Here is a 72,089-nt window from a genome sequence, read left to right as displayed (position 1 = left end):
GAAGCTGGGGTTCATGATCTTTTTCTTGCTTAGAGTAGACTAGGGCATCGTCAAAGAAGACGAGTATGAAGTCATCAAGATAGGGCCTAAAGGTATCTTGCATTAGCCTGTTGAAGGTAGCAGGAGCATTTGTCAGCCCGAATGACATGACCAGGAATTCAAAGTGTCCATACCTTGTACTGAATGTAGTCTTCACGATATCTTCTTCCTTGATCCTTATTTGATAATATCCAGACCTGAGATCTATCTTGGAGAAGATCTTTGCACCTTGAAGACGGTCAAGAAGTTCATCTATTCTTGGAATGGGGTATATGTTTTTAATGGTCGATTGATTCAACCCTCTGTAGTCAATGCATAGCCGAAGCGTTTCATTTTTTTTCTTTTGGAACAGCACTGGAGCTCCCCATGGCGAGCTCTTAGGATGGATGTAGCCTTGGTCTAAAAGTTGCTTGAGTTGCTCCTTCAGCTCAATCGCTTCTGGAATGGACATCCTATATGGTCTCTTTGCAATTGGTGTAGCTCCTAGTGCTAGCTTGATTTCGTGTTCGACTTCCCTTTGAGGAGAAAGTTCAATCAGCTCTTCAAGAAATACGTATGCGTATTCCTTTAACCATGAAGGTTATTCCGTAGATTCCTGATCCTGATCTAGCTTATTTAGCTTAATCAAATAGACAGGTAGCCCCTTCCTAACTCCTTTTATTATCCATGTTGCTTTTGCTAGCTGAATTTTTGGCTTACCAGCCTCTCCTTGAGTTGTAACTATTTCTCCTTCATAATTTTGAAAGGAGACTTGGCCCTTCCCATAGTGAATGTGGGCATCATTAGGTATTAGCCACTCCATTCCAAGCAAACATTCGTGGACACCTAGGTTCATTACTCAGAATCTGACCAAGTCGACTTTCCACCAAGTAGGAATTTCACCTTAGCAGTTTGCCTAGTACAAGAGACCTCATGACCATTTGCTAATTCCACAAGTAAGGTAGGTGTATCTTTTGTGGCTATTCCTAATCTCTTTGCATAGACTGGTGAAATGAAGGAATGTGTATTGCCACAATCAATCAAGGTTTTAAAGCTTTTACCTTGATAATTCGAAGGAGTTTGAATCACCGAGAATTGGCGATTTGGGCCTTTCTTGTGAAGAGCGGCATGAACCGTTGCCTTCTCAATGTTAGCTTCCATGGTTGGATCTTCTTCATCACCCAACTCTTTGTTGGCAACAGTGGAGGTTCTCCCGCTAGCCCTGACGGTGGCTCCTTGGCCATGGGTGGCTCCTTGGAATGGCCCTTGACATTGTCCTCCACTAAGCTTGGGACACTGCCTTTTGAAGTGTCCAGTCTCGTTGTAATGGAAGAAACAGAAAATGCGGCCATTACCTTGTGTAGGAATGAAGTTGTTGACAGCGTTTACCCTAGCTTTCTTCCTTTGTTCTTGGTTTTTGCCCTGCGCTCTCTTGGTCTGGGATCTAAGCATTCCCTTGTTCTGATCCCTGTAAGACCAAGTCTTGTTATTCCTTAGCTTGGTCTGCACCTCCTGTATTATTGGCGCAGCTTGAATGAGCGCGTCTTGTAGATCCGTTGGTGGGCGCATTGATTCCAAGCGGGTGTTAATGGGTGGGTTTAATCCAGCACAAAACTTTGACACCTGTTGTGTCATATCCATTTGAGGCGCGTACTTTAAGAGAGAGACGAACTTTGAATAATACGCATCAAGGGATAGTCCAAGCTGCTTCAGTTTATAGAATTCGTTCATCTTCTGTGTGCGGTAGGCAGATGGTAGATATCTCCCTCGCACAACTTTTTTAAGCTTCTCCCAGGTAACTGACCCTTATGAGATCCCTTGGTCTCTGCACCATTGTTTCCACCAAAGTCTTGCTTCATCGGTAAGCTTTAGTTTGGCGAGCATAACTTGGTTAGCGGGTGCAGTAGCTGCTGCCTCGAAGTAATCCTCCATGGATTCGATCCAGACCTCGGCATCAGTTTGGACGGTCCTTCCCTTACCATCAAATTCAGGTGGCTTGATTTATTTGAGAAGGAACTTCTGTTAGATATGATCAATGCCCCACCCTCATTAGGTGCTACCAATGATCCATGGTGCTCAAAGTTGTAAGGCCCCCATTATGAGGAGAAGCCAAATGTGAGCCCGGACATTGGTTGAGTCTTGACTTGTATATCAGATGAGGTCTATATGACCGGATGGCACAAAAAGGTGACTGTTGTGGGTCTAATCTTTGGGTTAGACAGAGTGGTTAAGCTGGTAGCAACTCGAGGCGCATTGCATCGAGTTGCGGTGTAAGGGAGTTAAAAGAGGCCCCTATTGTGGGGTCCGGGGGCCGCGGAAGCGGCCCCTGGCTGGGGGGTCCCAGGGGGGCCAGCGGCCCCCCTGGCAGGGGTCCGGGGGTAGGTAAAGGGAATATTCCTTTGAATATTCCCTGGCCGACTAGTGGAGGCTCATATGGTAGGTCCGACCTAACGACCTTCGCGGGCTATAAAAGCTAAACCCCTTTGCAGCCATCTCTCACTCATCTTTCACTGAGTCAGAGTTGTTGTTCCAGCTAGCCTTAAGCTCTTCACCTATCTTCTGTCTAGATCGCCATCTAAGCTTCACACAGTGGAAGTGCACACGTTGTTTGAAGTTAAAGAATTTACTGATTCTCCTCTTATCTGTTGTGTACTCTCTATCTCTTTCTCAGATTCTGTTCGCTGCGTCGTGTACTATTTTACAACTTCTTCTCTTGAATTATAGCCGTATTTAGTGCAGGGGTCAAACTAGGAATCTGTACTTGAGGTTGTGCCTGGGCAATAAGATTCTTTACATTAAAAACATGCTAAACGTTTCTCACATTACATTGATATGCCCAGTTTAGCTTTTAGCCAAGTGGCCTAATCACTTAACTCCTTTACCAACACTTACAACCATGACAGACAGTGATAAAAATCTATTTCATTCATGTGGGCATAGCCCTTTCGAGTACATTTATTTTGGGAAGGTAGAACAAGGTGATTGGCACATCAATTTGGGGAAAATAAGTTTGTGTTCAATTTGGCTACGGGAACTGAGTAATAATATGGAGAGGGGTCATGAATTTTCAGGAATCGATAGGTCATAGGAAGCTTGGGGTATCCCTTCCTTTGATACCCGTTCTTCTCATAACGTCCCAGCACCTTGATTCTGTTGGCAGGGATTATCCGAGTCACTTCCTCGTACACATACTTGTTCTGCTTGACCTTTCGACTGCCGACATGTAGTGTTACGTTTGTGTGAGCCTCGACAAAGATGAATAGCTTCACGATCTTTAAATCCTCCATCCACTTGATTCTCTTCAAGTTGGTCTGAAGGTATGCAAGTCAGTGGGCCGCTATGTAATATATTCCTGATTCACTTGTCCATCTCCGTTCCATGTACAAGGGTGAAGGATTGTAGATACGGTCTAGAATATTCATCATGCCTATCCTCCGTCGATAATCCAAAGCATGTGTTGCAGTCATAAACATAACTTGGAACACCAAGAATTTGTTCCATGCTTCACGACTTTGCAGGCCAGCATCCATACGTAAGTAAGGAAATGTTCTTCATGGCAACATTGCTCTATTTTCCCTCATTAAGTTTCCTTGTAAATATTAGATCCTGTTGGTTCGCTCTGATACCAACTGTAACGTGTCCCCCTATCCACTTGTAGGACACATCTTAATAGCCCATCAGGAAGTGAGTCTAGAAAGTGCTGCCTGGCACTCCCAAGGAATGTCGCAGGGTTTGCGAACTAGGTCTTCCCGAGTCTACGATGAAGCGGAAGCATTTTGGCCGTTCCCACTTAGGACCGACCTGAATCAGGGTTTCCCTAATAGTCAAGTTCCTAGGAGTTAGCTAGCGTCGAACCACTTTGCACAAAAACATTTGGGTCAATGTAGATTTATGCTGCACTTGGTTCAAGGAGAATGGGAAACGAGAGGGATGCGAAGCTTGACCTCTCTGCCCGTAAGGCATAGTCCCATTCCGTTCCCCTAAAATAGCATAAATCGAGACTCTAGCTCCATAGATTCTAGGTCATTGTTACCTCGCTGTCAATTCCTTTAAGAAAAGTTATCGGCCAACTAGGACCACCCTTCCGTAGGACGGACCCAGGGTCACATCCACCAAACTTTCCTCGGGTTGCTTTAGTTATCTAATTAACCTACCACGTTTAGTTTGACAAGCAAAAACAACTTCCTTAATGAACCATTTAATCATTGGTTCCTTCACGTAACTTAAGCATTGACATAGAAAAACAATGTCAAGCAAGTTTCTTTTCAACATTTGATCTTTATTTATCAATCTTTGGAATACATCAAATAAACCTGCCCAAAGGCTATTCCGGCAATCCACAAGGATCGCTATTCCAAGTTCCACCCCTTGGCTAGTATGCAAGCCTATAGATCCCATCTCGAGTCACGTCGGCCTCTTGTGCAGGATTCGGAGGCAAGGGACTTACAACCAGAGCCTCCCCTAGCACCCAAGCATCCTCCTACTCCAAGTAGCACCCACAGAGAGACCTCTTGCGGCAGCTTCAGTCCACATACCTGGCACGGCTAACAACCCCCTTGGATAAGGTCAGGCAGATAGTCGGAGGTAATTGGTACTGCCTCTCCCTCCAGGCTTTCAACTTGAAGCATTAGTTATTTTTCCTGAATTAGTTCCTTGAGCAAAGAAGTACAACAGTGCACCTAAGTGTACAATCATGAGCATTCCAGTGATTGAATGTATGACCAACTATTAAGGTGTATTCCTTTTTCTTGAACGCTTCCAGCATTCAATCCTGGATCAATCGCGACTTGGCAAGATCCCAAGGGTTTCGTAAGCTGAGTTGCTTGTTTACCCTCTTTTCTTGGGTTAGGGTTTATACTCTGTTGACCCAAATTGTCAATACCTTAGGTTTCCTTTATTAAGGTCAATAAATCCTAGGCAACCTCGTCACCCTAACTTGGTTGCTCAACTGCTTTCTTGGCAAATCCGTAACTCCCCTAGCTTGGCAGATAAGTCCAAGGAAGAGTGATGTAGCAGGATGACTACTCATCCTCTAGAAAATTAGACTTGTACTTAGAACTCACCAAACTTGGTCTAAGGCGTAGCCATGCTATTTCATGATTTAGACACAAGAGCATACGATGTTGTAGCTTGTTGCACGAGATAGGTGATAGCACCCAACATTTCTCACCACACGGTATTACTTGGTCAAGAATTACCTTTGATCAAGATGTAGGGTTTGGGAGTTCTATTGACCCAATCCAAAACCTTGACCCTACTAGGTTGATAGTCGTTTTGACCCTAGGGTTCCTAAATTCCTTTCGGAGGTCTAGTATTTGGTCAACTGATCTTGAGGGTGGGAACCCTAGATCGTTCTTGCATGGTTGATTAGATAGTTCGAACATTTTGAGAATGTGGGTAGGACCTTTGAGATCGAAAATCTTAGATCGGCATCCTAAGTGCGATACTATGCAGAATTTTAACATAACCTAACCCTACCTAGCACATTGAGGTGGTCGTCATATGCTAACTAATAATACCTTTATGATTCTCATGTAAGCTACTCAAATACACGGATTACTTAGTTGATCTAACCAACCCATGATTTAAGATGATCTTCCCTTTTAAAGATGCAAATAATTTCTTCTAAATTTGCAAGTATTTTTCCCTAAAAGATGTAAGTAACTGCAAAATAGGTGAGATGCATCATTCCATGCAATTTCAAGACCATAGACATTTTTGCCTTTATGCAACTTAAAGGATCTATAGAGATCTTTCTTTTCCTTGCCCTATGTTATAATGATTGACATTCAGAGCTAACTCTTATAAACCCTACGTTGATGCAACGAAATCAAAGCTTTAATTTTTTAATGAAGATGTATTCAAACTTTGATAAAAGAACTCCATGCATGAGCGAATGCCATGAGTCCATAATTGATTTAATCCTTCCTTTGCACTTAACCCATCCTAAAATGTAACTATCATCGCATGCAATTTGCAAAGTACATAAATCCTTTCCATGCATTGCAACTATTCGGACATCATTTAATGGCCGTCTACGATTATCTTATGCACGAATTGGGAAATTATTACATAAGTGCATTATGTATTATATGCCCTGTCCTTTGTGTGATGCAACAAGGATGCCTTTGCACAAATCCATCTTTCAACTTATGCGACTACCCTTGACCATGAAGATGCAAGCAAATGCAAGTACTCGTCATGCAACTAAACTTCGTAAATCGAACGAGTACATAAATTTTATGATGCATTCAAGTTTCCCTACGTGAATTAAAACATGCTTTATGCATCCTTTCCATGTGGGAATAATATTCGAAACATGGGCATTCATTATTGGGGCATGGTCCACTCTTGTACTTTGGGTGGAAGCTCTCATGTGAGCTGCTCTTGACTCTTGAAATTGTCCCTTTTCTTTTCCTGGGAAGGGGTGTTCCCGCAGTGAACTATGGATTTTGAGCCACGGCTTCCTATACATGATGCGGGGCTGGTGTTTGTTAATGCATGCGGGTGGAGCACTTTGCCCAAGGTTTTTATGTTGCGAGAGATTACTTTGAATTGCTTTTGCGTGAGATCAAGAGTCGTTAATATTTCGTTGCGGAAATATTAAATCAACCACTTGAATTTCAAATGCTTCATGATACAATTATAATTATTATAAATGGAAAGGATAGATTGTTAGGATATTGCAATCATTTGCACTCTTGATATGCAAGTGAGATATATCATATGAGATGAGTGCTTTATCACAACCATTGTTATTAGGAGATAAAATATGGATAGTAAGAGAGTAGATTACTTGACATAGACATAGAGTTGAAATCAATGAAGGAGAAATTAGAGAATCCTAAAGAGGAATACAAATTGCAAAAGGATCAAGTGGCTAAATTAAAAGCCTTATCAACTTATGCTAGGTTTAGATTTAGACAAAGATAATTTAAAAGCCTTGATAATTTGAAAATATAGGATAAGTGCTTCAAGTGAAGAATAAAATGGAATATAACCATGGTTAAGTTTAAATTTTTTCATTTTAGGAGGTGAATAACATGTTGAAACAAATAAAATATTATCATTAACTTGCTCGAAAGTCCAACTTGAAGCTCTATATACAAAGATATACAAAAAGAGATCATAAAGGATTTTCAAAACATAGTTGAATCACATAAATTTTTATAAGCATGTGGCAATCCTTCAATTAGTAGATGAGGATAAAAACTAATTGACAAGGTGGTGGTGAATAATCTTTATCAACGTTATCATAGTGGATTTTGTTCTTTCTAGACTATATATATTATAACAAAATAAGGGAAAGTAAAATTTGGCAATCATGATGCTTCTGGGTGACTTCAAAAGCATTGTCAAGGAGAGGATTGAGAGGTGAGAGAAAGAAGAGCATATGAGAGAGAAAGAGTAGCGAGGAGAGAGAAAGACTAGAAAGATAGAAAAGAAGAGAGAGAAGCCATGAAAGGTGTAAACAAGGAGGCGAGATGAGAGATAGTAATTAATAACTCTCTTTTACTAACACATGTAATTTTAGCTTCTTACAATCTATCCCTACCTGAAGGTTTTTGCCCACAAAAACAAAGTTAGAATGGCAAACAATAATGGACAAATTAGAGTACCACTCTGATTTCAGCTATACAAAAGATATTATGGAAATCAAATAGTGAAGAGTTAGTTGTTGAAATGAAAACATTAAGGAAAACCTCTGCTATATACATAAACTGGATGTCTTCAAAAAGAATTGAAGCCTTCAAATCTTTGAGAAATAACCTATGTAAAGAGTAGACAACTTGTTGTATAAAACAAGTCATGCAGAAGAAAACTGCCATAACTTCAGATAGAAGTATCCAAATAAAGCATGCAAGAGGGAAGTTTCAATCAATATGCCAAGTCTCCAATACACTTCAAGATCCTATAGAGCCCATAGAACATGTGAGCAAGTTTGTTGATAGAGACATCCTTTAGAGTGGAATATCGAGACTTGGGTACTTTCAAGAGAACAAACTCTCCTCCCTAGAACTCCAATGGTTTCCTCTTCTCATCAACATACACCTTCATTTGATCTTGAGATTTTCTAAGATTCATCTTATATTGTTAAAGAAGGTCCTACATTCTTTCCAATTTCTCCTTTCCATGAGGGTTAATCTTCTCACTAAAAATAACTATGGGTAAGGTACCTTGTAGCCATACATAGCCTCAAAGGGTGAAACTCTAATGCTAGCATGAGTGGATTTATTATAGGAAAAATTAGCCAAATATAACCATGAATCCCGTGCATGTTGTACATCATGACAAAAATGGAGAAAAGTCTCCAACTACTTATTAATCCTTTCTATCTAGCCATTAATTTGCAAATGTTAGGCTATAGAAGGAGCCAATTTAGTTCCCATGGAGCTGAATACCACTTGGAAAAAAGTACTCATAAACTTGGTACCTCTAGCATGTACAATTACATGCAGTAATCCATGTAATATTAAGATCTACTCCATAAACTAACTAGCCACTTGTGAAATAATGAACTAAATCTTAGTAGGAATGAAATGGGCTACCATTGTGAGTCTATCCACTACCACATAAATGCTATACCAATCCTTTTTTGTAACAGGTAGACTAGTAATGAAATCCATGGTAACGTGTGTCCAGTACCTTCTAGAATAAATAGGCAATGGATGCAAAAAACTACCTAGCTTACAAGTACTATCCCAGGTAATTCACTATACATATATCCTCCATATCACGTGTGTTCAAGGCCTATTTATAAATATCGTTATCTATGAATTTTTTACATAAAATATAACCTTTTTCTATTGAATCTATATGTAACCCTTTTATATGGGACCCTTTTTTATATAAAAAATATATTTTTAAAAAACCCTTATTGTGAACCCATGTGATACATGCATATATTTATGACTAACCTCCTTGGGGGGGTACTATCCTTATTCTGCTAAACAAGGCATACATTTCGTAACATAACCCTTAACATATTTCCACAATCCTTTCCACTGAAAGCTCTTGTTGATTTTATCATAGATCTTAAGCATTCCAAACTATCACATTGTATGGTAAACTCTCTAGAGAAATTTGGGTATACTAGATTAGGAGCAAAAGTAAGTAATTCATTTAACTAATTGAAGCTATTGTTAGCAAGTGCATCCCAAAAAAAGCTTCCTTCTTCAACATGTTAGTGAAAGGAGATGTTATAGCTACATAATGCTTAATGTATTTGTTGTAGAATGATGCTAAACTAAGAAATCCTTGAATGAATGTAGTGGTGGTAGGTCTTGGCCAATCCCTAACAAGATACGCCTTCTTAGGGTTAGCATGTATCCTTAGTTCACTAACAATATGACCCAATTACTCCACTTGAGCCGGCATGAAAGAGCATTTCTTCTCCTTAGCAAAGAGTTTGTGATGTCTCAACACATCAAAAATCTTTCTTATATGTGATAAATGTTCCTGTAAAGTCTTGCCATAAATCAATATATCATCAAAGAAGACTAGGAAAAATTGAGAGAGAAAAGGCTGCAAAATCTTATTCATCAAACTCTAGAAGGTAGTTGGAGCATTAGTAAGCCCAAATTACATCACTAGGAAATGGTGAAGCCCACAATTAGTCCTAAATGCAATCTTTACTTCATCACCCTCTCGCATACAAATTTGATTATATCTAGACCTCAAATCAATATTGGTAAAGAATCTAGCCCCGTTGAGCTCATCAAGAAAATCATCAACTCTAAGTATTGGATACATGTTCTTCACTATGATCTTATTTAAATTCCTATAATCAATACATATCCTGAAAGATCCATCTTTCTTCTTCACTAACAAGACCAGATATGCATAAGGTGAAGAACTAGGCTCAATAAATTCCATCTGTAAAATATCCCTAATTTTCTTAACTACTTCCTCATGCTCACATTTTGACAACCTGTAAGGAGGCTCATTGACTAGCTTGGAATGAGGCTCTAAATCAATAGGGTGATCCACTTCTCTCTTAGGAGGTAATGAAGTGAGTACTTCAAACAAGTCCTTATACTCCCCAAGTAGAGCTTTCAAAGCAAGTTGCTCTACTAAATTCTTGGACTAATCTTCTACCTTTTTATTCAAGTGTAATACAAAAATTAGTGAGTGCTTCTTATACTCCTTCTTAAGTTGTTTAATGGTGATAAGCTGAAAATCAAATTTACTTAGGATTTCCTGTAGATGGATAGACTGCCCATCAATGGCGAACTCCATGTACAACTATTAGAAATCCATAGTAATCTTCCCTAAAGTCATCAACCAATCACAACCAAGTATACTATCAATAGGCCCCATTTCCAAAGCAATTAGGTTCACCTATACTTCATAATTTTTAGCTAACTATATGGAAACCTGTAAGCACATTTGAGTGTTGATTTTCTCTTCTCCATTAGCTACTTGTACTCTTACGGATTGTTATTGTAAATTAGTGTGGGAAAGAAGTGTAACCTAATCATAATTGACTTATTTACTGGAATTGCTTACATCAGTACCCATTCTCATATGTCTTAATTTCTCCAAGATGTTTACCGTTCAGTGTGATGCTAGTGGCAAGGGTACTGGTGTGGTCTTGCTGCAAGACCATGGTGTGATTTCTTTTGAGAGCCGCAAGCTTGATGACAAGGATATGAAAATGAATATATATGACTAGGAGATATTGGCCAACCTCCATGCTATTAAGAAATGGCACCACTATTTGTATGGCAGCTGCTTTCAAGTAAAGAGTGACCATCAAGTCCTCCAGTACTTTGTGACTCGGTCTATTTTAACTCCTAAGCAAAGGAGATGGGTGGCAACATTGCAACACTATCGGCAAAGATAATATCGTGGCTAATTCACTCTCTCGAATGTGGGCATGCAAAGTATCCTCCACTTTTGAGTTGCATAGTGGTTGGATTGAGGAACTTCAAGAAGCTTATTTGTTTGAGAAGGATTTCAGCCATATCTTCCAAAAATTACAACATGGGGTAGTGGCTAAAAACTCCCAATATAAGCTTTGTTGAGATGTAGAGAGAGAAGGTATGTAGAGATGCGAGAGAGGGAGAGAAGAGACATGCCATATACACTCCCAAATTCTACATCATATTGATCACAATCTACATATATATAGGTGAGACCTAGTCTAGATAGGGTGAGCTATATATAGCTCCAACAACCCCACTCAAACAAAGGTTTCTAGCTGCGGGTGAAAAAACCCTTGAGGAGCACAAGGGAAAAACCCAAGCTCCTATATACAAATGTATAAACATGATCAAGAAGGATTATTATGTGCATGTAAAGTGAATATGTGCATGTGAAGTGAAACTGAATATGTATATAAAAAGATGACCAAGAGATTTGAGGTGTATGTGCAAATCTGAAGTGTATGGTGCCTATAAGGAATATGTACAAATAGCCCTACAATGTCGTGGTAGATTAATTTACAAATATTGAAGTTGAGACAACTCCAAGTTCTGAGCGCATCAAAGTGAAGCGTACTTCATTGAGTCCTTTGGTGAATAATCTACAATCATCTGATCACTTGGACAATGTTCAATCATGATCGTGCCTTTATTTACTTCATATCAAACTTAATGATAATGCACTGCAATATGTTTAGACTTGTTATGTTGAACATAGTCTTTAAAAAGTGTAATAGCACTTTGGTTATCACATCGAAATGGTGTGTTGGAGAGAGGAGGATGGCCAATTTCTAATAGAACTTGTTGAAGCCATACTAACTCTCGAGCCGCTAAAGATACAGCTACATTTTCAGCCTTTGCAGTGGAAACATTAACACAACATTGTTTCTTGCTAGTCCAAGAAACAAGACAACCATTGATAAAGAAACAATTTCCACTTGTACAACTCATAGATAAGTGAGAGCTTGCCCAATCTACATCTGTATAACCCAGAAGTTGAAGTGATCTAAAGAATTGGAGTTTTTTTGGCATCGATAAACCAACCCAAAATCTTTAGTGCCTTTCAAATACTTCAAAATATGTTTAGATACGGTCCAATGTTTAAGGCATGGAGAACTAAGATGTTGTCCAAGAAAATTTGTAGCAAAAAGAATGTAAGGTCAAGAATTTAAGCCAACAAATTAAAGACATCCAACAAGATTAGCATAAGGTTGATGTAATGCTAATTATCCATCATTCTACAAAAAGTGAGAGTTTTTGGTAGAGCTCACAAGACAAGCTCAAGGATGGCCTTATTTGGTCACATGGCAAGATTTTCATCCCCCATACTTCTCCTCTGACACAAAAGATCATGGAAGAGATGCACTCTTTCCCCACTATAGGTCATGTTTTCAAAACATATGATAGGATTTCCAAGGGCTTTCACTGGAATGCTTATGGAGGAATGTCAAGGATTTTGTGACCAAATGTGTTCCATGCCAATAGAATAAGGATAACACACTTAGGCCCGTTGGCCTCTTCTTGTAGCCCCTTCCTATTCCTAAAGGGAAATGGACACATATCACCATGGACTTCATCACTGGCCTCCCTGTTCCAAAGAAAGGATGGAACATTATATACATGGTAGTTTATCACCTCGCCATGCTACCCACTTTATCCCCCCTAAGATACAATACATTGTCTCTTAGGTGGCCACTCAGTTTATGGGGCATTTCTTCAAGTTGCATGGCTTGCCACAAGTCATAGTGCATGACTCGGGATGCTAAGTTAATGGGAAACTTTTGGCAGACAATTTTCACATCTATGGGCACTAAGCTTGCTCCATCCACACTGCATACCTGTAATGTGCCTAGGTCGCGACATGTTTTAGTAGTCCATCAGAAGTCTGATCTAGAAGATGCCACTTGACACTCCCACAGAATGTCACAGGGTTCAACTCCCAAGTCTACTCCGCAACGAAACGTATTGACTAACCCTATTAGGATCAACGTGAATATTCCTGGGTTTCCAATAGTCAAGTCATTCTATAGCCTTTTAGTGTCGGTCTTCAGATGATCTACTTTTCATAGAGTGTGAAAAGACACGGGATCTAGATCATGGTAGTACCTATGGTGGATCAAAGAGGAAGATTAAGCTCATGATGACATAAACAAGACTTGACCTGTTACACAAGTGAATTAGGTTCCAAGATTGAGACTTGGACTCATAAACATAATCTTGTGTATAAGACTGACAATGACCAAGATACTAACTGAACTAGTAAAGCATCATGATATTGCATTCATCATATGTTAAAAAGTGGTAGTCAAGTACAATGCTTTATAATTGTTGGATGGGTAGCAGTTTCCCTTTCTGTGCATATGGGATTTAGTCTACCTGCATGTCCTAAGCCTAAACTGCCTCATACAAAGAGGCCACAATGGGTGTGATTGCAAATCTCAACACCCCTCCTCAATCACAACTAGAAAGTACAAAGTGTTTAGAGGCTTTAGTAAATGCAACACCTGCAAAGTGTGGGCACCATAGACATGGTAAAACACCAAAGGTTGTCACAAAAAAGGCTAAGTGTGGGTACCACAAACATGGTGGTCATCTAGAGGCTGTAATAGGGGCCTCACAAAGTGTATAGAGGTTGTAGTACATGGCTACATGAGGAGTTTACAAGCTTATGATAAAGGCATTTGGGCTAGGCATTATAAGGCTGGAAAAATTCTAGTAAAAACGTCAGGCCCTTGCAGTTTTCAGCATTTCTTTTGACATAGATATTGAATTCATTGCAGGTTTTTTTGTAGATGTAGTCCAAATTGATCTTCTACTTGTTCTTCACTTTGCTTTCAGCTTCAATGTCCACCACTTTGATCTTTTGGTCCTCTTCTTCTAGGTTCTCCTAGTCTTCTTCTTTATTGACTTTGCTTGCATTAGTCTTCATGTTCATATCCCCCTCAAGAAAAGGTATCATCTTTGAGAGGCAGTGGAAATGACTTCAAACTCTTGCACTTTCTCCAAGACAGGAGGCATTTTTTCAAATAGTGATAGCACTTGAATGCTCACAACTCTATCATTCCCTGTAAGTAAGACAAGCACATCTTTTATGTGCTTGAAATGAGCAACAAGAGTAATGTTACTCTTCGTTGGAAGTAGCCATATAAAAATTTTCGTATTTGTCATTCCCATGATAGAATATTAGCTTCAAATGGCTAGCAAAGAGTTTATCTTGAATGTGCTAAAGAGCACAAATGCCAAGAAGCACTAACTTAGTATCAAGAGATACTATCTTGATGAGCTTGGTGTTGATCTTGATTCTTCTTGTTTGATGATTTGATGTGAATCCTTCAATGCTTGAGTCCCTTCCTTGCTGGTAAAATCTTGATAGTAAATCAGTTCAGAGAGAGAGAGAGGCAAGATCTCCAATGAGAAGAGTGGGAAGAGTGAGGTTGAAACAGAGCTTGAGATCTTGAAACCTTCAAAAATACTCAAATACTTGTCCTCCTTGTTGGCTAATCAATGGCATTGAGTAGATGAGAGTTGCAGGGGGTCCCTTGAGTCTTTCAACTAGCAAAGATAAGCAAATGACGTGAGAAATGAAGTTTAATCAACTTTGGCTATGGTGGAAGGATTAGGGTTTCTGAGAGGTGGATCTTCTTTTGCTCTATGTGATCATCAGGAAGGGAATTATCACAAGCCCTTGTAGCTAATAGAAGCCTACTATGTGGGCTATCATTGTTCTATGGAGATGGCTAGAATCGCACCCTATGGGAGATGCAACACAGCAACACAAATGAAATAGGTGCAGTTTGGAATAGTGACTTGCAAAATCGATAATGATGGGCATGTGGAGCACTAATCTGATGGTTTGTTGTCATTATCAAGAGTGCCTTGAGTTGGGGAGTAAGTTCACAGAAGGACTCTCAGAGAGATATGATTTGTATGTAGAGATCCAACTCCTCCAAGTTGGGTAGGTGCTGTTGTCCACAAACACAAGTATGATAGCAACTCTAAAAAGAGGCAATGCTGAATGTCAATTATTGAGGTGCCAAGGAGTAGCTTTGGAAGTGAGAAACACTTCTCCAAAAGGAAGTACAAAGATATTTTATTTATGGAGAGAAATATGAAAGCTTCAAGCTGACAGGGTGCTGCTAGCTATGGCTACCATGGAAGCTTCATTTAAGGTAGGAATGCAAATGAAGTTGGAGATGGGTTTTAGCACTCAAACTAGGCTGAGATAAGAGTAAAATGGAGCTAACACATGCTAATCCATACTCATCTGCACTTCGATACCATGTGAAAAGATTCAGGATCTAGATCGTGGCAGTACCTATCGTGGATCGATGAGGAAGATTAACCTCATGATGACATAGACAAGACTTGACCTAATACACAAGTGAATTAGGTTCCAAGATTGAGACTTGGACTCATAAACACAATCTTGTGTATAAGACTGATAATGACCAAGAAACTAATTGAAATGGTAAAGCATCATGATATTTCATTCATCATATATTAAAAAGTGGTAATCAAGTACAATGCTTTATAATTATTGGATGGGTAGCAATTTCCCTTTCTATGCATATGGGATTCAGTCAGCCTACATGTCCTAAACCTAAACTGCCTCATACAAAGAGGCCACAATGGGTCTAATTGTAAATCTCAACATAGGGCATCTAAACCGAGGCGGACTCATATCATACTTGGTTCAAAGAGAATGGAAAACGTGAGGGATGTATCGTTCGACCTCTCTACCCGTAGGGTAATGCCCCATTCTGGTCCCCTAAAACAATATGAGCTAGGGTTCTATCCTACATTATCTTGTTAAATATGTAGGATCTAGAGCATGGCAGATGCAAAAGCTATGGAGGTTGAAAGAGGAAGAAAAAACTCATGAAGACATTGACCCTCACAAGACAAATTGTCACACAAGTGAATTACGTTCCAAGATTGAGACTTGGACTCATAAACACAATCTTGTGTGTGGATACTACATAGATACTTTACTGGAAAGAAAAGAGTAATATCATTTCATTAGAAAAGAGTGCAAGTACAATTCTTTATAGGAATGGAATGGTAGCACTTCTCCTACTATGCATATGGAATTCTGGTCCTAAGCCCTCACTATTCCTTACAAAGATTGAAGTAGGTGTGATTGCAAATATCTCAACACCCCTCCTCAATCACAACTAGAAGTACAAAGTGTGTAGAAGCTTTAGTGAGAGCAACTCCTGCAAAGTGTGGGTACACCATATAAACATGGCAAAACTTTAGAGGCTATCGCAGAAAGGCTAAGTGTGGGTACCACAAATGTGATGGACATCCGGAGGCTGTAGTAGGGGCCTCACAAAGTGCACAGAGGCTGTAGTACAAGGCTACATGAGGAGTTTACAAGTTTATATCTGAAGCATTAGGGCTAGAAAATACAATGCTAAAAAAGTCTATCTGAATAGAATGACTGATGAGGTTTGTCCTTCTACTAGTGGTCTTCTTCTTCTTCTTCTTCTTTTGCTCCATTTTCTTCTTCTTCTTTGACTACAACTAGATAGGTCTTTTGGGACCTCTTTCTGGTGTGGCAGAACTTCTCGGGGTGTACGATCATTTTGCAAAAGTACATAATAGCTAGTCCTTCTTGCCTTTGTACATGTTGCCAACATATAATGCATGTTCATCTTTAGAGGTGCTTGGTTCTTCCTTAGTTTTTAGCTTATTTTCCTCCTCTATCAGTGATGCCTAGATATCAACAAGTTCAGGGTTTGGCATATTGAATAGAGTTTTTGATACATTATTATATTTAGGAGGTGAACTTTTAAGTAGAACACCGATGCAAACATCTTCTTCCATTTTAATGTTAATTCCTACAAGTTGGGTTAGAAGTCCTTCCATATAATTTAGATGTGTGGCAAGTGATGTGTTGGACTTCATTTCAAGCCTGAAAAACTCAATCAAGAGGCCATACTTTGGTGACTTGGACTATGCACCAAACAAAGTGTCAAGTCTCTTCCATGTATCCTATGAAGTATCACACTTATCCACATAGTGAATATAGCTACCATCTAGCTCCAGTTTGATAATGGCCTGAGCCTTATCATTGTTTTTTTTCCAAGTGAATACAAGGTCTACATCACAAGGATTCTTTTCTTTTCTAGTGGTAATGGCCCAGAGGCCCTTCTTCATCACGATGAGTTTGATGCGGGTTTGCCAGGTGTGAAACTTGACTCCTTTGAAGCGATCAGTTGGAGAGTCTTTGCCCATGTTAGATAGCTAGAGTAACAACAAACAACTTCATAATTCTCAAATTTTATCAGTGGAAGAGCATATTAGAGTGTGTCAAGAAACACAAGTAATGATAGTGTGAAAACACACTATGTATAGACTATGTCTAAGTTTATGTCAAACTCAAATCTTCATAGTTCGGGGTCATCGATCTTTTGTCAATATTTCTAGGTTCTTCCCCTCTTGATTTGATGCTAGGACAATAGATTAGAGTGGCTCCAGGTGGTAGTAGAGAGAAAATGATGAGATTTCTGAGTTTTAGTGAAGTTTGGCTATGGCTTCTTGAAGTAGGGTTTTGACCCAGCCCTGGTTTTTTACTGATTGAAGGAGCTACAGTGGATCATTTTGAAAAAAAATATTATGGAAATGAATCTCTTATTATGCTCCATCAAATCGCCATAATGATGATCGAGATTGTTGGTAGATTCAGGTGCGCAGGGCGGATGACGGCAACAAGCACAATCTTTGACAAATTTTGACGTTTTTTATAATGTTGAGGATATAAAGTACTAATGTCAATGAGTTATGGGCCATGAGGGAGTGCCATAAGTGGAAAAAGACATGTTTAGAAGAGAGTTCAAGAAGATATGCTCTGTATTTAGAGATCCAACTCCTCCAAGTTGGGTAGGTGTTGATGTCCACAGGTACGAGTATGACAACAACTTTGAAACAAGGCAATACTGAAGCTATACTTGCTCAATGTCCAAGTTGGGTAGGTGTTGATGTCCACAGGTATGAGTATGATAACAACTTTGAAACAAGGCAATGCTGAAGCTATACTTGCCAAATGTCAATGATTGAGGTGCCAAGGAGGAGCTCTAGAAGCATAGAAACACTTCTCCAAAAGGAAGTTTAGAGAGATTTGACTTGTGGAGTGAGATATAGGAACTTCAAGCTAACAATGTGTTGCTGGCTATGGCTGCCATGGAAGCTCAAGTGAAGATAGAGTTGAGATATGAAGTCATGCACTGATCCTGAGATGGATGTGAGATTGAGAGGAACCAAGAGAGGTTGGAGAGGTAGTGCCATGCCCAAGTGGGCTCTAATACCATGTTAAATATGCGAGATCTAGAGCATGGCAAATGCAAAAGCTATGGAGGTTGAAAGAGGAAGAAAAAACTCATGAAGACATTGACCCTGACAAGACAAATTGTCACACAAGTGAATTAGGTTCCAAGATTGAGTCTTGGACTCATAAACACAATCTTTGTGTGGACAGTGACATAGAAACTTTACTAGAAAGAAAATAGTACTATCATTTCATTAGAAAAGAGTGCAAGTACAATGCTTTATAGGATTTGAATGGTAGCACTTCTCCTACTGTGAATATGGGATTTTGGTCTTGAGCCCTCACTGCTCCTTACAAAGAGACTGGGGTAGGTGTGATTGCAAATATCTCAACATATATAAGGTCAATACATCATCATGATTTGAATGTTGAGAAGCCTTCTAGTTCTCTAGGACCACCCTGACCTATCGGGGGGTTCCATCCACCCGCTTCCCTTGATAGCTTTAGTTTCCTACTTACCTAAGGGCACACTAGTGGTAACACATACAAGCAACTTCCTTAATTAACCATTAGTCACATGCTCCTTTACATAATTTTATGCATTGACATGAAAACATATCAGATAGATTCCTTAAAATTAAAATTTATATTAAAATTTCAACTTAGATACAAATCCCGTCCATGGGACAATTCCCGCAATCCATAAGGATGTGTCTTATTTTCCTCTAAGTTTCTACCCTTGCACTAGTAACACGACCTCAAGATTCCTTCTCAAGTCACGTAGACCATCTGAGTAGGACACAGAGGTAGGGGATTTACAACAACCAGAGCCCCCCTTGGCACCCAAGCATCCTCCTACGAATGGACATTTCTATGGAGAGACCTCTGTCGATGAGTTCGGTCCACATTCCTAATGTGTTTATCAAAAACTTCTTTGGATAGGGTTGGTGGCTAGCTGGGGGTGCTCAACACGCCTTTCCTAGGTGTTTCAACCTAAATCCAATTTGAAAGATTTTCTTCTTATCAATTCCTTTGTCAGAGGACTCCTTTTCCAAAACAGATATTCCTAAGTATAAACACAAGCAGAAGTGCACAATATGTACTAGACAATTCTTTGTTCTCTCTCCCGAAGGAAATTTCGATTTGATGCGATAGCATCTAGTCTTGTCTTTATTCCCGTTATCGTCTAAGATTTCCAGAGATAGCCTTATTTAATTTCCTCATTCTTTTGAATGAAGGAGTATCCTTGCAATGTTGATTGCAATTTGGGACATTGGCTTCCCTACAACGAAAGCCTACGTATTCATTTGAACTAGGGTTTTTCGCATAATTCATATAGTTATTTAAGGACTTTGAATTCCTTTCAGCTTCAAGAAAAATAGGCCTTGAGAAGATTCCTTTCAACTTCTAACATTTTAGGGTTTGAAATTCTTTTGACTTCCTAGGAACCCTACATATTCTATCACAAGTTCAATCTATGTTTTGTGAAATGTAATAGGATTTCCTATTATTTCAACCAAGCAAACGGATGCAGATGCATAATATCTATCTGGCTTAATTGCAAGTTAATGTGTATTCTTGAAACTTTTCATATATATATTAGCATGAAATTTTCATGTAATTTATGTGCAATTTAATGGCTTCTAAGTGCAATTTTAATTTATCACCTAAGATGAATGTGATGAAAAAAATTGTTGAGAGTGGAAAAAGACTGAATTTTTGATTGGTTTTTGTTGTTTTTGAGGTTTGAATGGTTGCTTTTTGATGGATTTAGAGTGATATATGGTTGTTAATGGAAGTGTTTGAGAGTTATTTGGATGATTTTGATTATGTTTTGGAAGTTCATGATGATTTTTAGTGGAAATATGAAGCTCTGTGATGTTCTAATAGGTTCTCTTGAGGTTCTGATTGGTTCTGATACCTTCTGTATAGCTTCTGTTTTGTTCTGATTTTCTTCTGTATGAAGCATGGATTGATGACTCATGGAGTTTGAAATCTTTTGAAAGCTTATTGAATATTTTTTGATAGTTTGGAATGGTTTTAGTATGAGTTATGAGGTTTTGGTGTTCTCTGATGACCTTCTGTAACCCTTTGTAAATCTTCTGTAGAGCCACTGTCTCTGTTCTGACTCTGCTTTGTTCATGTTCTGTTATGTTCTGTAGATCTTATGTAAGTGTTCTATAGAATGTATGTGTGACTTTGGAAAAGTTTTCTAACTTTTGGAAAGGATGAATCTAAGTTCAAAAGAGCTAAAACAAATGGAAGAAGCAGCTGTTGAAGACTGAAGAGAAGACTGGAGTGACAAAGATAGGAGTGAGATATGAAGAGACATTGCAGTGGCTCTGGTGCCTCTTCGACACAGACATGCCTATTGGGAGGTGTATCCACGACCTAAAAGGATTATTGAAAGTCGCTATTGAGTATTGTAGTGAGGATATGATGTACTATTGAGAGAGAGAGAGAGAGAGAGAGAGAGAGAGAGAGAGAGAGAGAGAGAGAGAGAGAGAGAGAGAGAGAGAGAGAGAGAGAGAGAGAGCTAGAGATAGCCAATTCTATCAAAACAATGTAACTATATATGAGAGATTGAGAAAGAAAACTATGAAGACATTGAAGATGAATACTATGTGATTGATTTTCATTCAAAAATGGTGTATTCTTTTATGTTCCTTATTCTATTGATGGATTCTATGAAGATGTTGAAGATTATGGTTGATTCTATCAAATCCGTGGGAGATATCTACTATGATGCTACGTGAAGATTTGCAGTTTTCTTTGTTTTGGTCATTAAAAGAATGAAATAAAAGCTTGTTGATGTTACAAGTTAGATTTTCTTGTAGTAGAATCCCCTTTTCCTTGGTGTCTCTCTTGGAGCTCCATGTTTTTGGTGTGTAGCCAGGGAAACTTGCCATCAACAAGCATCAGAAGAGGCTGAAAATGAAGGAAATGGCATTGCCAAGAAGAGAAGAATTCAATGGATGTTTACAAAGTTCCTTCTTCAACTGAAGAGTTGGAGATTCTTCTTATCAAAGCCACTTTCCACAAGAAGTTCATCCCACAATGGGGGAAACATATTACCATCATGATGCAAGCTCTATGTGGTGGACTGTTTCCTCTTCCTGTCGAGGCAACAGAAACTTGCATCTTGGTGGCAAATTGTTTGGGAAGAGAAGAAGCAAAGAGAATGACTATCCATGGAAGATTTGGTATTCATTGAGAAGTTTCCACACATCATTAAGTGGGAGATTGTGAAGAAGCTTCAAGAGTCATGGTTTGTGGAGGTTCACGAAAACAAGAAGGAAAAGAGTTGGGATTTGTTTGTGGATGCTCAACAGCAAGATACGTGGGATGCTTGGTGCACTGACAATCTTTTGTTTGTTCAATTAGCAACCCACTGGAAGTTGGTAGACATAGTGTTTTTCACAATATACACTATTGAAACCCTCAGAAGCTGGCATTATTATAATGTTGGCACAACAACGATCCTAAGAAGAATGAGTTTTGATACTTTCAGAATGGAATATCCCCACCTCTATAGTGGTTTGAAAGCCAAATTTAGAGATGTGGAAAAGAAGAAAGTAGAGGAGATGTTGGCAAGAGAATCCCCCAGAGACTGAAGTCTCTCTCTGATTCTATTCTATTGAGTACTGAACAACTGGTTGGAGCTAAGCCCCTGATGAATGACACAATCAAGAGGCAAGCGTTAGAACGATTCCAGAGGTACGTAAGAAGAGAGAAGGCAATAATCAAGGCTGAGAACGAGCTCGCAGTAGAAACCTCCTTTGACGCCCTAAAAGCACTCTTTATAGAAGTTCCCATGGCAACTCAAGGTCCTTTTCCTACTTAGATTCATCTTGGAAGTATTGATGACAGGCTATGAAATGTAGTCCCATTGCCACTTTTTAAGGGAGAGTACAATGAAGACCCTGATCTTCATGTAGCAGAATTTATGGTAGCATGTGTGGCTAACAATACCAGAACCCCTGAGCATTGGTTAGCAATATTCCCCGCCACTTTCAAAGACACGGAATTTCAGTGGTATGAGAGACAAGTAGCAGGAACTTTTGGCACATGGAACGACATAAAGTTGGCATTTCTCACTAAATTCAAGCGTGAAGGTTTTGAAGAGCGGATGCAAGAGGAATTCATGAACCTAAGTCAGTCCTCTAGAGAAATAGTAGAAGCTTATGTCTCGCGAATGGAATCCATCCCGAAGAGATGGATTAACCATCATTTGGACAAAGGCATTCAAAAAGGAGTGTTCCTTAGAGGGCTACAACCATAAGTTTGCAAGTTCATGGAAGTGAGAAGACTAGTCAATCTGCAAGCTGCAGTGGAAGGTGCAATATTATATGATGAAGTTGAAGCAAGGCTGTCAATGACTCCAGGAAGAGGAGTCTTACCTCCTCCCATGCCAGGAATGGTATACCCACCACAAGTGCAATTCCAAGGACAGTTTCCTACCCCTATCCCTAGATGCAAACAGTGCCGCAGTATAATGTACCTAATCCATTGTGGTCGCCATAGACAATAGTGCCTCAAATGATAGTTCAACCACAACAACAGTGGCCTCAAACAGTTACTTCAATGGTGACTCAACAACAGTGGAACCCTACCAACTTGAATCAACAACCCCAAGTCTCAACAGGAGCTCTGAATTAGAACCAGAACAGAGAACCCTGTAGATCAACCCAACCAGTGTATGCAGTAATTACAAAAGCTTCCCAAAAACCTACTACAAGCACTTCAAGAGGTGAAAATCTAAAGGACTACTTATCCAACTCAGTTGCAAGTATCAAGAAAGATCTTATGAATGTGATTATAGAGCAACTATAGACATTGAAGGTGAATACCGCCAATATATCCACTCCTGTGGGAGCTGGGAGAGATGTGATGTGTTCTAATACATGGTGCAGAAAGTGTCATCAAGGGGACATTTAGCCAGTGAATGTACCCAAAAATGAACCATTCCTGGAGCCTTTTGTTCCTACTGTTTGAGGAAGAACCATACAGAGGATATTTGCTCTCTGAAAGAGATGCACGAATGAAGACAGAAGGATGAAAATGTAAGATTAAACTTGCTAGAATCCAAAATAACAACACAAGATATTGGACCAAAGCCTAGGGAATTTGGTCCTAATTTCGGTCCAAGGAGGTTTTCCTCTCAAAGTTACAGAGGACGACAGTTTGCTGGCGGTGGTCAAAGATCAGAGGTGGAATGTTATAGGTGTGGAGAAAAGGGTCATATCTCCCCGAATTGTCCAAACCCTAGATAATCTGTGGATTACAAGCCCTTATGCAGCTGATGCAAAGGAGAAGGCCACACTGCAAAGGACTGTCCAAGTCCATACCCTGTCAAGGCCAATGCCACTGATAGCCAACAGAAGGCATAAGAGTCTGCCTCCAATTTGGTAGAGTTGGAAGTTGCTGCTATCACGTGCGTCAAGAAGAAGGAACCAATTGTCCAGAAAGAGAACAAATCTCCTGCCAAGACTATGAAATTCAACCTGCCAACAGAGGAACAGAGTAGTACAGGACATAACAGTGCAATACAAAGCATTGTAGTGCCACAGAAAGTCATAGAGATAGTCCTAGAAACAAGACCAGAGGTCCAGGAGATAGACAATATAGAAGCACTTCCAGAAACATAGGAAATGCTGATGCTGCCATTGCTAGAAGAAAAAGGAAAGATGAAAATGGATGTAGCCCCATTCCCCAGAAGCCCGTGGATCCTATCAAAGATTATGACTTGGTAAAAGACCTAGACACTTTTAAACCTAACTTAACATTTTGGTAGTTGCTGATGCTATCTCCTAGCTACCGAAAAAAACTCAAAAGAAACTTGAAAAGAAGACATGGACTAAGGATTGCTCCTTCAATAGTGACCAAGAACAATAAGGCCCCGAAGCTTGTAAAGGAAGTAGATGTGGCTAATGACTTCCTAGATCCTAGAACCCCAGAGATTAGTGTATGGATAGAAGGATGCTTTATTTCAGATGCATTGATTGATGGAGGCTCATCAGTAAACATAATGACAGATGTGACAATGAAGAACTTAGGGTTGCAAGGAATTCAACCTACATAGTGGCTTATCAGATTGGCAGACCAAAGCAGAATTAAATCGTTAGGCATCCTCCCGTACGTAAAAACAACCCTTGCAAGAAAAGACTATTGGCTGACATATTTGGTGGTCAAACCAAATTCTTATGGGACCTCATACCCTCTACTACTGGGAAGACCTTGGCTTTTTGAAGTAAGAGCCAGGACGGATTGGTTCAAAGGAACCCTAACCCTAGGTAGAGAACCCAAAAAAGAGGTGTTGAAATTGTATGGATCGCAAAAAGGCAATGGATCTACATCCATCGAAGTCATAACTGACTCCTCCAACAAGGTAACAGATGGTACATCAGGAGACAAAGAGGTTGTTAAACAGATCTTTCCCAAGAAAACAGAGGCACAGTCCCTAACAGTGGGCAATGTAAGCCAACTACCAAAGAAACCAAAGTTGTTGTCCGTGGGAGAATACCTCCTGCCTCAACTAGAATTGACTTCTGAAATCACCTCTGACAATGAAATAGAAGCATGGATGTATTGTTCTCCCTGTTACATGGCAGTCGTAGAGACAGTAACAGAGACATAGCCAAAGAGAGAGGCAGAAGTAGAAGGAGACACAGAGGTAGAAGATCTGTTATTCTTCTACATTGCCTCTTCTATAGAAGTAGAGACAGAGCCTCCAAAGGAAGAGGATGGACATGATGAGGAAGAAAACGAAGCATGATATGAATGTGTAAATGAAGAAGATCCTCTGATAGCAGAAGATCTTGTTGATTGCCCTACAGAGACCTCAGAGACCGAAGATCTCGGGGTGTTGGATGGAATGACCATGGTTCAATTTGGGTTGACCAATGGACCACAAAGTATGTAGAATTTGCATAAGCAATGGATCAAAGGCATAAAAATTAAGTTCACCAGTGGCTCCTGTCGCCCTAACCATTCATTCTGGAGAAATGATGATGATGATGCCCCCTACCAACAGAAGCCAAATCCATCAGAGCCACTACTTCTAGAAGGTTTGTGCTATGTGACATTCCTAGATGCATCCTCTGAAGATGAATCCCTAAGTTCAGAAGAAATCACTACTCACACAGAAGCAAACAAAGCTCTGATACCCTTCTAGCAATCTTAACAGACAAATGAGTCATCTGTTCAGAAGGAGGATACCCGTTCTAGTGGAACATCAAACGATGACACTACTCCCTTGAAAGAGTTAGACCTCTATCCAGAAGGAGGACACTTGTTCTAGTGGAACATCAAATGATGAAACTACTCCCTTGAAAGACTTAGACCTCTATCCAGAAGTAATCCGTGGGATGTTTATCCACGAAGTGGAAGATGAAAGACAAATAATGTTCTTGGATACTGACGGTATTGAATGTTACCTAAAAGTGGGTCTCAATCTCCCAGAAGAAGAACTAGTGGTCCCGTGAGACTTACTAAAAGAGAACTTAGATGTGTTTGATTGGTCATATAAAGATCTAAAGGGGATTGACCCCACAGTATGCCAACATCATATTGACCTAGAGCCCGATGCCAAACCTGTAAGGCAAAGACAAAGGCGCATGAATCCTAATTATTCTGCTCTGGTGAAGGCTGAATTATTGAAACTTCTTGAAGCTGAGTGCATTTATCCTATGGCTAACAGTGAATGGGTTTCGCCCATTATGGTAGTACCCAAGAATAATGGGAAACTTCGAATATGTGTAGACTTATGAAAGCTCAATTCGAAGACAAAGAAGGATCATTTCCCTATCCCTTTTACAGACCAACTTTTGGATACACTGGCAGGCCATGAGCTCTATTCCCTCTTGGATGGATTCAGTGGATATAACCAAGTCCAAATTGCAGAAGAGGACCAATCCAAAACAACCTTTACCACAGAATGGGGGACCTATGCCTATAGAGTGATGCCATTTGGGCTCTGTAATGCTCTTGCCACCTTTCAACGAGTAATGATGGCTGCTTTCAGAATCATTTGCATGATTTCATTGAGGTGTATCTTGATGACTTTTGTGTCTATAGCTTAATCCGTGAGCGTTGGGGACACCTAGAGCAATGTTTTGACATATGCCGAGAGTCTGGGATTTCTCTCAACCCCGACAAATGTGTATTTGGCGTCTCATCGGGAGTTCTTTTGGGCCATATTATCTCTGCACAAAGGATTGCAATAGACCCGGCGAAGATTGAGAAGATTGCCGCTTTGGCAACACCAACAAACCTCAAGCAATTGAGGGGATTGCTTGCTCATGTAGGCTACTACAGAAGATTTATTGCACATTTTGCAACCAAGACAGCCCCTCTGCACAAGTTCCTAAGGAAAGATGAAGATTTTCTTTGGACTGATGACTATCATCAAGAAGTCTTTAATATCCTAAAACAATGCCTTATCCAAGTACCTATCTTGCAACCTCCTGACTGGACGAAGGAGTTTCATGTGCACATAGATGCATCAGTCAAAGGGCTAAGTGCCGTTCTATGTCAAAAGGGCCCTTCTAAATTAGATCAACCAATATATTATGCAAGCCGGAAGGTCACTGATAGGGAACGAAACTACACAGTGACAGAGCTTGAGTGCTTGGCAATGGTGTTTGCACTAGAGAAGTTTAGACACTATCTATTGTCAATGCATTTCAAGTTCTACGTGGATCATGAAGCTTTGTCCTTCCTGATGAACAAAGTAGATGTTAAAGGATGACTGATGAGATAGTTTCTCTTATTCTAGGAGTTTGATTTTTAAGTGGTCACTAAGCCTAGCCATTCCCATGTCCTAGCCGATCATCTATCACGGATCCCTCAAATTGCAGAAGAGGAACAGGAGGATCTAGACCTTCCTGATGCTTCCTTGTTTCTAGTTGAAACAGTTACTCCCTGGTATGCATACATAACCAACCTCCTGGAAACTTAATAGTATCCTTCTGGCATCTCAAGCCATGAGAAGAAGAAGCTTTTGTTAGAATCAGTCCCCCTACACCTTGCTAGGCAGTGCACTGTACAAGAGAGGCAAAGATGAAGTGCTACGAAGATGTGTTGCAGGGGATGAAATCGGTATAGTATTGAAAGCATGCCATGAAAAACCATGTGGTGGACACTTCACAGGAGATGCGATAGCCAGGAAGGCTCTGTTAGCAAGATACTGGTGGCCGACCCTCCACAAGGAAATATGACTACTGTAAGATATGTGATGCTTGTCAGCGAATGGGGAAACCCACCAAAACAAGTGCCATGCCACTGCAACCTATTCTTCCCCTAAAGCCATTTGAGAAGTGGGGGATTGATTTTGTGGGTCCCACTGATCCACCCACCAGATAGAAGTAGAAAAAGTCTTAGTATGTACGGATGATGTCACAAGTGGTGTGAAGCTAAAGCTATGAAGCGGGACGATGGTAACAATGTAGCCCTATTCATGTACGAGAATATTATCACCCATTTTTGGTAGTCCCCTTGAGCTAGTAAGTGACAGAGGTACTCATTTCCTTAACAAAATCATGGAGGAGCTCACGGAGCTGTATAAAATCCGCCCATCACAAGTCTACTCCTTACTACCCCAGAGCCAACAGCCAAGTTGAAGTCACCAATCACATCCTTTGCTTGATCATGACAAGAATGATTGTTGCACATTGTCGTGATTGGGATGATCGACTTACACAGGCCCTTTGGGTATACAGGACCTCCCATAAGGCAGCTACAGGATAGACCCCTTTCCAGTTAGTGTATGGTACAGAAGCCATCTTCCCTGTTGAGTTGGAATTTTCCTCTTTGTGAGTGGCAGTTAAAGAATGCTTGGGAGATGATGAGTCACTACAACGCGGCCTCCTACACTTGGAATGTTTGGATGAGATACGGGGATGGCTCTACACTGTATGGAAACCACTCAAGCGCATGACAGTTTCATCAAGCACAAGGAGTTCAAAGAAGGTGATCTTGTCCTAGCCTATGATTTGAGATTTGGCAAGTTTCTTGGCAAGCTTCAACAACGATGGATGGGCCCATACAACTTGCTGTCAATCCTAATGGCTTTGTTCAGGTGCAGACCATTGATGCCTTTGATGATCCTTTCCTGATCAATGGCTATCGTCTGAAGAAGTACTTCCCTCCTTGGGGATCTTGACAATCACAGTCGACCTACCCTCTTCCTTTTCGGCGTCGCACTGTCATTCTCTTCATGCTTCTGATAGTCCTTATGATCTTCCTCATGAGGAGTCTCGTTCTGTTAGCCCCTCACAGATATCTCTCAACCCGACCTTGTTCTCTTCTCGTCTAATCCAACAACGGTGGCGAGGTTGGTCCTGACACATGGTATTTCTATCATTCTCTTTATTAACAAAAAAGAAAAAAAGAAAAAAACAAACAAAAAACAGAAAAACAAACAAAACAAATAGACAAAACTGTTATGGGTGAAAAGGAAAAAATTCCCTGTCATAACAAGCCTTGTTCCAAGAAAAGGTGGAAACACCCTTGGGCGGGAAGCTGACTGTGGAAAATGTGGTAACACCCTGCAGTTCAGGATAGCTGACTCACCAGTAGAACATTTCTAGCAAGTAATTTGAAGCCACCTCCCTTGGTGTACTGTCTCTGCAATATCAGTTCGTCTACCCCTCTTAACAAAGGACCTTTCTTACGAATCATTGAAGTATCAGACTTGTTGGTTGCCTCCCTGGGTATGCCTCATCTTCAACATCCTGATGACAACTGACATGATCTTCATCACCAACCCCTTGAGTGATGTGAGCTTTCATTCTAACAGGATGGGGACGCGAGTATGGGCTGCCCTCTATATCTATAAGTGAGAGTGCGACAGAGAGTGGGCTAAGTGACCAGTCTTTCCCTTCAAATCAAATGAGAGGTGAGATGTGTGAATAGAGTGTTGCACACACAGGTTGGGTCTCTCAATGCACAATGCACGATGTGTTCTTGTACACTACACCATAAGGCTCTCTGGCCTTTCTTCTTGCACTGTATGCCGGCACAAAGGCGGGATGCACTGTTGCACCATCAAAAGCACATAAGGCATACAAGCTTTGCACAATTGAGAGTGAGGATTACATTAATGGGTTTCAAGAATGGGCTACCCTCTGTATCTTTCAACAGAGTGTGAGACAGAGGGTGGGCTGAGTGTGATAGATGGTTCTTCAATCAAGTATTGAGAGGTGAGGATTGAGGGACGTTATGATAATTGGCGTCAGGTACATTTCTATTTCCCTCTACACCCACGGGATGGGTCTCTGCCCCATCAACATAGGACACATCACTCTGTTCTATACACGCTACTACAAGGCTCCGTGGCCTTCCTGCTTGCATCTATGCCAAAGGGGTTGGATGCACTGATGTACCATTAATTGTGCACCCTGGCAGACTCCCTCTACACCATCCCCTTATTGATTCCTAAACCGGGTGTGAGATCTGGGTTTCATCAATACTACCTCGAGTGATGTAAGTTAAGGGGCGAGTGACTGTTCTTTCATCCCATCTGAGTACCAATGAGAGTTGAGTGATTATCCTTTGTTAACGACACCTACCCCGATGGGTTTCATCAACTAGATACCTCCTTGGGTGTTGCTGCATGGTCCCTGCCATGCTGGCTGAACACTGGAGCGAGCCGTGGTACCTCCTGCAGTTGACTCCAATATTTTGTAGTAGTGATGACGATTTCTTCGATCATACACAAAACGGGCCAAGTTTTTCTAACCTTATCCTTATGATTGCAAGTGTACATTATGTTTTAAGTGTGGGGATGCTAGAGTCCAGTTGGTTGGCGAGTCCTAGGCTGTGTTGCTATATCTAACCCTGTCCGTTAAGGTTTTAAGTGTGGGGATGTGTCCCTATGCATCTATGATGCATATCCCCTGCATATGCCTCCCTTTAATCCTGTATGTATGCGATGACCTGATTTTACCTTGATGGGGTCCCTTCCCCACCCACCCGTCCCTATTGAACCCACCCTTGGGGCTGTTCCTTCCTTATTTTCCTTTATCCCTTCTTGTTGTAACAGTTTTCCATGTGAACGCATCCTACGTTCATCAAAACTCACTTCCCACCTTACAACCCTTTTTACCAACCCCTGTTCCACTCGATGGTTCTTGCGTTTTAATTTTTGACGCATTTCCCATACATTGGCTAGTTTTTCATGGGAACGCACCTTTATGGCTTCCGTACAACAATATGAAATGACAGCCTTGTCCTCCATCTTCCTCTTGACATTTTTCCTTTTTTCTATCTGTCCTTCTGATGCACGGTTCATCTGATATTAAATTTTGCGCGTTTTTCGATCATTTTCGTGCATATTTTTAACATTTTTCGATGTGAACATGCCTATTTTCACCAAAATTCTAGTTTCATTTGACTGCTGTGTCACGCCTGCCTTTCCCCACATTTTTCCTTTTTTTCTCCACCCTATTTCGCCTGCTAGATTTTCCATTCTTAAATTTTCAATATATTTTTGGTTCCGTTCTTTGTGTTTTTCCCATGTGAACACCCTGATTTTGTTTCGGCAGCCGTGTCACAGTTTTCTGTCATCTTCCCCTCATCTCCTGGCACATTTTTCCTTTTTACAGTCTTTCAATCCGGTGTATGGCCACCTGACAATCTTGCACGTCGACTCCTGTTAGCGCATCATCCCCACAGGAGCTTATGACTCGCGTCACTCAGGATCCCTACATCTCAAGAAGGTAGATGCACGACCTATTCATGGCACTTTCCATATAAAGTTTTGGATTATAGCAAACCCATGGTGACTGATCATGAAGCTTTTAAATGGTGAAGATTATGCCGGGTAGCCCACGTAAGAAGGCGCTCGTTTAGCTCATTCCACATATACTTATGCTGACGTCACATTGACACAACCATGCTTTGGGAACTTGATTCGAAAGCCCCATTCAATATAGATTTCATAGCCTATTGCGATTCTTATTTTTAGAAGCTTCTCATCTTCTACCATGTTGCATGGGGATACAACTAGTAGGCAGGAGGTGGGTTGAAGCATTTTGTGTCCTCTTCGACATCCTCAAGCTCGTTTGTGCTGGGGGCAGTCTCATGGATGTTAGGTTTTCAAACAAACTAACGCGACTTGAACTCAAGCGTGTCTTTGGATTTGCTGGGATTTTATCTATGGTGACGATCATATTGGTCTCCCCATGTTACTTTGCAAAGAGTCCACAACCCCTCCCAAGGCATACGCCAAGGGGTTACTTTTGTTTTCTATTTCATCTATCATTCCATTCCCATCCTAGAGAACTTCGTTTACATGGTGCTATTCTTTTCCTCATAGTTCTCGATGATATGCATTTTCTAACTCGGTGGCATATGACTCCTATATGCAACTCCATGTGACCTGTCTTTGTTTGGCGCTCTTGTGACATCAACTGATACCTTGATAGATTCACGAGTCCCTATTCCTTAGTTGCGCTACCTTTCACAATGTGACTTGTATAACGAGTCCATTTCAATATTTAGATAGCTTCAAAAGTGGAAGTCTCCAACGTTTTCACTACTTTTATGCTTAAGTCCCCCATCTTTGATTGACATTCGGTTAATAACGAGCTTGTTTGTCCTACATTGCTATCTTTGCCCTCAACTACCACATATGTTTGTGAAAAAAAAAAAAAACAAAAAAAAAACCCCACACACACACAAATAAACATAAATAAAACCACAAAAAAAAAAACAAACAAACAACAAAACACAAAAAAAAAACCAAAACAAAACTACCCAATCCCCAAAACAAAAAACTCACAAAATAATACTAAATTTAATTTATGATTTATTTATTTATTTTAAAAAAACCACCTACAAACCCACACCCACATGCCCCATCCATGTTATTTAAATTAAAAAAAAACAAAAAAAACCATTCATTAAAAAAAAAACGACCAACTCCTTACATGTCCTGCTCCTCGCCATCTCCCATTCCCTTCCGCCCTCCCTCCATCGCCTTCTCCTCCATCGGCCCCTCCCTCCATCGCCTTCTCTATCATCGATCTCTGTCGCCTTCTTCACCATCGCCCCCTCCCTCCATCGCCTTCTCTATCATCGATCTCCGTCGCCTTCTTCACCATCGCCCCCTCCCTCCATCGCCTTCTCCTCCCCTCCATCGCCCCCTCCCTCCATCGGCCCCTCCCTCCATCGCCTTCTTCACCATCGCCCCCTCCCTTCCTCCGCTCCCATCATCGCCCCCTCCCTCCTCCTCCGCCATCGCCGCCCCCTCTTCTCCCTCTCGCCTCCTCCTCTGCCCTCGATGCCCCCTCTTCTCCCTCTCCTCCTCCTCTCGCCGCCTCCTCCATCCTTCTCACTAACCTAGTCAGTTCACTAACCTAGTTAGTTACCCTAACCTAGTTAGCTCACTGACCTAGTTAACTAATCTTACTCTAGTTAACTAACCTGACTTAGTTAACTAACATGACCTAGTTAACTAACTTGACTTAGTTAAAAAACAAAAAAATTACTGAAAATTTTCTTACCAAATTGGGTAATTTTTTAGTTGATCTTGTTGATTATAATACAAATAATTAATTGCAAAAAAATTAACAATATTTAAAATCCTTTTAAAACTCACTAAAAATTGAGGAAAATCATTAAAAATCCTTAAAAATCAGATTTAAATTTAAAAAATGACAAAAAATTCCATCAATGCATTTTCACTACTTTTGGAATATTTTATAAGCTAAAAACACCTTAGCACATGATCATCCTATTATTTTTGGACCCAAATGATAAACTTGTAATCTAAATTCATAAAAAAATTATTTTAAATTCCAAAAATATGCTGTCAAATTACAAAATAATTAAAAAAGTTACAAATCCATTGTTGAAGCCTGATGGTTTTATTTTCAATTAGGTTTGATTGATACCTTAATAAATCAAACATTTTAAAATAAAAAATATACCCAAAAAAAGAAAAAAGAAAAAATTAGACACAAAACACAAAATACAAACACACCTAAATTACAATTTTAATAATAATAATAATAACAATTTCACCCAAACACTAATCAACATTGCCTATACCAAAAGTGATCCCACTAACATTGCCTTGATATTTTTTTTTGTTTTTATTTTTTTCAAATACTAAGGTGTTTTATTTTTTCTAGTCAGTGGTTTTTGCTTTTTTGTTGGATTCCTTACATTTGGGATTACTCAGTGCGTCCTCAGTCTCTTGTATACACACTCCTACCAGGTATCTATTTTTCGCGCTTTATTTATTTTGTCATTCCTTAACCATAGTTAATTGTTAAAATGAACTTTATTCACCCACTTTTTTACACGCGCTCGCGTTAAACACACATTTTTCTAATAACTTAAAATCAACCCGCCATTCACTTTGCACGCGCTACGTGCGCTTCAGAGACACTTTAATTTTTAATAAAAACAAACTAGCCGTCACAAAAATGCACTAGTTGAAAAAGAAGAGTGCTTCACATACATTAAATTTTTAATTAATGAATATGCATTTAGATACCTGAGTCTGGGGATCGCACTTCCGATTTTGTTAAAAGCATCATTTCACATTAATAAATTGTAACTAACAATTTAAAAATGAACCGTTGTTTTCTTATTAAGGTTTACAACCTAATAAAATTTCAATCATTGTTAATAATTTATTAAAATGAACCCTTCACTATGTTAGAATATCAAGCTCGTACTTGTGTGTTGATCGACATGAGTTGGATACAGCTAGTCTGGCTAGATCAGTTAGGTGTATTAAATAAGTCGGTGTTACTTCTAGTGTGAATGGTATTTATGACCTAAGGTTGTATATGCACTATGTGTGTGCTAAATGAATAAGAAGAAGAATAGAGAGTGTACGCATGTTGCTTCACTCTGTGTTGCTCTCCTTCCTGCTTTCATGAAATCTAACATGGTATCAGAGCCATGAATCGTCAAAGACCGGGTGCCTGGGAGTGTGGCATTGGACTTGCAGGAGCTGAAGTCAGAGGAAAGGTCATTCTTCTTCAAACAGGCTGAAGCCATTGAACAATGGAAGGTATGCAGTGTATTGTTGTTTGCTCAATGATCAAAGGCATTATCAAAGGCTTGTTTGTAGCCTTGAGAGGGATGTATTGAGCACCTGGAAGTGCCTCATTGTCATGGTTAATAAAATCGTGAGCTGTGCTGCCCCCCCTGCCAGTCTGCGCTGTTGCGCCAGATCTATATTCATGTCCTCCAACTTCAAAACGAGGCATTAAGCATCTTGTACATGCTCTATGAAATGTATGCTGACCCTGGGGTGTGACCTTGAAGGTCTGACATGTCAATGGAAGCTTGGGTGATGAGGCATGGACTGTTATGCAGGTATACAGGTCTGAAATTGAATGTACACTACTGAATACAGTGATTTACATCACTATTTTGATCTTGAAGAGCACTTGAAGCTCCCTAATATGCAGGGAAGATTGCATTGCAGACAACACAAGTCAAGAAGTCATATGTACTTGATGTGAAGTACTTGAGCTGAATTTTCTCATTAAATTATTCAGATCTGTTTCACTATGGAAAACTGTCATATACTGTCAGTGACAAGCATTGGATACTACTGATGCAATACAGGTCATTTTTAGAGCTCTATCACCTATGAGAGCTGACATATACATGTTGGATGTATGGAGGCTTGAAACATGCAATGAGCATCATTGAAAATTGAAGTCTGGAGCTGAAGTAAATGTAGACATATTGTCTTGGTCAAGTACAAATGGTTCATGAAGGTTTATGCTTCGGTCAGTGAAAACAGGTTGCCTATGTATACCCAGAGGCTCATGTATTGACCTTGTCATTACGAAGTAAATGTATGACATGATTGGAAGATAGTTTGGGGTTGATTGGAACTTGATATGCTGAACTTTGGTTGATTGTAACCTGCAACTGAATTTGTTGACACTTGTATGTGCTGGTTATGCACTGTTTTGTGACTCTATGCTCTTGACATGACTGCCAAGTGTATTAGCAGCTATCTGGAGTTTTTGGGACATGTGTGACATGATTACCACTCAGTTTTGGACTTGAAAGTGCTACTGATTATTTACAGTTTACAGTTTTCAGACTGTATATATATACCCTGGCAGCGAGGTTGCAGGAGTTCAAACCGAAGTGAATACATAGTATTTGCATTGACTGCTTTACTCACAGGTTAAGCCACTTGGTGTGAGCTATTTTGGACTGTTAGTGGGCTGAAATGCCCTGGTTTTTTACTGCAATTAATTGCAGAAAACTATCATAAACGGTTCCGGGCTGAAGTTGAACTGTTAAGAAGATCTTGGTTTGCAGGTAGTCAAGCAAGGTCTACAACATGGCAAATGCTGATAGAACTGATAATGTAACCCAGATTGTGGGAGAAAAGCTTGATAGCAACAATTATGCAATATGGAAGTACCGCATGGAGAACTTTCTAATAGGCAAAGGATACTGGGACTTAGTGATAGGTGTTGAGGCTGAACCTGAAGTTCCAGATAGGAATCCTACAGCTGATCAAAGACGAGCGCATCGAGCTTGGACGGAAAGAGCTCGCAGAGTTTTACATTGGTTGTCATTATGTATCTCGGATGCTATGGTGATGCAGATCATGAACTGTAAATCCCCAGTAGATGCATGGAATGTATTGGTCAAGAAGACGGACAGTGGTTTAGTAGTGCTGGTCATATATGTTGATGATTTGATAATCACTGGTGATGATGACTTGGGCAGATAGCATGCAATGAAGATGCTAAAATCTGAATTTGACATGAAAGACCTGGGAGAACTGAAGTATTTCTTAGGCATTGAGGTAATTCCAGCTGACAATGGGTTATGGCTGATGCAGAAGCACTATGCCATAGAGATGCTGAAGAAGTATGGCATGGCTGAATGCAAACCGCTGGATACACCTCTTGATCAAAATGTCAAGCTAGACATGAACACTGGGGCTGAAGTAGAGGATGTGACTATGTACAGGCAGATGGTTGGTAGCTTGATTTACTTGACCATCATTAGGCCTGACTTGAGCTATGCTGTAGGGCTCATTAGTCAGTTTATGCAGAAGCCTAGAAAGCCGCACTTGGATGTAGTTAGACGCATTATGAGATATGTTAAGTCTACTGTAGAGTATGGGTTGTTCTATGTTAGAGATAAACCCTTGATATTGACTGGATACACGGATGCAGATTGGGCAGGTTGCTCATATGATCGTAGATCTACGAGTGGATATGCATTTGGATTTGGTAGCGGCATGATTAGCTGGAGCAGTAAGAAGCAGCCTACAGTTGCTTTGTCAAGTACTGAGGCAGAGTACAGGGGTGCTGCCTTGGCAGCATGCGAGATTTCATGGCTGCTCGAGCTTATGGCTGATTTGGACAAACAGGTAGATGCTCTAGTGAAGTTGCTATGTGACAATCTGAGTACTGTACTCCTGGCTATGAATCCAGTCTATCATGCCCGGATGAAACACATAGAGGTACACTACCATTTCATCAGAGAGATGGTTCTTGCACGACGAGTTGATCTTACGCATGTGAAGACTGATGAACAGGTAGCAGATATCTTTACCAAGTCCTTGGGTAAAGATAAGTTTTGTAGTTTTAGACAACAGCTTGGAGTACATATGCTGTCTTGAGCTTGAGGGGGAGTGTTAGAATATCAAGCTCGTACTTGTGTGTTGACCGACATGAGCTGGGCACAGCTAGTCTGGCTAGATCAGTTAGGTGTATTAAATAAGTCGGTGTTACTTCTAGTGTGAATGGTCTTTATGACCTAAGGTTGTATATGCACTATGTGTGTGCTAAAAGAATAAGAAGAAGAATAGAGAGTGTAAGCATGTTGCTTCACTCTGTGTTGCTCTCCTTCCTGCTTCCATGAAATCTAACACACTAAAATCATTTTCCTCACTATACTTTTTTTCCTTTTTAATAAATAAGCATCGTGGGATGGGTACGTATAGTCCTTTAAGCTGACATTGTTTATCAAAGTTTTGGTTATGTCCTGATTAGGTTTTTGCGGTATTATGGTTTGATTGTGTGATACGATTACGAGTGCACTCTGTAGTTTTCTTTTTTTTGCTTGATACGGGGACTTGGGTGACTGCTTATTGCATAGAATGAAGCTTTCAGTCGCATATGTATAGGGAGCATGCCGATTTTTTTCTAAGATGTGGGTTGTTTGGGGTGGTCAATTGGTTAGTTACGTCTACATGTGCTTATTTTGTTCGATTTCTTTTTTTAGCTATTTTGTTATTTTTTAGGCATTCTCTGTGATTGTCTATGTTTGTGGTGTGTGTATATTCCATTTGAATGGCACCTCAAGCTCCTCCTCCTGTTCAGTATGTCCCATTGATCAATAGGGATTATTCTTCCCTACTAACTTTTGAGCCTATCGCAAAAGAAGGCCTTGCAACTTTCGTGGCTGCTTCACTCCCTTTGATTCTAGATGATCTAGCCCTATGTGATGAGTTTCTTACATCATATAGTAAGAAAATCGTGCTTGGTTTGTAGTACTTCCATGGTCTTGAGGATTAGGGAAGGCTTTGTCTCTTCCCTACAAAGGAGAACCCTTTGTTATAGCCAGACACTTATTCTCAAATGACGAGATTCTCAAGCTGTACAGAAGCAGACTAAAGAGGTCCTCAATGTCAAGAAGGTGATTAACACGTCAAGAGTGTCTTTTTCAATGATCATTGATACTCTCTAGAAGCTAGTCTGCCAATTTCTCCAAGACAGGTTCATGCCTGCCAAGACACCATCTCACTATTTGTCCAAGGAGCTCTTTACAGCTTCCAGGATGGTGTTAAAAGGGATTGCCATTGACTTTAGTACTTACCTTCTTACGAAGATGGACCAACATTTTGTCAAAGTGACTAGAGAAAATGTTACCAACGTAACCTATGGTTCATATTTATCTACTTTCTTGACATAATCAGGCCTTAAGAAGGGTGTGCTACCCCCTCCTCCATCTGATCCAGTTCCTTCCCCTCCACCTTCAGAAGATTCAGAACCCATTGACATAGAGGATCTTGATTCCTCTCCTCCATTGGTCATTCAGCAGAAGCGCTTGAAGTGTGTAGCAGAGAAAATTCCACCAGTCATTCCTTCAGTAACAGTTTCTACTACCTCTGGAAGTGACCTCCCTGCCTACCTCACATGCAACAACTTATTTAGGGCACATTGAGAGGGCTCTTTGGAAATATCAGTTCCTTCACTAAATAGTTTAGTTTCAGGGGATGCCATTTCTTTCCTTTGTAGCAACATCCAGAGTTCTATTGAACTCTTAGTGATGACAGCTTGTGTTCAATAGTTATATGCTTCTTTCTATGAAGAATTGATGCAATCCAAAGACCAAATGCATAAGGCAACCACAGAGTTGGCCTTTTGCTAAAGACACTCTTGCCGATTTGTTTAAATAGATGGAGTAGCAAACCCAAATGATTGAGACCCAGAGAGAAGAAATATCTTCTTTGAAAATTTAGTTAGTAGAGGCTTAGTCAGAGATCACTAGAGTTTTGGAAGAGAAAGAGAAAATGTTCAAAGAAGCTCAAGAGTTTAAGACTCTTTTAGATACGAAACTATCAACTTTGCAGATTTCTCACAATACATTGGAATCCCAAGCTTCCCAAATTAAAAAATTTAAGGACCAACTAGCATAGTCTCGGTCCATTCCTCTAAGCCCTAGTGTTCCTATGATTCCTTCTATATCTCAGAAGGACTTGGCAGTTCTCCAGAGACAGGCCACATTATGTCCCTTGTTTCAAGATAAAGTGGGAAGATTGCAGTCCAGGATGGATTTATTATGGTCTACATTTGAGCACTTTTATGAGTATGTTCCTCACGACCATTCCTTTTTTATCCACTATTAGTTGCAGAAGTTGGCCTTCTATATTAAGCTCTCAAGGATGGATCTCCCTCTTCCAGAGCATGGTTGGAGTGGGGCTTGGTCTTCTGATTTGCTGACAAAAGTTGTCCATATGGTCTTTGAATATTCCATGACAACGGATACCATGTTGTTGTCTTATATATATCGACAAGGTGATCTGTTAATTTCAGATGATGTAGATCTGGCTTGGTATGTGGGGGATGTGGTCTTACAAGCTGCCTTATATGTCAACCATTTGGAGTTAAGGATAGATGACATGTTCCAGTGCTATTCTTCTAAAGTGGCTACTTTCCCTGACACTTCATGGCATTCAATGATTGATTTTGTAGTCCTAAACCAACACCAGAATATAGCTTCTACTTATGTGTAGAGCACTAACCAACTGAGGGTGGATCTCCTAGCTTATCTTTCCTAGAACCATCCATTTGATTCATCCTTCTTTGATGCCTATCATTGACGACCTGTTTTAGGTCCCTCTGTTCCTAGCTTATTGTACTATCAACAAATGGCCCATCGCTATGATGCTTATTTTACCTCTCCTTTTCCAACATCAAGGTTTTCCTCAAATTCCAATCTTTACCTATCCTTCTTTCATTGAAGATCGAGTCTTTTCTCCTTCTCCGACATGCCCTTCTCTATCTATCCATATACGTTCTACTTTTCCTGCTTATCAATTGACACCTTTTCTAACTGATTCGCTTAAATTTTCAGCCACTCCTTCTTTAGCTTTTTCCTCATTTTAGGATTTTGCCTGCCCATCTCTTCATCCTCTTTTACTTATTCCACTTCCATCTCTTGCCACTTCTATTTCTCAACCCCCTCAGTTAGTTAATGGGTACGAAGGATTTGATCAACAAATTCCAAGAAGAAGAGGATGGAGCTCAACTGATTCTCTCACGGGACCACAGATTAATTAGCCATTAATTCTAGGGGACTGGACAACTGCTAGTCAAGCATACCAAAATTACAGGCTCTATTTTTCTCAACAATATTCACAATCTCTAGATCCTTCAGTGAGATTGATAGCCCATTTTGCTTGGTACGTAGGATATATGTATAGGCATTCCCATAATGATCAAAAGGCCATTCCAAATCTTTATATGAATGTCAATGTGAACATTGATTACCAATTGTTGGATGTCCTATATTTTATGCCCTTTGTCTACCTAGCAGATACCTTGTTTTGCTAGAATGGATATGCTGCCTTCAGTTCTTTCAGAATCCTCCAAAATCTTTTGTAGATGAGTCTTTATCCTTCGATCGCTTTTGAATCATCAAGCCTTTAAGAGGGATCATCTTCATTGATACCCCTGGATTTTTTATGACTTTTTATTGTTTATCAGATGTGTTAATGAATAACGAAGTTTTCCTTTAGTAGTATTCTTTTCTAAATACATGTGATAAGTTGGGGTCGTGGTGGAGTGATTGTTGAAGATACTAAAGAAGATCAAATTGAGCTCTTTCCTAAACTTACATTCTTATTTTCCTTAGGTCGCGAGGACGCTTTCTTTCTAAGTATGGGGATATGTTGAGAGTGGAAAAAATTGAATTTTTGATCGATTTTTGTTGTTTTTGAGGTCTGAATGGTTGATTTTTGATGGATTTAGAGTGATGTATGGTTGCTAATGAAAGTGTTTGAGAGTGTTTTGGATTATATTGATTATTTTTTGGAAGTTCATGATGATTTTTAGTGAAAATATGAAGCTCTATGATGTTCTGATAGGTTCTGTTGAGGTTCTGATACCTTCTGTATAGCTTCTGTTTTTTTCTGATTTTCTTCTGTATGAAGCATGGATTGATGATTGATGGAGTTTGAAATTTTTTGAAAGCTTATTGAATAGTTTTTGATAGTTTGGAATGGTTTAGTATGAGTTATGAGGATTTATTATTCTCTGATGACCTTCTGTAACCATCTGTAAATCTTCTGTAGAGCCTCTGTCTCTGTTCTGTCTCTACTCTATTCATGTTCTGTTCTGTTTTGTAGATCTTCTGTAAGTATTGTGTAGAATGTATGTGTGACTTTGGGAAAATTTTCTAAATTTTGGAAAGGATGAATCTAAGTTCAAAAGAGCTAAAACAAATGGAAGAAGCAGCTGCTGAAGACTGAAGAGAAGATTGGAGTGACAAAGATAGAAGTGAGATATGAAGAGACATTGTAGTGGCTCTGGTGCCTCTTTGACATAGACATACCTCTTGGGAGGTGTATCCACGACCTAAGAAGGATTATTGAGAGTCACTATCGAGTATTGTAGACACCAAGGATATGATGTACTATTGAGGGGATTCTACTCCTCTCTCTCTCTCTCTCTCTCTCTCTCTCTCTCTCTTGCAATCTTATGGAGGGGTATCCTTCTACCTCCCTCTCTCTACCTCTCTCTTGTAGCCTCTCCAGGTCTCCTTGTGCTTTTCCTAACTGCTCCCCATGTCTTATATTTATAACTAAACAAGAAAAGAAGGGTCGTGGTTGAGAAGAAGAGCTCTTTATGGAGGGGATCTTGGAAAAATCAGCAATATGGTGCTCAAATCAAAATTTGGATAGTTTTGTTGGCACTGAAAGGGGGGTAAAACTCCAAGACACTTAGTTAGAAATCTTCCAGATCACTCCTTCTTCTCCCTATTCGAAGTATTGTTTACTGCTTGTAAACTGTGATCACACGGTACACTCTATCGGAGGGGTTTTGTCGAAAGGTCGAATCCATCGAGGATCAGAGGTAGAAGGAAGTAGAGATAGGAGATGAGAGAAGAAAGAGAATAGACAAGAGGTAAAAATGACAAAGAAAAAGCACAATGAATTGAATCAATATGTATTGAAAGAACTTGGAATCTTTGCACTATTGAAAAGCAATCTCCAGGCATTAGATATCCTAGAGCTTCTTTGTAGAGCAAAAGGTATATCAAAATCACAGCTCCTGCTCTACTACTTGAAACCCAAATCTGATGGCTTCGTTGGGTACGAAAGGGGGGTAAAACCGCAGGACACCTACACACCTAGTCACGGATCTCCCAGATCATTCCTTTTTCTTCTTTCAACTCAAATTGCAATTTCCAGCCTGTTTACAGTGATCACGATGTGCACAATTTTGTCAATCTATATTTTTTATGAAAAACCCATACCTGGTTGAAAAAGCAACTTGCTTTTTGCATGCCATCCTAATCTAGAAGCTTTTCTAAAAATAGGCTAAAATTATCCAAAAAATAAGATTAAAAATAGGCTAAAATTATCCAAAAATCTAGTAATTTTAGATAATCCATGCAACTCACACTAATACTAATGACTCAGATCACATTGACTCTCTTGATTAATAAGAAGTCAGATGATGATGCATTCCATGCTTTTTCACACTGTGTCTGCATAGCATTACGACATCTATCCCCTCTAAACATGCACATCCTCTGATACATGCCAAAATCCTAGTCATCACCGGATTCTAAGTCCTCCTCATCCTCTATAACCATATTCTTTGCTTCTTCATCTTCCATATCTTCCTAGCTATCCCCTATATCATGGCCACCATTTTCTTCCAATTCTAGCAACTCATAGGTAGTATATTCTTGCCTCTTGAATAATTTTATTCTTTTTGCTACTACTGGAAGTTTTATGGCAGTCCCATCCAATTCATTTAATGCATAAGTAGCATTATCAAACACCTATCTTACCACATAGGGTCCAAACCATCTTTTGGAAACTTTACATATGGCACTATGTTGGTTGTCTAAATTGCTATCATAAACTAATATCCAATCCCCATCTTGTATGGTTCTTGGTCTCAGTCTATGTCTTTTGTCAAACCGTTTCTTGTTCTGTATCCTTGTTGCCCTTAACTTTGCAATTGTTGCCTCTATGTCTTTTGACTTTCTTTCCAACTGTCTAATGCGTAAGGCCAATAACTCCTCTCGATTCAACTCCTCCTCCCAAGGTAGCATGCTCCATGTGACTGTCATCTCTTCTATCGACATGATAGGTTTTTGACCATACATCAATTCTACATGCATATATCCTGTAACAGCACTATGAGTTGTTCTGTCAGTCCACAAAGCATAAGGGAGCAATTATGGCCACTCTTTTACCTTCTCTCCATATGCTTTTGCTAATGTCTTCACAATAGATAGATGACCTCTTTCACTTTTTCCATTTCCTTCAGGGTTATAGGCTGAAGTTAAAGCAAGCTTTATCCCCAATTGTGCAAAGAAATCATGAGCTTCATCTACATCCAACTCACCCCTATCTATTGTACTTTTGCCCACACAGCCATACCGACAAAAGATCTCTTCTAAGAGAAAAGTGCACACAACATTTGTTGTCTTAGTACATAAAGCTTTCCCTTCCACTTGATTAGTCACGTCTTCACGGGCAAGCACAAGATACCTCATTTGCCAAAGACTTGTAAGCATTGTGACCAAATCCACCACCCACTTAAAATGACGAGATAATGGATATGTGGGCTGCAATCCATCTCAATGTCTCACAGATGAATACATTTGACATGTCGTACATGTTTCCACAAAGTGAGCAACATCCTTATACATACCCTGCCACCACCAATATCTTTCTTTGATCTTTGCAAAAGTACCCCAAACACCTCTATGACCAGCCCACAAGCTTTCATGAAATTCTTGCATAACATTTACTTGTGAAGCTCTGTCACCCAAAACTCGCAATGGCATAACCTTTTTCTTTTTAGCATGTTTCCATAAGTATCCATCATTCAAGAAAAACCCATACACTTTCCTCTTGATTTTCTTAAACTCCTCATCTGACCATTCATCTCTCTTTGTTAATGTACTGAGGTATTGACCAATTCTCAGCCACTCTCTTGTATATTTGTCTTCCAGAAACACTTCTACACATGATGTAAAACATCTAAAGTGTCTTCTTTTTGTTGTCAAAGCTTCTGTTAATGCTCTAGCAACACCTTGCATTTCTAAATTCACTCTTGCAACATCATTTTTAGCTGCAAGAAATACATCTTCTTTCTCCTCATCCATCATTCCATCTTCATTCTCATAGCGTGCTTGAGATAATATGTCTGCCTACTGGGTTATCTCTTCTTGCAATATGCTAAAATTTAGGGTTCAAAGATTTGATGTATGCAATCCACTGGAGCATAGCAATGTTCGAGGTAGCACAACTAGTAATCATACCCAATATCGGAAAATAATTAGTCTCAATGACTACGTGAGCACCCATAAAATAGTCCTTATCACATTTAAGGGTTGTCACAATTCCCCATAATTCTCTTTTTACCTGTGGATATTTTCTCTGTCGTTCAGTCAATACTTTAGCACCAAAGCGTATTACATATCTTTTCCCTTCCTCATCATCTTGCCCAATTGCCCATCCAATCGAGATTGGGCTTGTATCAACAGTAATAATGATAGGCTTTCCATGTGAATAGTCAGCCTGTCTCAATGTAGGAGTCGATTTTAAGAGTTGCTTCAATTTCTTCATTGCTTTCTAATTCTTACTTTCCCAATGAAATTTCTAACTTTTCCTTAGAAGCTGATTAAGAGCATTGGCTACATGTGCAAAGTGAGGAATCCATATCAAATAGAACACACATGCACCCAAGAATCTACGCACCTCTAATACATTCGTGCATACATCTTGCATTCTATCAATCCCATCTATTTTTTATGGTGATGGGCTTTTAATTCCTGTAATGTTTCAAATGTAAACTGATGACCTATATCTTTAGGATCCCGTAAGCTTGGTTGCCTTGATACTTTTTCATACAAACCCTCACTCTCTAGTGGAAGTGGCAAAGCAATTGGTTTTACCTTTTCGTCAACTGTCTTATACTTTGTCTCCACAAGTGCTTCAGCCCATTGTAATCCTTCCTGCTAAGAAAACAATGCTATAACATCATACATGTCCAAAGAACATATTGACAATACTCTATTTTCAGCCTCATTTTCTGCATGTATAGTTACTGAAATTTTAGCCATAATGTCATTAATATTCAGCCCATAAAAGATGCCTAAAATGTATTCATTTTCAGCTAACAGTTCCAATGATTTCAGTTCCTTAGTAGCCTGTTTCATAGATATGCGTTCAGCCTTGCACATAGCTTCCATAGGCTTAAACCAACATGAACTGTTTGCTGTAAAAACTAAGAATAACCAATAGTAAATACATGCTTCATTCCATCAAGAGGCGAGTGCGTCCTTTGAACAACACTACTGTAGCCTTGCATTACAGCAATGCGCTTAATGAAAATCCAGGTCTTTGAATTCCCTTGCATTTGGAGCCAAAGGAGACTCTCAAAGTGTATCCCGATTTCTAGGATGATTAACACAAACAGTAAGAAATTGGATTGCTTTCTTCCCTTCCTTGCTTTTGACTCTTGCATAAGCAGAACCATCATCAAGCACCTTTGTTTCCATACGTACTCTTGTAATATAGGGCTGTCCCAAAATCATTGCATATGAGGAATTATCATGCACAAATAAGTGTTGCTATTCTTGTACATCACCAATCGTCACTTTCACATTAGGACATGCAGCATAAAGCTCTCTCGAAGAATTATTTGCAGCCCTCATACACCAACCATGATTAGTGTCTACAGGCCATGCACCATTTTCATACAATCCATGCTCAATAACATTTATCTTACACCCATGGTCAAGTAAAGCAACACGAGGAGTTTCACGTTCCCCTATTTTCACTACCATTTCAGTGGTATCCCTAGCCCAATGATTTCTTTTGTAGTGACTTCGAGGAATAAATCCTAGAGTCTCTTCCACATATTGTTGCATCTACCTTACTCCACCATGCATATTGCTACAAGACAATGCATTTTCAGCCACTTTCTTCTCTTTTCCACATACTGTCCACTAATTAGTAGCATCCTGCATAGACAATCCTGTACTTACTTCATGCTCATATTCAGCCCAAATACCCAACAAACCAGTTTCCTCTTCAAATTGCAGCAATACACTAGTGGTATCACCAAGAAACTGACGTTTCCTCTTAATTATGTCAATGATCTCACCATGAAATTCTCGCTTAGTAATGCCAAGCACCTCTCCCTAGGTGAATTCTACCCGACTGTTTAAGATCCATTCTTTAAGAACCTTCTTAAGACATGTGGCTATCTCAATGTCAGACTGCAACTTATATCCTGGCTGCTTGCCCTTCTTTTTGCTCTCTTATTTGTTATCCTGTTTTTGCTCCTGATGTGACTGACCTCTTCCATAACATGCTCGGGAGGTGGCTCATTTGCAACTGTAGGCTGATCCACACTTCTTCTTGTCATTCTTTTAGATGTCCATGCAATATCTTCATCTCTTTTTCATTTTTCTTCCACAAGTACATTTGTGTTTTGTACTGCATACACTAAATATGCATCTACCGGTGATTCCCAACCAGCTATGCCACGAATGTCTTGCCTTGCATGAGACATTTCACTATCAGTGACCTTTCTCTTTTCAATTGCATGCAAAGCATGTGTTCATATTTTAGCATTTGGACACCATCACTTGGCTATGCATTCTATTCAAGTGTAGACCAAAAGTATAAGCATGTACCGCTGCATAAGCATTTCGGATAGCCAAGTCTTCCAACAACTTTTGCATACCTCCCTTTCCAAAATTCAAAGCAAGAGGCAATCCCGTTTCTTGTGCGTGGAACTTGCCATCTTTCCAAAATATGAGATGTCATGCCAAGGACTCTTGATAGGCAGCACGATCCTTTCTCTCATGCTGCAAACTGTCACACCATATACATCTTTTTCTTGGCTTAGAGGCTGCTGCCCATCCCCTTTCCTCTTGTCCTTTTTTATCCAATTTTGCAACCTTCAATTGAAGATCCTGCATGTCTTTGATTAATTCATCTAAGACATCTTCACTAACAGAGGGAACAATAGCAAGTACAATCATAGGGTTAGCCACAGAAGTAGGTGGCTTATTGGATACATCAACTGTCTTGCCTGTAACAGTGGGCAAGCTAGAGACATGCAACCTTTCTCTTCTTCTATGCTTCTTCACAAGTGCAAAAACTTCGTTGACATGTCTCCACTCTATTTTCAAACTTGTCTCTATAGTCTGATCCTCTAGCAAATCATCAAGCTTCTCTTGAAGCTCAGTGAGGATCAGATGCCTATAGAAACAATTTAATTTTCTAACTTGCAAGAGCTTGTTGTTCTACAAGATTCAACTGCTCAAATAGACTTTCAAATTCTCTTAACAATTCTGTAGCCACAAGGCCCTTATTGGGTTGTAAAACCCACTCCTGAAAAGTCTTGCATGTAATCAAGTTGGTATCCTCAATGTAAAATTCTTCTCTAAGTGTCTTCTTGAAGGCTACCCAGTGTCAGCATCCTGTAAGTATAATTCAGTAATCCGTGCTTTCAGTTCATGAACAGTAACACGTACAAAATACCGGCTCCATGCAGATTAAGCCACCCCAAAGGATTCTATCTTTTGAGCATAGTCATGTACATATGCAGATACATTCCTGCCATTGAATAACTTCATCTCACGCTCAACTGCTTGTAAAGCATTCATCACAACACTTTCTGTTTGAGCAGAAGCTTGCATCACCTATTGTTGTTGTTGTACCTACATAAGCATATTCATATTTTGCACCAACTGTTACAAAACATTACTAGAGATTGTGTGCGAAGGTTCTCCCATCTTGTCTTTCCTTCTTTTGACGACCTTTCACGTCGGGTTTACCAATGTTGGAGGGGTTTTTGTCGAAAGGTCGAATCCACCGGGGATCAAAGGTAGAAGGAAGTAGAGATAGGAGATGGAAGAGAAGAAAGAGAATAGATAAGAGGTAAACACGACAAAGACAAAGCACAATGAATTGCATCAATATGTATTGAAAGAACCTGGAATCTTTGCACTACTCAGAAGCAATCTCCAGGCATTAGATCTCCTAGAGCTTCTTCATAGAACAAAACGTGCATCAAAATTACAACTCTTTCTCTACTGCTCGAAACCCAAATTTTATGGTTCCGTTGGCTCCGAAAGGGGGGTAAAACTTTAGGACACCTGATCATGGATCTCCCAGATCACTCCTTCTTTCAGTTCAAACCGCAGTTTTCAGCCTGTCGCGACGCGCACGATTTCGTCAATCTATCTTTTTTATGAAAAACCCATAACTGGTAGAAAAAGCAACTTGCTTTTTTCATGCCATCCTAATCTAGAAGCTTTTCTAACTTTTTTGGATTTTTATAATAAATAATATCAAAAATAGGCTAAAATTATCCAAAAATCTAGTATTTTTGGATAATCCATGCAACTCACACTAAAGTCGGATGATGATGTATTCCATGCTTTTTCATATTGTGTCTGCATAGCATCACGACAACACAATTTTACCAATCCTTTTTTTTGTATTAAATCTCCAAAATAAGCTGAAAAAACCACTTGTTTTTTTTTTCATGACATCCTGTTCTAGAAATCTCCCTCAAATCTCCATAGCTTTTTATGATTTACAATAAGTAATATCTAAAATATGCTAGTTTTTTCCAAAAATCTAATATTTTTGGACCATCCATACTATACAGATTAACACTAGTGATTAATATGGCTCATAACTCTCATTCACATTGTAACTGCTATGAAGGGTGGCTACATTCCTTGTCAATCTGGGAAAAATATCATATTATGACTCTCAGTTTTTTATACTTTTAACTAAATAGTTTTTTTTGGTTATTAATGTTAGTAAGTTTTTACTTTAGTTTTTCTTTAGTTAGTAACCTTACTAACTTATTAATTGACTAATTAACTTTCAAACTAGCCAACTAATTTTTAATTGCGTGGAAGCATTACAATATCACTCCCAGACAAATGGCTAGACTGAAAGAGTAAATAAATGGCTCAAGAAGTACTTATGACACTTTTGCTATGATGTACAACATAGTTGGGATATGTGGCTCCACTTGCCTAAGTTTACCTATAATAGCTCCACCTACTCTAGCATTGGGGTTTCCACTTTTGAGGTATTATATGGGTATAAGTTCCCCATCACTACAATATTATTCAATGATAAGATCAACTCTCAATGCAAAGCCGAGTTGGATCGTATGCACACCCCCTACATTAGCAATGCAAAGTGAATCTTCAAAAGACACAAACTCACATGAAACTTTATACTAATGAGAAAAGAAGGCATCTAGAATTTCAAGAAGAGGAGCTAGTCCTCTTGAAAGTACATAAGTCCCATCTTTCCACTCTCAAAGTGGTTAGCAGCAGTAACAAGCTGACCCACCATTTCTATGGCCCCTATTGGAAGAGAGTTGCTGAGTCGCCTATTGATTAGAGCTTCCCCCTACCACACCAAGATTCACAATGGGTTTCATGTGAGCTAGCCAAAGCCCTTCATCGGCACCTTAGTGGACTATGTGGAAGAACTTTCCTCCATAGATGAAGAAGGTATCATTCAATGTATCCATGATGCAATCATTGGGCAACAAGATAAGCACTTAAAATCTCAATCAATCAAGGAGTACCTCATCAAATGGCAAGGCCTACCCTTGGAAGAAGCCTCATGGCACCTAGCCACTATTGTCAATGAATTTCCTCACCTCCAAGATGCCGAATTGACTCAAGACTAGCCAATTATGCCCCCTTTTGACCACACCTTGCCTGCAAACTACACACTATTTTAGAACAGTTTTGTACTTACCCAAATCTCAACAATGTGCCAATATATAAAAATTATATTTTAAAAATACCTTATTTTCAACGCACGTGATGCACACAGATATTCATGAGTAACTTACCCAAGACTGAAAGTACATGTCATAAGCTTCATTTTGACATATAGCATGCCCTGTTTGGAGCAACCTATCAAAAGTTATGATAATTTTACCTCAACAAGCATGTCATAGACAACATGCTGTCCCTAGTCTTTAGCCACCTATTTTTATTGTATTGTGGCTTAGAGTAATACTCTGCACCCCACTCCTTCAACCCATCTATCACTCCCTTCCATTTGTCTTCATTTTTTAGAGCAAAAACTTTCAAGGTGGGGATGGATTGTAACGAGCGGGAAACATAAGAACTAGGATTTAGACACTTAGTCACACTAACCAAGGTATATAAGGTGTAAGAGTCCCAATTTAGGGCAACCAGTTATTATCAGGAACATACTCTTCACCTTCATCTCTAGCTTCCATGGCTTCATCCTCCTTTATCTCCTATTTTTTGTCTTTCTCTCTCCTCTTCTAGTCTTCCTTTCTCTTCTTCTTTCTCTACTTCTCTCTCTTCAACTCATCCTCTTGTCAGCATTCATCAATGTTGTCCTCATTATCATTATTTCCACCTTCTTCATTTATAGAAACATCACCCTCACTGTTCTTTGACGGGTTGTTGTCACTTCCACATCCTCGCTTGCTTCTTCCTCTTTAGAATGGTCTTCTAGCTCATAAGTTGTTTTTAAAGTCTCCAAGGCCAATTTAGGGAGGGTATTTGAAACTTTGGATGGATGGAGGGGAGAAGGGATGCAAGACAATTGAGTTGTGTTCCTATTGGAGTCATTCCACTACCTAAAATTGGAGATATCTTTGCCTTGCCACATTGGAGAAGTAAACACTTGCCCTTGGCCTTGGCCTAGTAGTGGATGTTGTCGCGTAATTTTCTTGGTGGAGACCATGAGGTGGATTAGAAGAGGAGAAGAGTGGACAACAATAAAAGCATGAAATGAGAAATAAACTAAAAGAGCTCTATTTACATGAAACCTAGTATTAGGGTTTAAGGGGAGTTTGTATATGGCTTTACATATGTGTCCATTTTGACCCTTCTCTTCACCTTTCATATGACATGTTACATGTGTATTCATTGCAGATGTGTTTCACCACTTTTCCTTATTACAAACTTGGATTTCTCACTTAAGAGATTTAGCCAATGTGATAGTCTTAGGATTCTCTAATATAATGGGGTGACCAAAGGTACATATATAAAATCAATTGAGCATTTCTGTAAGGTAGCTTTTCTTGACTTGACCACCTCCATGGCAAGTGATCTTGAAATATGCACCACATGGGTAATAATCAAACTTCTCCATACCTTGGATGATCCACATTTCCAAAGAACTATACTTCTCCAAAAATATGATCCATGAGCTTATAATATGTGTTGCAAAGATATGGAGCATTGGCATTAGATTTGGAACATAAAATTTTGCAAATATAAAAGAACATTCAAGTAGTAGAGTTGAAGGCGTACCATGTAGTGGGTGATGTTTGTTTTTTCCCATGCATTAACAACTAGCTTTGTAAAATCATTGACCACTTTATGAAATTTAACTTAAGTGGAATGATTTATTGATGGGTTTAGTATTATACATACTAGCTTATCAGAAGAAGGTTATAAGTTAGGTGTGATGTTTTTTTGTTCTTTTTTATCTTAACCTTGACTCCATGTACACCTAAGGAAGCTAATAGCCCCTTGACTTTCTCAATAGCTACTTCACATCTAGAGGGAAACTTCATTATGTATAGATAATTAATATGCAACTTCAATATCTTTTCAAATATACACATCAAAAAATACTCTCGACATCATTATCTTTACCAATTTTTTGATAGAAATTGTCCTTGATATCATCTCTGCACTCTATGATACCATCGAAAGTGCCATAGCATCTTGTAGTCCAACAAATGATAACCATGAGTCTTAAGGATAGTTAGCCTTAAGACTAAAGGCTATAAAGCCTAGCAAAGATATATGTACAAGTTTTTTTCTATTTGGTTGCCAAGTAGTACTGCTAACGAATTCAAAGAGAAAGAGAGAGAAGGAGAAGAAGAAGATAGGAGAAGTGAGAGGAAGAAAAGAAGAAGGAGAAAGTAGGAGGAAAGAGGAGGAGTGAGAGGAAAAGAATAAGAAGGAGAAGGAAGAACAATAGAAAAAGAAGAGAAGAAGGAGGGTGTAGGAAGAAGTGATAGAGAAAATATAGGGAGGAGGAGGAAGGGAAGGATAATAAAGGGAGTGAAGTAGGAGAAAAGGAAAGACACAAGAGAAAGAGGGAGTTTAGTAAAAGGGAAGAGAAGAGCAAGAGGAAACCATCATCGCCAACAAAACCACTATGTAAGAGAGCACCCCTTCGACTCACAAAAACTTCATCCATTTTCTCGCCTATAGCATACATGGAACAACTTCTTCCTCTCTCTACAAAGTCTCTATCTCTCAAGGGATCCATCTAGCTGCTCAAGGTTTCCAATCATATCTTCAGGGGAAGGCTAGCATATGAGGACCTTATTCGTGATGGCCCCAAAGTGATGATACTTTGGAGTGGGGAACACAGGAGTTACAACTATGGTCTACGTTCTTTCATAGATTAATGTTCATTTATCACAAGGATTAGAAACATTTAAAAAAGATATTTCAATACTCGATTAAAAAACTATAGCTTAACAAATTGGAAAAAATAAGAATTCAACAAGAAATAAATATTAGAATAAAGTAGAAATTATGAATTTAGATTTTTAAATTTTTAAAGGTAGGATAAATTGCATAACATCACAGTCATTGAATTAAACTCTTATTTTAGTCACATATGAGTAAAGTGAATCAAAGAAATGAATTTTTATTCAAAAAGGTTCATTAGAAAAATCCACAACAAATTTTAGAAAGAATTAGGAATCAAGCATTTGCATCATCAAGAATTATTTTCTTATCATTTACAAATTATGTAAATATAGGAAAACACGAATTAAAAAAATTGAAAGTATGTCATTAAATTTATGAAAAAAATCCTCTTTAATAGATAAAATTTTGCTATTATTAATCACGTGAAAATCACTAAATTGTATACATAGCCATTAGAAATCATTAAATTGTGTACATAGCTATTAGAAGCCTAGGATATTCAAATCAACTCACTTTGCTAACATGACAAAGTGAAGTACAAACCCTAGTTCATGAAGCAGCCAAAAAGCTGATATAATTCTCATTCAAAAAAATAGAAACCTAAAATTCTTGGAAAAAATACTTGCCTTCTTAACTTACGTAGCTTCCAAGGCAAAAATCAAGATTTCAAGTTTTCTAGCTTAGCTTTCACAAGTTAAGACAAATCTTAACCATATCCTAACACATTGAGTCTTGAAAAATAATCAAGATTTGTAATAAGGGTAATTGACTAACCTTCAACAAAGATTTAGGTCAAAACAAATTGTGAGAAAAGGTCAAAATCAGTTGGAAAGTTTAATAAAAACCAAGAAAATATCCAATGAACAAGACTAAGATTCCAAAAGGAACCTAGAAAAAATCCAAGAAAGGAACAAGACCAAGTTGAAAAGAATTGTCGCTAGATTAAAATCCTACTTTGATTGCCTCTCTATTGTGTAGAAATATTACTTGAAAAATAATTGCTTGAGCTTGCAAATGGAATGCGAACGTAGTTGGTTGGACCACCTAGGGGTGATAGAACATGAGCAAGCTGTTGGATTAGTTCAACCAAGTACTGCAACACTCCTTAGAATAGAATCAACCTTAGAGCTACAACCACTCGGGGAAACTCCTTCTTCTAGCGAAGGTTGTGAGTTTGACTCTAAGTTAAAAGTGAGCTCTAAAAGCAACCCAGAAATGCCCCAACCACCTAAGGCCAAATGCACCAAAGGGCACCTCCCAATCCACTTAAGGTGCAAGTCATTGAAGGAGGAAAAGAGGAAGCAGCCAAGGGGATTGGAAATCAAAGAGAAACAAAAGCCTCATGACCTACCTAAGCGCTTCACGGAGCTCAAAAAGGGTGACAAGGTAGTAATCTTGTTAGGAGCTAAGAGGCAAGGACAAGAAAATGAACCAATAGTAGGGCTTGCTAAGGTCAAGAAAGCCAACTTGTAGGGGAAGGGGAAAAGCATCAACATGTATTCATAACTAATGACCTAATTGAGCAAGAGGAGACTGATCTTATCATTCTCCTATGAGAGTTCGTAGATATATTCTATTGGTCCTTAGATGAACTCAAAGGAGTCGACATCCTGATGACTTTGGATGCAACACCAATTAAACACCAGCAACCATACTTGATGAATCCAAAGCATGCGCACGCCATCAAGGAGGAGATAGATAAGTTGTTGGAAACTAGATTCATCTACAAAATTCAGCACACTTACTCGGTATCACTCGTAGTGATTGTCCTGAAGAAGAACATAAATATTTGAGTGTGAGTGAATTATAAAAAGGTCAATGTTGCAACAAAGAGAGATAACTATCCATTGCCCAACATGGAGCACATGCTCAGAAGAGTAGCCAAAAAAGAGGCCTACAGTTTCCTAGATGGCTTCTCAAGTTATAACCAGGTGCAAGTACACCCCAATGATAGGCATAAGATAGTGTTTGCGATGGAATGGGGCATGTTTGCCTACATAGTCATGCCATTTGGGCTAATGAATGCACAAGCTACCTTTTAGCACCTCATGTGTACTGTCTTCAAAGACCTGAGGGGGTCACTCATGAATATATGTAAATATAATGTGAGTTCAAAATAAGGGGTTTTCTAAACACCAATTTTATACATTTTTTACATACAGAAGGGTGTCATATAAAGGGATTAATTACAAATTGAATAGAAAGGGGTTGTTTTTTATTCAATAAAAATTCACAAATTAGGATATTTATTAATAGGCCATGAACGCACGTTATATAGAGGATATATATATAGTGAACCCCCCGAGTCAAAGACATGCTTCGGCAAGAATTGGAGGTGTTTGTTGATGATCTATACACTCACTCTGGTTGAAGAGAACACCTAGATAAACTTTGTGCAACTTTGTGGTCCTTGAGTGGTGTAGGCTATATAGCCTCTCCTTGAACCCCTTGAAGTGCCATTTTTGGGTGAAGCATGGATGTATCCTAGGACACATGGTGTCTAAGGATGGCATTTCCACTAACTTATCCAAAGTTAGAGTCATTGTTGATCTACCATCACCCAGGAACTAAGAGAGAGTTCAGTGCTTCCTAGGATACATAGGGTGCAATCGATGATTCATTTTGAACTATGGATTGATCATTAGGTCCCTTTACGAATTGATGACTGTATTTGAGTGGACCAAGGAATGCTAATGCACCTACAAGAAACTAAAAAAGGCTCTCACAATTTCACAGATTCTACGAGCCCTAGATTGGAATATAACATTCCACGTACACATTGATTCCTTGAAGTTCGCCATGGGAGTTGTTTTGTGTAAACCTAGTAAACATAATCTTGATTATCCTATGAACTTTCTAGCAGACAACTTATAGATATGGAGATGAATTACTCCACAATGGAAAGAGAAGGCCTAGCCATGGTATTCGTTGTAAAGAAGTTTTGTCATTATCTTTTGACTATGCCCTTATTTTCTTTGTTGACCATCAAGCCTTGCTTTATCTAGTGGACAAACCTTGCGCTACAGGATGCATAGCTAGGTGGTTGCTTTTGCTTTTAGAATTTGACTTCTCTGTGGTTGTACGCAAGGGTGAGCAATATTACATGGTAGACCATATGCCCCACATAGCCACAAGAGAAGCCACCAGATGAGGCATCATAGACAACTTCCTGATGTGCACGTGTTTAGCATGTCTAGTGAGAGATATCTTTCCAAGGGCCCCAATCTAATGCCATATTTGGTAGATGATATAGTTCAAGTCCTAGAGCATGGATTGCGTGAGAGACCTATAGAGAAGGCTAGGCTAAAGTACCTCATTCTTAAGATTCATCCCTATCAGCTAATTGTAGGCTAGCTCTATAGACTAGGATAGGATGGGTTATTGCAAAGATGCATGTGTGAGCACAAAATACATGAGGTGCTTACTGAAGCACACTGTGAAATTGGTGGGGGACACTTTAACCAAGACAGTACAACATGCAAGGTGTTGCAATCTCTCAATTGTGGTGGCCCACTCTATTCTGCAATGATGCTAAGTTCATGAAGCATTGCAATGAATGTCAAAGGACAAAGTCAACTCCATCTGTAAGGACAAGATATGGAGTTGACCCCGGTAATAGCACAACAATCCTTTGAAAAGTAGGGGATTGACTTTATGGGGCCAATCAGCCTTGTAACGCAATACTCATAAGCAAAGTACATCATTGTAGTGACGTCTTATCTCACAAAATGGGCTGAGGCTTGGGCCACCATGAAGAATGACGCTAGGACCATGGCTAAGTTCCTTTGGGAGTAGGTGATCTCATAATTTGACTACCCAATTGAGCTAGTTAGTGATTAAGATATGCAATTCATTAATGAAGTGATTGCCCATTTACTATCTACATTCTTGATCTTCCATAGAAAATCATCACCAACTACCCTCAAGCTAACTATTAGGTGGAATCCACGAACAAAATCCTAGTGAATGTACTGACTAAGATAGTCTCTGCTTCACACAACAACTAGGACAATAAACTTGTAGCAGCAGTATGGGCCTACAAAACAACCTACAAGATAGTAATATGACAAACACCATTTAAGCTTACCTATAGAACCAAAGCAATCCTTTCAGTGGAGTTTTCATTCTAAGCTTGAGAGTGGCAATGCAAGAGAGATGGGATGGCAAGGAGGCATGGATGAAACACCTGGAAGAGCTAGAATGCATTTCTGAGACCCGTCGACTCCTAGCTACCCATGCACTAATCTGTGAAAAGGTAAGGCGCAAGAGCTAGTTTGACAAACATGTCAAAAAACATGATTTTGAGCATGGTGACCTAGTCCTACTATAGTATGTAAGGGGCCATAAGCAGAAAATGAAGTTTAGAGGATTGGGTCCTTTCAAGGTGGTTTGCAATATTAGTTGAACTGGCAATGTAGAGCTCGAGACCCTAGAAGGAGAGGGCATAGGCTTCTTCAATGGTAGTCGCCTCAAGAAGTACTATCCCCCAAACGCATCCACTACGCAAGCCTCCAATGCTAGAACACCCTATAAATGTGAGAGTTGCCACTATCACTGAGATAGAGGATGAGGATGAGAAAATAGTAGAACCTGCCTATCTATGCATATTGCTGACCACCTAGAAGACGCATGCCTTTGATGCGCTTATTAATGAGGGAGTTGACTATAATATCCTTACACACAACCATTGGACCCTCATTGGTCAGCCTCAATTGCAGTCTACTAATACTAAAGTCAAAGCCTACTAATGCTAAAATCAATCCATTTGGGGAGCAATCCTACTCACTTGTGCAAAATAGTAGTCTCTATTGAGATTGAAAGTGGTGCACAAATCGGACACTGTATGCGTGCGTAGTGAGTGCTGGAAGGTCCCCAAGAACAAAAGAACTCTACTTTTGCACAAAAAACAAGGAAGAAAGATTGCACGACATGAAGCAAGAGACTAATTGGGTACAATTTTTCCCCATGCCTTGTGTGAGCGCTCCACAAAGCATGTATTTTATATATTATTGATCTCCAAGCTGAAAAAATAGCCCAATTTACAATTAGCAAGCTTTAGCTTTTGTGTTTGCTTTTGTCCCACTAAAGAATCAAAGCTATTGGGTGCCCAAGGAGTCGGGACGTACCCAAATACAATGTCCAATACAAATATTTAAATCGTGTGTCCATGCACATACAAAAATAATAAATAAATGTCAAGCGCTTCAATGAATAAGCACGTCAAAATATTGGCGCCATACCTAAGATGCACACCCATCAAAATGATAATGATTTGAATACATGCTATCCTCTAGTATTTCCCAACGCCACCACTGCTTGCTCTACACATCAATTGAAGCATTCAAAATTGTTACAAAATAATAAAATTAAATCAACAAAAGTGAATACCTAGTAGTCTTTAGCTAAAAAATAAATAAATTGGTTAGAACTCAATCCTAACCTTAATTTATTACGAGTGCGCACTCTAAACTCATAAACGTCTATTAATTTAAATATGTATTTTGTGGAATCACCTGCAATGGAATCACCAACTTGCACATTAAATTAACAAGACACCCGAAAAGGATAGGCATCCCCATCGACTTTTCGCACAAGGAATTCACCTTGTGTATGAGCCCCGGCAATAAAATTTTACGGAATCCACTGCAAAACCTCACGGAATCCATCGTGGAATATGCCTCCTGATATCATCATCATTGTCAATAGGTAAGTCATCCTCATCATTGTGCCAATCTTCCATTACATACATGCTATGAACCTTGACCTTAGTTGTCTTGTAAGCACTTGGAGGCATGGTTAGCAGTGTGTTTATCCCCACATTTAAAACATAGGCATTTTTCCTTCCATTCCTTCACACCATTCTGTGAGATGAACCGTTGGCCATTGGAGCCATTGGAGCCATTGGAGGGCGATGCAGTAGAGTGTCTATTTTTAGCATACATACTCTTAGCATTAGAGCCAAATGATATCCCAAAAGTGGCTTATTTTCTTTTGGCATGGAAGGGGGGATAAATGGGTATTTTGGGGTTGCTATTAGGCTTGCAGCTGCCTCTAAAAAAACCTCCATATGGGGCTGATCTCTAAGGGGTATGGGGCTATCTATAACCTTGCTGAAAACCTTCATTCCTATGGTACTTCCTTGCATATGTTTCAGCCAATTCAATTTCATCAAATAGTGTGGTAGGCTTTTGAGCCATGACATCTGCCTCTCGATAGGCTTAGTTCTAACCCATAGATATACTTATGCAATTTGGCATCATCACTAATGCTCTCCACATACATTGGTTAAGTTCATAAACTAATTTGTGTACTCTTGCATAGTGAAATTACATTGGTCTCAAGAGTGTACCATCGTCTCGCCAACTACTATTTTTCCACAAGGGATACAAATACTTGAACCATATGCATTTTAAGTCTTTACAAATCAATGAATTAATGATTCTCTCAATTAATATAGTGCCACCATATGTGGGAAAATCCTTCCAAGTGGAGAGAAGTAACTATAATTTTTTGATCATCAGTGTGAGGGTAGATATTGAAGTAGGACTCTAACTTGGAGGTCCATTTCTCTAAGTCTAATGGGGAGGGAGATTGGCCATTTTACCTAGTGAGTAGAATCTTATCACGTAGATCATGAGGGACTTGCTACCCATGAAACCCTTGCTTTTCATACATACCATGATGGCTATACATACCTTGTTGCCCATACAAAGCATGTTGTGCATTTATCCCATGCTTCCCATGATTGCTATGTTGGCCATTAATACCATATTTTCGATGATGGGTTGATTCATATAAGTTCCATTGGGGCTCCAAGGGAGAGTAGGGGAGCTTCTACCAATGGTGGGAGAGGGCCTCACTGGAGGGTTGGATACATGGTTGATGGGGAGCTCAATAGAGGCTCATCATGAGCATTGGAGGGTTCATCAACTCCATAGGTAGAATGGGCAATATCCTTAGATCCAAGGATGCCATGTGGACCATGCAATGAATCCAATGGTAGGGGGCATCAAGACTCATGCTTGGATTCATTTGGCTTCCCTTAGGATGAAGTTGTAGCTAGCTAAGCTACAAGATGGTGAGCTACTCTAGGAATTGTTGAGTCCTAGAGTTTGCGAGGACCATTTTCTCAATTGCTTCATCAAATTTGGACATCGTTTGGCAGTGATTGGTGACCATATCATCATGCCTCTCCATGTGATGAAGCCCATGTTGACATAAAGTAGGGTTGAGCAAGCTATAGGGATCTATATTGGGTACTTTCATATGGATATCACCATGATAATCTTGTGCTCAATTGTGTTCATTGTCCATGGAGGTCTGGGAGTCTCTAATCTCCCTCTAGAGTTCTTCATCACGGGCCTTACTTTTGCCTTTCTGGCCAACCATCTAGATGCAATCCATAGGACCCACTATTAGTAAATGGGGTGTAACTTTCGGTGGAAAACTCATATTGGTGAGATTTTTGATTCAAATAGAAGGGGAGGAAGCCTCTGTAAGATGAGCCATTAATATTTGTGAAAAAAATGATCAAAATTTCTACAATTGGATTTTTGTGTCTATCCTTCAATGGTCCACACAGTAATCTCAGTGCACAAAAATGGTCATAAGTTTCAGAGCGTAGCTCTAATTGTGGATATTTTTTATTCAAAAAGGATGTGACAAAGTCCTCTTCGATATGAGCTATAGGATGTACTTTCAAGTGTAATACAAAATTTTCTATGATTGAATCTTTATGACTATCTTGATTGACTATGAGTAAAAGCATTGCCTCTCCCTTGATGCAAATGCACTATATGAATGGCTCATAGACTTAGGGGCCTGAGAAACATTGTAAATAGCACCCTGAGAATATTGATCACAATATCAAGCATAAGTAGAGCTTAATGCCATACATCACTTTTGATTGCATACATCTCAAGTGTCATACATGGGTATCATAAGCACTAAAAGGGTGTCCAAAGGGGATTATTTGATCGGGAGTGGTGGTGAGCATAGGAGAGTACCTACTCTTGCATATAAGTATCATGCTTTGGATCACTAGGAGGTGGGTAAAGTTCCTCTCAAGCTGGGTTGTGCACCTCTTCTAGGGTCTTAAGTGGTAAGGGAGGGTCTCCACTCTTTTGGCTTACCACCTTGCATGGCATCAGCCTTTTTTCTCAGCCAGAGTATACATGACTGACATTTTCATTAAGCAATCAGCACGAGATGCATTGGAAGGGAAACATTGGGTTGTTTCATGAGATGTAAGGATGAACAAGAGCTTGGATAGGAATTACCTTGATAGTCCAATGACTCACTGACTGCTACTTACTCGTTTATAAAGGCTTATTACTCACTTGGAATTAATCCAAGGTACACAAGATTAAGAAGGAATTAATATTAGCAAATGGCATTGAGTTAGGATTAATTATGATGCATTGAAAAGAAAATGGGATATTGATTTTAGTAGGCACATGCATACAAGTGGATTAAGATGAGAGATTAAGATTAGATTGACATACCTCTTTAGTACTTGGGGAAGATAGTTAGAGCATGATCCACCATGATGCTAATTGCTCCATCAAGAAAGATCGATTGGTTGGAACACTCTAATGGATAAAAAATTCAAGCATTTGGATGCTTCCACTGATTGGGGGGGGAGCGCTCTTGAGCTTGTACCAAGCTTAACCTTCAATGATGGAAAACTTCAAAGAGAGCTTTCATGACTGCCCCCAAGAACTCCCTACTTGTTGAGCTCCATGTCTTCAATCCAGTAAGAGAGCTCAAGAGTGGCTGAAGGAGCTCCTAGGGGGGGTTAATATTTCAAGGATGGGAGGGCTTGGGCTAACCTTTAATAGCTGAGATAGCTCTAGGTGAAGAATCCATGGCTACCTAAACCATCCAACTGTTATCCAAAGTTTATTCTAGGACCAAGAATGCTAAGAGGGGAAGGGATATAGTGCTAAAGGAGTGCCCTTGGGTGGCCGACAGTTCTAGAGAGTAGCACGAAGGCACGAGGAGGGCTAGGGTAGGCAGAGGCAACCAACATAAAATGCACCTAAAATTGCGGGGGTTGCCCTACAGGAGGCAGCCTCAAGGGGCACCAGCCCCCCCACTCCACTACTTGATCTCAAGCTAAGGGTACCAGGGACAAGGTTCCATTGCTAGATGGTGGTTTGGGGTAGGCTAGAGCAAGTTCTTGGATATTTTTGGGGCTGGCAGCCATGGCAGCTTGCAAGAGAAGAGATAGAAGGAGGGATGAGGCAAAAAGTATTATAGATTTTTGCCCTCTTCTAACTCCCGAGTCTCTATACTTGGCCTGGAAACCCTAAAATTTGCATGAAAAGAAATGAGGGCCTGCTAAGTTAGCCATTTTACCTCCAAATATGTATGAGTCTCTAGCCATAGCTCCTGGTTGCTCCAAAAAGCTAATACTAACTGTGGTCCTTCTTGTTGTACCTATACCTATAACTTGAGTAACTAGGGTTTGGCATTTGAAAAGGGAGAAAGAGGAAAGAAGAAAAGGACTAAAGCTTGATGCTCTAATACCACTTGTAATGAATGAAGCTGAGAGGAGAATGAGCTAAAGAGAGAAAGAAAAAGAGAAAGGATGACTAGAAGAGGAGAGGAAAAGATAGAAAAGAGGAGAGAAAGGAGGAGGAAGCCATGGAAGGTGAAGAGTATGTTCTTGATAATAATAGGTTGACCTAAACTAGGACTCTTACACCTTCTATACCCCGTCAATGTGATTGGTTGTCTAAACCCTAGTTTCTATGTATCCCACTCATTACAATAAGCCCTATGATAGGGTTGATTGGTTTGAGGCTAGCGTAGATATAATTTAGGGTCATGTAACAGGGTGGTAAGGGCCTGCATGTAGCACCCCAAGCTACTAATGAAGTGACCTAGAGCACCTTCTCCTTTACCTCCAATACTCTTTATCCCCACTCTAGAACTAGTCCTTGTTGAGAAATCCACTTCTGAGCCCAAACCTCAACCCCAACAAGCACATGGATGACTCCCATAGTGAGGTCCATAAGGTTGAGTCCCAAGGCAAAGGTGAAAGTAGAGGAAGAACTATCACATGGAATCCCTTAAAGAGATTGGTAAGTACTAGAAGAGCATAAACTTGCTAATCAGAAAAGTACCCTTTGTATCCTTAGTGAAGGAAATCCTTCACTCTTATGGATATCAATTCCATATGAAAGGGATTGCTATGGAATTTATCAAGGGAGCCACATAAGCATATCTTGATGCCCTTTTTGAGGATGGATATCTATGTACAATTGTCCACATGTTTTCCAAGGAGATGCGGGTCTCTCTCTCTTCATAATACAACTCCATGAGGCCCTCCTCTCCCTCTCTTGCCTTCAGGGCCTCTTTTAATGAGATCATCTCCCTATTAATGATCGTCTCACTCTTGCTTGCTCCATCATGTAGTCTGCGAATGCAACCTTTTCTTTTTCGAGCTCTGCAAGTGCAGCCTTCTTGTCTTCAGTTGCCTTCTAGATTTGGCATTGAAATTCTTTCACCAGTTCATCTTGATCCTCATCATGGCGCATGGCCAAAGGTACTAATGTGGTTGATACTTCCAAGTGGGGTACCTTTGGCCCTTGATGTGACTCTGCATTGGCTACTACTTGCCTCTTGGTTCTTGCAAGAGGGGATCCTTTTCTAGGTGTAAGTGCAATTTTTGCACTTTGCTAACTAGATACCATACCCAAGCCATGAGATTGCTTTCGTTAACTACCCCTTCTACAATGCCTTATGTTGGAGTAATGGTTGGTGTAGTCAAGATTGGTGTGATTGGGTGTAATGAGGCTTTACCCTTGCCTTCCACCACCAGTCTTGGTCTAACTTTCTCTGTTGTTGTGCTTGTGCTCGGCACATCCTCCCTTGTTGGGCTTATTATTGCCAGTTTTGGAGATTGGGAGGGTTGCTCCACCAATCTTTGAATGGAAAGGGAAATCTCCTCTTCTTCTTATCTTCTTAGCCTTTCTTCCTCCTCTTCTTTCCTCTTTCCATGCTCTTCTTCTAGTCTCTTTGACTCCTCCTCCACCCTTCGCAGCTCTCTCTTTTCCTCAATGGTGGAGCGGGCCCTTTTTAATGGGGATTTGAGAGTAATATTCCTTCTTCCCCCTTGGCTTGAGAGTTTTGAGCCTTGTTGCTCACTAACTATTCTCTTGCTCAGGACTTCATATAGTTGAGGTGGTTGGTCATTCTTCTTTTTGTTAGTGATTTTTGCAATGTTGTCTTGCTACTCTTTATGGGTTTCTTCTCCCTCATATTCTCTTCCTAAGGTTGAGATGGTTTGGCTTGATAGGGTGGGAGAACAATGCTCCTCATGGATTGGTGATAGTTCCAGGTGAATTGGCGATGGCTACGAGGTTTCCTCTACCTCTTCTCTTTCCTCCTCCTCTAGAGCCTCCTAGAAAATGGCTATCAATACTCCCCCAAAACCTATGGTTGAGGCCTTGGAGGCATTTTTTTTCCTTTCAGAATCTATAGTGGTAGTTGGGGACTCTCCTCCTGCCACCCTTGGTTCGTGCTATGTCTAGCACCTTTATCAAAGCTTGTATTGTTTTCCAGACATAGGCATCCAATTCGCCTCACCCAAGAAGGCATTGGGGCTGCAAGGGTTTCTAGCAAGGGTACACCGATTCTACTCATAAGAACATTGTATCTTTGGCTTGAAAACAATATATGGATCATTTTAGCCTTCACTTGAATGGTGGGGTCTGGGATATCAGCTAGGTTGATTCCATTATTGGTGTAGACTTTTCTTTTGTCTATCCTTAGCATTCCATGTACATCCCACTTGGGTCTCCTTTTTAGCTTCTCTGGTAGCCCCAATGCCTTATCTACAATTTCTAGACTTAGAGGTCTGGCCTTATGTCATAGTCACCATTCCAATGTTCCTTTGGACATCAAAGGTCCTCATGAATTCAGTGCATTTACTATGGTCGATGTCTTATCCCACCTTTTCCACATACTTGGTGAGGTTGCATCGTTCCAACATTTGTGCCGCCATCTCTTTGATTGTTATCACTCCTTCTAGATTGTGGATATTGCGATATTTCAATTGGTTGAATGCATGGATTTCCATGGCTACTCCATATCTTCTATGCTCCTCCAAGAAGGGAAGCCTATTGGCTTTATCTTGTTGTCCTACCATTTAGTTTCTTGTCACCACACAACATCCCATAATAAATTCTCTTTAAAGGGCATCTCTTGCACAGAAAGTAAAATGACTAGAAGGATTAGTGTTTCAAAATAAGAACTCTAACATTTGCATACTAATCAATCCATACCTTCATTCTTTTCTTTTAGAATTCAATTCTTATTTTGAGTTTTCATCCATTACTCCCTTTTAACTTTCATTCATTCCTTCCCTTCCCCATGGGAAGGATGAAAATCCTTCCTAGGATTATGGAAAGCAAGGTGTATGGGCATTCAGTGTGTTTGTGATGTGCCTTACTTTTTCAAGAACTAGTCCTAAAACTTTGGGTTATATTCAAGAGTCACATAATAGTCCAGATGTTGTGGTCAAATGCTTACTTGCATAATGTAAGTCAAGACATCAGTCAAGAGGTCACCTAAGTTGAGCCGACTTGCAATGTGGAGTTCTTCCTCCATTAGTATCATATCCAAGCATGGGTGAAGCATGAGATTTTCTTCTAATGGCTGACTCCTAGTTATGGCCAATACTCTAAATGAGGTGGGGGCCACATAGGTTGGGTTGTACTCAGAAGTCTTGATGGTGGGTCTTTGCTCCACATTGGTCATGACTTGGTGTCCCTCTTAGGCCCATGAAAGGCACAAATTGTACCACTTACATATGAAATTGGATTCTAATTCAACGAGTCATTGGAGTTTAGAGAGTTCTTGGATTGGCATGGAAATTTTGCTTTTTTGGTAAGATGTAATCAAACGTTGGATTTCAGCCTTTTCTTGTGCGGTTTTATACCAATCATCTCATTTGCAATAGCGAAAGTTTTAATAAAAGATGGATTCGTCCTCTTTCTAAGAACACGATAGGGAACATACCTTGTTTTCTATAGGCTTATCAAGTAGACCTAGGTCTAAAGGTTCATAGCTTTTAGCAAATAGTGTGAAAGTTGAATCCAGTTATTGGATGCATGTGGCTAGATCATCCCTTGTGGTAGCCATGGCCATATTGGATGCCACTTCAAGAATGGATCATCATGGTGGTGGGGGCTTAAGGTATTTTGGTGGCCTAGATTTGGTTGAGTAGGACAAGTAGACTCGGAACACTTCCACTAGAAGATTCTCAGTGGCTGTGGCAAGCTCAGATTGTGAGGTTTGCAACTCAATTGATGCACAGGTGTCGGGGTTCCTAGTGATTATCTTAGGGACTTTAGACAAGGCCTTGTTTGATTGCTCATGGACTCTTGGTTGAACTTTGGGTTGACAGACCGTTTGAGCATTCAAGGATTAAGCACCCTTTGTTTTAGTTCCACTCTTCTCTTGTTTTGATTGACATTGTAGAAGCTTGGGTTGTGGGGCCTGAGATTGAGGATTTGACTTAGTGTTTGCAAGCTTGGGCAACTATAGGGTGTTGCCCTCATACTACCCTTGGGCTCATAGCAAGGCTTTCGAAACCCAGCACTGGTTAGTCACATGTGCACTATGGGAGTTCCAACTCCACCGTTTAGGCCTAGAGCATCAGGCATGGAAACTACACATTCCCAATGTTTGATGCTTGTAAGACTATGGCTTATGCTTAGGAACCCACTTGAGTGTTTGGACCTTGGTTCCTTGATGTGACTAGGTAGGTGCCATGGAAGCACATTGGAATGTATCACTCCCCTCCTTAGGATGGACACTAGGTTTAGCTATCGGTAGCGCTACAGGCTTTGGGATAACTATAGTGGTCTTGCTGAAAGCCGTTACAATTTTGACATGCCCGATGGAAAGTTTGATGTGTTGCAAATCTTAGTCTATATTGCAATGAACTTGTTTTTTGAACACTTGTCCCAGCAGAGTTTCCTTGCCAACACTTTGCTTGTTGGGTAGCACGTAGAAAATGAGGGGTATACTCTTAGTCTTGATAGAAATGAGGGGTATACTCTTAGTCTTGATAGAAATCATTAATTTGCATTTTCCTAAGAGCGGGTAGGGTTTCCCCTCAAATGGATTCAATTTCACATTGGTTGATTGCAATTGAAGTTGACCCAATGCAGTCTAGTGTTCATGTGTTAAGATATTGGTATCAGCTCCCTTGTCAATTAATGCATCAAGGGTGCATATCGTTTGGGAGGTCACGGTGATCCATAGGTAGGCTAGTGCTTCCTCATCTGCATCCTTGAGCTATGTCATGGTCAAAACCCTCACATTCGACAGTGGATCCATTATTGGAGGTTCATGAAGTGGATGTGATGGGGGGGTAGTACTTTTTGATGCGGTTTCCGTTGAAGAAACCTATATCTTGTCCCTCTAGGGTTCCTAGTTCCATGTTTGCCATTCTAGTGACAGTACAGACCTTGAAGGGTCCCAATCCTCTAAACTTTATTTTCTACTTGTGTCCTTTGATAGAGCATAGCAAAAATAAATCTCATTGTGCAAAGTCTTGCTGCTTGACATATTTATCAAACCAACTCTTGGGGCATGATTTTTTGTAAATTAGAGTGTGGATTGCAATGAGACAAGTTTCAGAGAGGCTCCCTAGTCCCATAGGCAATTTTTCCATGCTTCTTGGCCCTCCCATTGTTCTCGGGTTGCTATTCTCAAGTTGGGGATAAAGAATTCCACTAGCAAAACTACTTCAATTCTGTAGGTCATCCTGAATGGAGTCTGTCTTGTGGCTGTTTTGTATGCCATTTAGTATGCCCATAAGGCTGCCATAGGTTTATTGACCAAGTCATTGCATGAGGTAGAGATGAATTTTGTTAGAATACCCACCAAGATTGTGTTTGTAGATTTGGCTTGATCATTGGCCTGTGGATAGTATGGAGAGGACTTCCTATGGATTATTAGAAAGATGGGTAACAAGTGAGAGATCACTTCATTGATAAAGTGTGTGCCTTGGTCACTAACCAATTCTATGGGACAACCAAACTATGAGATTACTTGCTTCAAAAGAAATTTGGTTGTGGTCCTTGCATCATTTTTGCAAGTTGCTCGAGCTTTTGGCCACTTGGTGAGATAGTCCATTGGCAATAACGATGTATTTGGCTTGAGAGTATTGGGCTCCAAGGCTAATTGGGCTAATGAAATTGATTTTCCATTTCTCAAATGGTTGGTGTGCAATCATTGGGGTCAACTCCATTTTGTCCTTACGAGTTGTTAGTTTGTTGGCACTCATCACAATGCTTTACAAACTTAGTTGCACTGTAGAATAACGTTGGCCACCACAATTGGGATAGGAGTACCTTGCATGTGGTTGTGTCCCATTGAAGAGCCTTCCAGCTATTCTGTCATGTTCTTCCTTGAGTACATCATACATTTCGTGCTCATAGACACATCTCCTTAATAGTCCATCCTATCCCACAAGATATAGTTGGCCTATAATTTATTGATACAGTTGGATCTTCAAGATGAGTCTTTTTAATCTAGCTTTCTCCATTGATCATTCTGGTAGTCTATTCTTGATTATGTGGACTATGTCATCTACTCAACATGGCGTGAATTTATCTTTGAATAGTTCTCATTTTTTGGATATTTTAAAATGGTGTGCATCTGGTAGGTCATCTCACTAATTCCTTGTCTAGTAGCCTCTCCGCTGGGTATTCAAGACATATGATTTGCCATATAATGTTGTTTTCCCTTCTATACAACCACATAGAAGTCAAATTCTAAGACCAGAAGTAACCATTGAGCAATGCATCCCATTATGCAAGTTTTATTCACAAGATAAAGCAATGTCTGATGGTCCACAAAGAAGGTGAAGGGTGTTGCTAGAAGATAGTGTCTAAACTTCTTTATGGGAAAATACCATGACTAACCCTTCTCTCTCCATGGTGGAGTAGTTCATTTCTATCTTTGTGAGTTGTCTGGCTAGCAAAACTCACTGGATAGTCTAGGTTATGCTCACCAAGTTGGCGTAACACTACTCCCATGACAAATCTTGATGTATCAATGTGCACGTGAAACATGATGGATCGATCTTGGGCTCTTAAGATAGGATTTGAAGTTAGAGCCTCTTTAATCCTTTCATAGACATATTGAAATTGTTGGGTCCACTCGAATACTATTTATATCTTATACAAAGGTCTAGCAATCAATGCATAGTTGAGTACATATCGTTGGTAGTATCTTGTGTGGCCTAAGAAACATTGAACTCCCTTTAAGTTGGTTGGAGGGGGAAGATCTACAATCACCTTGACTTTAGAAAAGTCCATGGCTATCCCATTTTTTGACACGACATGCCCTAAGATGCAACCATACTTAACCCAAAACTAGCACTTCAAGGGGTTCAATGAGAGACCGTATTGCCCACATAATTCAAAGACTATTTGCAGCTTTTCCAAGATCTCTTTTTATCTAGTGTGGATGCATAGGTCATTGACAAAAACTTCCAACCATTTCCTAAATATGTCCTTGAAAATGGCACACATGAGACATTGGAAACCAGCAAGAGCATTAGTTAATTTAAATGGCATGACTATGTAGGCAAAGACTCTCCATTCAGTGGCAATTGTCATATTGTGCCTATTGTCTAGATGATGGACTTGCACTTGGTTATAGCCTGAGAAGCCATCCAAAAAGCTGTAGGCTTCGTTTCCTTCCACTCTCTCTAGCATGTGTTCCATGTATGGCAGTGGGTAATTATCTTACTTGTTGGTGGCAGCGTTGACATTTTTATAGTTTATGCACGCTTGAATCTTCCCATTCTTCTTCATGAGTATGACTATAGGTGACACTAAGTCCGTATGCTCTATCTCCTAAATGAATCTTTCCTTCAATAGATTACCAAACTCCTCCTTTACGGTGTGTGCATGCTTAGGATTCATTGCATATGGCCATTTCTTGACTAGTGCTGCATTGGGGGTCGTGGGAATATTATGAGTCACATACTTAGATCTATTCCCTTCATTTCATCGAAAGACCATACAAACACATCATTGAACTCCCTCAAGAGATTTATAAGGTCATGCTCTTACTTCTTGGTTAGGTCATCTGCTATGTACATGGGTTGAGACTTGTCCTCCCTCCTCACCAAGTTGACCTCTTTAACCTTGCATGGTCCTTTGATGGGTTCACTTTCATGACCTTTCCATTTGGCTGTTACCAACACCACTATTCTATCACCATTTTTACACATCGTGAAGTGCTTGGGTAAGTCTTGGGGTCTCTTTTTCCATTCAGCTTTTGTCAACTGTGACTATCCCCTTTTTTCTTCCTTTATCTTCCTGCACCTTAGGTGGACTAGAAGGTCCCCTTGGTGTGCCAAGTCCAACGTGGTTGAGGTATCTTGGGGTCACTATCAGAGCTTGCCTCTGACTCAAAATTGTACTCACCCTCCTCATTGGAAGAAGCTATCTCCCTTGGTGCTCGCAACTTTGAAGCTATCTTGACTCTAAATAGTGGTGGGGGGCAAGGACAAGATAGTCATGCTTGCTCATGATTTACCACCTCAAGACACTCTATCCAAGCTCAATCGCAGTCTACCTTGGCCACTCCTTTGCTCACTCGGAACATGCTCATCTCTCGGGATTTAGAGTTTGCCTCATCTATTCAATTATCCTTCCTTTTGAATCATATTATATGGTCTATACTTCCTCCTTTCTCTCCTCACCATTGGTGGAGCAACAATCCTCATACTCATCATCAAAATTTTTGGATTGGGTTTGTAGGTTGCTTGTAGGGTTCCTACTCCTGGCTGCGGTTTTACTTGTCATGAGAGCCCAATTATATGACAAATTTAGGTCATGCACCTTGGTCCATTGCCACTCTATTCTTTCCATAAGATGCTTGAGGGGCTTCAAGTTGGTAGTTTGATTGGGTTGCTGGCCAGCCTTCTTGACAAGTGCTCGAGGATTCCATGAAGTTGAAATTTGTTTGTTGGGACATGATAGGTAATTGACTTTGATTAACCCATGGGACTTCCAACCATCATGCATATATGTTGAGATATTTGCAATCACACCCACTATGGCCTCTTTGTATGAGGCAGTTATGGGCTTAGGACATGCAAGCAGACTGAATCCCATATGCACAGAGAGGGAGACTACTACTCATCAATCGACTATAAAGCATTGTACTTGATTGCCACTTTTTCATATATGATGAATGCAATATCACGATGATCTACCATTTCGATTAGTGTCTTGGTCATTTTCAGTCTCATAATCAAGATTGTCTTTATGAGTCCAAGCTTCCATCTTGGAACCTAATTCACTTGAGTAACAGTTGGTCTCTTCAGTCTATGTCATCATGAACATTCTCTTTTGTTCCATCTGCCCTAGCCATGCTCTAGATTCCGCGTATTTTGACATGGTATCAGAGCTCAGTTGAGCATGTCTTAGCATGTGTTAGCTCCATTTCACTCTCTACTTGGATCATTTTGAGTGCTAAACCCCATCTCCAAATTCATTTGCATTCCTACATTCAATGAAGCTTCCATGGCAGCCATAGCCAGCAGTACCCTATTTGCTTGAAGCCTTTATATCTCTCTCCATAGGTCAAATCTCTTTGAACTTCCTTATGGAGAAGTGTTTCTCTAATATTAGAGCTCATATCTCTTTTAGAGTTCTTATGTGAACTTACTCCCTAGCTCAAGGCACCCCTCGCTAGCATAACGAACCACAAGATTAGTGATCCATAGGCCCAACATTATCGATTTTGCAGGCCGGTGTTCCAAACTGCGCTTTTTGCGTTCGTGCTACTGTTGTATCTCCCACAGGGCGCGATTCTAGCCATCTCCATAGGGAAATGATATCCCACATAGTAGGCTTCTATCAACTGCAAGGACTCGTGATAATTCCCTTCTTGATGATCACACAAAGAAAAAGAACAGCTATCTCTCAGAAACCCTAATCCTTCCACCATAGCCAAAGTTGATTAAGTTTCATTTTCTCACTCCTCTTTGTACACTGAAGTTACTACCACTTTGATTTGAAGATTCCAACAAGGATTGCTCATCAACGAGGGAAATTTATGAATACTTTGGAAGATTTGGAGATGAAATCAACACCAAGTTCTTCATTGCTATAGTCTCAAGCTCATTTTCCACTACATTCTCTTAGCTCAATCTTTGCCACACTCAAAGATCTGCTGCAACACTCAAGCCTCTAACCATTCAGATATGAAGGTTTAGCAAGCTCAACTACAAGATAAGATTTGGATTTTGAAGGATAGGAGCACTCAAGTTCAACAAGAGTGCAAGCAACAATCATCATAGTATCTCTTGATACTAATACAAAGTGTGCCTTCACACTACTGTCTTGTGTCCTTTGACACACTCAAGATCAGCTCATTGTTGGTTACTCTTAGCCTTTTAAAGCTGATCCTCACTAATGAGAGTACCAAGCATGAATAAATTTAAATGGATATCTTGTTCAAAGAGTAACACTACTCTTCTTGCTCATTTCAAGCACATAGAACATGTGCTTGTCTTACCTATAGGGAATGATGGAGTTATGAGCATTCAAATGCTATCACTATTTGAAGAAGTTCCTCCTAGCTTGAAGATAGTGCAAGAGATTGAAGTCATTTTCATTGCCTCAAAAATGATA

Source organism: Lygodium microphyllum, chromosome 22, assembly GCF_053477565.2.
Source record: "Lygodium microphyllum isolate KBCC chromosome 22, Lygodium_microphyllum_v1.1.10, whole genome shotgun sequence".
NCBI classification, from domain to species: Eukaryota; Viridiplantae; Streptophyta; class Polypodiopsida; order Schizaeales; family Lygodiaceae; genus Lygodium; species Lygodium microphyllum.
Note: the sequence above shows the minus strand (reverse complement) of the source record.